The sequence below is a fragment of the Molossus molossus genome, unplaced genomic scaffold (assembly GCF_014108415.1).
Source record: "Molossus molossus isolate mMolMol1 unplaced genomic scaffold, mMolMol1.p scaffold_m16_p_4, whole genome shotgun sequence".
NCBI lineage: Eukaryota > Metazoa > Chordata > Mammalia > Chiroptera > Molossidae > Molossus > Molossus molossus.
The window spans coordinates 117,431,304-117,503,392 of NW_023425377.1; positions in this window are offsets into that span (position 1 = coordinate 117,431,304).

Sequence of the window (72,089 nt, forward strand, 5' to 3'; positions counted from 1 at the left end):
TATGTTCACCTCAACACTGATAACACTATTGTATGTTTTTATTTTTTGGCATACCTCCCATAACTAAGTTTCTTCAGAGAAATAATTTCAGTTATTATCTCTGTATCAATACAACCCAGAGGTGCCCTGGATATAAAAACTACTTAATGCAGTGTTTTCTGGCAGTTCAAAAGGTCAAATTCACTCATTTAAAAAGAACAGAGTTAAATTTTGTTTTTAAATCCTCACCTGAGGATATTTTGCCATTTATCTTTAGATAGACTGGGAGGGAGATAGAGAAACATCGAAGTGAGAGAGAGGGACGATCCTGACCAGGGCCAGGGACCCAGCTGCGTCCGAGGTCCCTTCCCTTGAGCAGAATTGAACCCGAGACTCATTGATCCTGGGGCCAACACCCGAAACGCTGAGCTAAACTGGCTAGAGCAGGAATGGACTTAAATTTAACTAAATATAGAGGCTTCTGATTTGGTAACACTACATGAATTAGAAGTTACAAAATAGAGTCCCTGCCCGCAAGTGATTTATTGCTGTGAATGAAGAATAAGAAAAGTATAACAACTCTTACACAAAAACATCTAACTATAAAATAAGCAAAGAAAAATAATACTAGATTTAAACTCATATATTTATATCAACTCAATGCACCATGTTCAGTGTTAAAGCTGGACAAGGCTCATACTGCTCAACAAAGTCCTAATGAATGGAAAAGTCAAAATTGCACAAGCAAAGTGCCTAATGATTGTAGGAATGTCAGAAAGAACACAGAAGAAACATTAGCCTTGATCTTTGGTGAGAATATACTTAGTAAAGTATGACCTCCAACAAAGTAAACCACTATCTTTAGTCTTGGATATTTGCTCTTATTAATTTTATAAAGAGTCTGAGGGATGAAATATCTGATTTATTATAACAAATTATATTATTTGTGCTGTTATCAAATTAATTTTGATTTTTAGCAGCTGATGGTGCATCTAGTAAATATGAAGGCAAATCTGAGAATCAAAAATAATTAAAAATAAACATTTATATTTGATTAATGATTTTTGTTTTTTCACATTTTACCTATGTTAAAACATATGCTACTATTAAACTATAGTTTACATAAAAAGGTGATCTAGATTTTTATAAATTTCATCTCAATTATCTTTTGTTTTCCTCTGGGATTCAGTAGTTCATTTCAGTTGCTTTAAAAGGTCTATATTCAGGATTATGAATATTTTATTTTCTCTATAATTATTTATGACTTAATTTAAGGGCATTTTTTACTTTAATATTTTGAAATTTACTTCTAATGATTATAGGAAGATTATAGATAGCATCATCTTTGACTTATCATGCACAAGCTTGCATTTCTTATTAATTTAAATCTAAATATTAGATGACTTGAAGTCACTTTTTCTACAGTTGCTGAAGTCGTAGGTGATAGTCCACTGTACCAAAGTGCAAAGACACAAAAGCCACATGTAATTTTTACTGTCTGAAGCTGTTTTTTGTATAAAGTAGACACAGAAAAAGTTTATTGACATAATAGTCTGGATAGGTACCAAACTCAATAAAATCAGGGTCTGTCTGTTGTGTCACACTGGCATAGCATATATCATTTGGGTGCTTTTGAACACCAGCTTTTTAACTTTTTAGAATAATTGACAAAATTCTAAGTATTTGATTTCCCAAGTAAAAAGAAAGAGAGAATTAAAGATGGCATGACTATTCATATTTAAATCCACAAAATGTGGACTTAAAAGGTCTCTTACTGCTTTGACATTACATCAGTATGAAGTATCTCAACACCTTTCTTGTACCTTTTTAAACATAGGGTATCCAGTTTCATTTTAAGTCATGTGTCTTCAATTTATAATGTCTTACTCTGTTCACAGAGGTTTATCTTTTCATCAAGAGACAAGCTCATAACTTGGATTTGTACAAAGGCAGGTATGTTCAAGCATCTGGTGTTATTTGCCCCAAGACATTTATTCCGCACTTCATTTTGATCTTACACGCAATAACCATTTTTAAGAAAAGAAGAGACATGTAATAATCAAAGGCTGCTCCATTCGGGTATGTCTCAGCGGATGTCAGCTATAGAGCAGTTAAGGAGCTTTCGGGGGAGAACAGAGAGAGGACACTGAACAGATAGAAGGAAGTAGTAAGTGAACCTGTGAGTTCTGCTGAAATAGAATCTGAGTGGAGCCCGGCCAACCTGATATCAATTTGGGGATGTTGCCCTCATGACACTTGTCTACCTTCTCGAAGCCCTCTACTCTAGCTCTGTAGTTTTCAGTCAGTCTTAGGAAAGAAAACAGTCTTACATTTTTGTATCTTTTCTGTCTCATCCTCTCCTATTAATGAGCCTTCAATTACAATTTAGAAACATAGGAGAGATGATTTAAGATCTTCAATATAACATATCAGGAAGAGAAAGGAGACTATCTCTGGAATTCCATTTTCCTTTTGCACATATGATCCACAATATTTCATTTTCTCACTACTGTACTGTCTTTAATTGTATTTGCCTTCACATATTTATACTTACCTGTATTTCTTCTGCCTCGATGAGATAAACATACCTTATTTTGTTCAAGGCTTTTTCTTCTGGGTTATTACTTAGAAATCTTCGTTTTATTATCGGTTTTCTTTCCTTTAATTTCTCTCTCTCCAATTGATCCTTCCTTTTACTCATATAAACATACCCATGACCTTTTGTGAAATCTCATGACTCTCTTATCTGTTCCTTTTCTTCAAAACCAACTTTTTTCAACAAGTAGTATGCTTTACTGTTGTCTCCCTCCTAGCAGTTCATTCTCTGCATCCCATTGCAACCTGCTTTCTTTCCTCATCACTCGGCTGAAACTCTTCTTGCTGATGGTGCCAAAAGCCTAGAATATTGCCAATCCCTGTGGGTGCTTTTTTTTTTTTTAACATCAGTTTATTGGTCTATCTGTGGTATTTGACATTGTTCATGACTTCATTCATTCTAACATTTTTTTTTTTTTTGGCTTCCATAATATTCCCAAATTCTAGTCAACTTCCTTCATCTCTGGTTGTTCTTTGTTTCTTTATAGTAGGGTCTTTTTCTTTTTACCGTTTACATGGATTTCTGTGTATAGGTTTTCTTCATACATTTTCCTCTTACGCAAGGAAATTCCAAATTTATACAGCTTCAAATATTTTTGCATATTGATGATGGAAATATCTATCCTTGGAAAAATTTACTTCTTACTCACATCTCCACACGTTTTTATATATTTTGAGTGTATGTGTATGTGTGTATTTATTAACTGTCTCTTCCTCTTATGCCTAAACTTCTACCAGTATTTTCATTCTGGTAATGATAACACCAATCTCTGAATTGGAAAGAGAAGATTCACCCTATTTTTCTACACTTTCTTTTTTCCTAAGTTCAGTTGATCACCAACTCTTAGATATTCTAATGCATAAGGAATGTTTATCTTCAATATATTTTATGTAAAAAAGTGTAGGTAGTCTCTGCCTATATTTCAATGTAATGACTGAGGTCAGTGTTCTTGCTACCTGCCTTACTGTTCCTAACGAGTTCTGGCCCCCATAATCTGCCACACTGAGTTATGTGATAGACCTCCAAGTGGTCTCACTGCTTCCGATTTTCACTATTGTCACTCCTTCCTCATCCCAAACCAAGCAATGACCTAATTTTTTACCAAAGTAATAAGACTAAAGCAGCACTCTGATCATGCTACCTCTCTGGTAAGTATCCATCAACAACTTGGTTTAGATCAGAGAACAGAGCCCAGTCTTCTTACTCTGGCAAGTGGGAGTCTCCTTCCTTCTCCTCTTCCCAGCGCAGGTCTTACCGACTCCACCTCCCCACCTGGCACCTTACACACAGAGCAAGCTGAGGTCCTTACAACTGCCTTCTACCCAGATATCCTGCCTCGACATTTTTACACTTTGTTTGTTTGTTTTGCCTGCAGGGCTTTTCCCTCACCTGTTTGCTAGGTGTCCAGGTACCGCTGTGTCTCCTTCATTAGCATTCATCAGTCCCTTCAGTCAAATGAGAGGACAGAACAATGAAAGATTGACTGACTGTAGGTTGTGGAAATATGTGTGATTTTCCTTTTTATTTTTATATATTTTTTCATATTTTATAGTGATCCTGTATTACCGTCATAATGAAATGTTATATAAGATATCAGAGCATTTATAGATTTTTAAAATGGAAACACGTACAAACATTTCTCATTAGAAAGTAAACCCCTTATACAGAGCCTTTTTAATCTTTTAAAACATTATTTTAAAACTCATCTCTATTTCAACTTGGAGACTATTATTACATTTTAATAGCACAGTATGTCACAATAATAAAACAATAACTACAACTCAGCAAAGTAGATTTTAAAAGCAAATGAAACATAAGCATAGTTAGCATAACGTGAAGAGCCAACGGACAAATGACATTTCAAGATGTTTGTTCTTATGTTTTAGAAATGTATCTGGACTTTTGTTGTACAAAATTTGTTGGTAGTAAATGTGCCTTGTATTTACTTGTTTCTAATTTGGGATTTCTTTAATACATAACATGCTTGCTTCTGGGTTTTAAAGTGCATTTGTTTCATAATTTTTAGACTGTTTAATTTACAGTGATACCTCGGTTCTCGAACATAATTCGTTCCAGGAGGACAGTCGAGAACCAAATTGTTCGAGAACCGAAGCAATGAAACCCAATAGGAAATAATGGAAACTGGATTAATTCGTTCCAAGCCCCAGAAAATGCCTATTTACTGGCCTAATTTGTATATAATATGTAGAAAAACATAAGTCTCAACAAGAAATAAAAGTGTACAGTATGTCTAAGGGTTCAATTCAGTGTAAAGCGTGACTCTCCACAAAGCGTGACTCTCTCTCTGCACTCACACTGATGACGCGAGCAAGGGCGCTGGGCCGAATGAACGCCATTCGGCTCAACTCGGCTCATCTCGGAAGTTCGAGTTCCAAATATTTGTTCGGATTCCGAGACAAAAGTTTCTCGAATCTCCTGGTCGAATACCGATTTGGTCAAAAACCGAGGCGTTCGAGAACCGAGGTATCACTGTATATTTATTTACTTCTAATGTAGCCATGTCTTTGTTTTGTCATAGTTTACTTTACTACACTCCTTCTCTAGTTGCTTCTCATATCCATGCCATGGTTCTTGATCCCATATTGTTGCTTCCCACTAAGGATTATTTAATTTGACCTTTTTCTTACATCTCCTATAGTCATTCTGATACTAGAATTTTGTACTCCAAAATCTCCTTTGATACGTAAATGCTCATTGCTTTATATAAAAAAAAAAAATCTAGCAATAACTATTTTCACTATTAGCTTATAGATATTATAATATGATATTGAGATAGTCTACAATATCTTATGTATTTAAGAGTAAGTTTATGGGTAGTTCCAACTCATTATTTTACAATGCTGTTGCCCTATATGACAATAGTAATATCATTCCAAAGAAGGAGAAGAATTGCTTAAGCTTCCCTTAGTGTGAATACATCACAAGTAGATCTGATTGTCCTTCAGATGGTACTTCACACCCTCTAGCTCATTCTTCTCCTGTGTTCTGCTAACAGGAGGAAAAATAAGTTTGATCATGACGTACTTTTTGCTAAAGAGTTAGAATTATCATTTGTTTCAGAGAATGATGACACTATTTGTCAACTGCAAAAAATAATTATTAGGAATCTAAGTATCATAGAATAACAGCAACCGACTTAAATAAAATAAATAAAGCAGTGTCTGATGGCTCATTGACAAGTGAAAAATGACCAGAACTTTTTGTAGTACATTGAATTTTCAGCTGAGTGATACTATTTTATTGTGTTTGAGAAAAGAAAAGAAAAGAAAAGAAAAGAAAAGAAAAGAAAAGAAAAGAAAAGAAAAATATTGTTCTCTTTGATATCTAGGTACTTTCCATATTTCTGGCTTTCCTAAAAGATAATTATTTGTTTTTTTAAATATTTGTCTTTTACACTGAGTTGATTACATATGACTAGTAAATTAAAATAAAATGTAGGGCATACAGTGGAGTAAAGACAGCCTCTTTAATAAATGGTGTTGGAAAAGTTGGACAGCTACATGTAAAAAAATGAAACTAGACCATCAACTTACACCATACACAAAAATAAACTCAAAATGGATAAAAGACTTAAATGTGACCCGTGAATCCATAAAAATTCTAGAAGAAAATGTAGGCAACAAAATTTCAGACATCATACGGAGCAGATTTTTCACTGATACATCACCTAAGGCAACAGAAATAAAGGAGAAAATGAACACATGGGACTACATCAAACTAAAAAGCTTCTGCACAGCAAAAGAAACAATCATCAAAATGGAAAGGCAACCCACTGTATGGGAGAACATCATTGCCAAAGATGTATCAGATAAGGGGTTAATTTCCAATATATATAGAGTGCTCATACAACTCCACAAAAGGAAGACAAAGAACCCAATTAAAAAATGGGCAGAGGAGCTGAATAGACACCTCTCCAAACAGGACATACAAATGGCCAAGAGACATATGAAGAAATGCTCAATATCACTAATCATCAGAGAGATGCAAATTAAAACCACAATGAGGTATCACCTCACACCTGTCAGAATGGCCGCTATCAACAAATCATCAAACAACAAGTGTTGGTGAGGGTGTGGAGAAAAGGGGACTCTAATACACTGCTGGTGGGAATGCAGACTGGTGCAGCCGCTATGGAAAACAATATGGTGTTACCTCAAAAAATTAAAAATTGAACTTCCATTTGACCCAGTGATCCCACTGCTGGGAATATACCCTAAGAAGCCTGAAACACCAATCAGGAAGAATATATGTACCCCCATGTTCATAGCAGCACTATTTACAATAGCTAAGATCTGGAAACAGCCCAAGTGTCCACCAGTAGACGAATGGATAAAAAAGCTGTGGTACATATACACAATGGAGTGCTATGCAGCGGTAAGAAAGAAAGATCTCTTATCCTTTGAGACGACATGGAGGGACCTGGAAAGTATTATCCTAAGTGAAAGAAGCCAAGCAGAAAAAGACAAATACCACATGATCTCACTTATATACGGAATATAATGAACATAACAGTCTGAGGAACACAGTAGACCCAGACACATGGAAGTAGGGCACAGACTGACATCCCTCAGAAGAGGGGATGGGGGGGGGGAGAGATAAACCACAGAACTTATATGCATGTGTGCATGACCAATGGACATGGACAACTAAGCCGGGGACAGGGTGGAGGGGGGGTGGGGTGGGGGGTGCCAATGGGGTAAAAAGGTAAAATATCTGTAACAAAAATAAATAAATAAAAAAAGTTCCCCATTTAAAAATAAAATAAAGTAAAAGAAAATAAAATGTATGTCCACTTACGTTCTATATAGTATGTTTAAAAAAAATAGTGTTATTTAATGTTTATGATTATTGGGAAATTTTAAAAAAAATTTAGTAAAACAATTTTAAATTGTTCTTTCCAGAATTAATAAATGGAATTTTAAAAATTGAACACAATACAAAAACCCAATATAGAAAATAAATAGATAAATAAAACTATGAACAGTAAATATGGAAAAAAAAGATACAATTTTGAAAAATAAAGGACCTAATTCTAAACATTAAGAGAAAGGGAAGTAATCTATTAGAAAAGTGAGAAAGGGCACATCTGGTGATTAAAGTAAGTGTAAATGATCAACAAACATCTGAAAAGTTCCTCAACCTCACTCATAAATATATTAATTTTAAAATAGAACACATTTTCCACCTAAAGATTAACCAACATAGAAATTTCGATAATTCTTTTCATATAAGGTGGCACCCTTCAGGAGAACTGTTTGGCGATATTAAAGTTGGAAAGGCTGTATCTTTGATGAATGTGTGCTGCTTATAGTATCAGCAAGTTAGAAATAATAAAACATACTTAATATTTTTGAATTATCCTTAGGCAAGATGTTAATTATATCAGACTTAGCTCTATATGTTTTTGAAATATTAATTTATTTAATCCTCATAATAACCTGGTGAGATACTTCATGTTAATATCACCATTTTGCTCCATGGTCACAGAGCTATGGGGTGCAGTAACTAGGGGTGCGGAACTGGGATTCAAACCCCAGGAGTCTGATTCTGGAGTCTGTGTGCGAAGACACTGCACAGTGCTGCTTCTGTGACTAGATGGAGAGCTATGACTCATCCATGTAATACTATTATGTGGCTATGAAAAATAAGATTAATCTGTATATGTTGATAGGAAATAGTTCCAAAATTTAATATGTGCTAAGAAAAGGTGCAGGTAGGGATATGTAACATGAACAAGTTGTGTAGTGCCAAATTGAGGAAGGGAAAGAGAGGAAAGTAGGGAAGAGAGAGTGAAAGAGACAGAGAGCAAGCTCAAATATAGTCTCGAACTTTGTCACTGTCTGGTTTTCTCATACAAACGAAAACAATTGCCTGGAGTTGTTACAGGAATCAAATGAAATAATGAATGTAAAATATTTAGGACAGTGCTCAATGTAATTTGAATTCTGGAATTGTTAACATTTTGTGTTTGTTTTCAGTAGCATAGGGATTATCCAACTGTGATTTTTGTTTTTCGCTCTCTTGTATTAAAAGAAACCTACTTTGCCTGGCCAGTGTGGCTCAGTGGATTGAGCATCCTCCAAGGGCTGAAAGGTCCTAGTTCTGTTCCGATCAGGGCACATGCCAGGGTTGCGAACTCGATTCCCAGTGGGGGGCATGCATTAGGCAGCCCATAGATACCTCTCTCTCATCAGTGTTTCTCTCTCTCTCCCTTCCTCTCTCTCTCAAAAAAAATCTATAAAAACATATTTAAAAAATAATAAAAAGATAAAAGAAACCTACTTTTTGTTGCTCATAATTAAATATAGGCCTTTTAATGATAAGAAAATGTATACACCCACTTTCCATCTCAGAAATATCTTCTTCTATGATCCCTACTTTTGCTTTCAAAATAGCCATACAAACCATGCATCACAAGACATTTGGGTAGAGGCTGGAAGAAAATAGCTTCTCTTATATTGACATATTTTGTGGGTTAATTTTTGCTAGTTGATATTAGCAAATATACAGATCACTGTTGGTGCAATTTTTGTTTCTATTCCTTCCAAAACAACACAGAATACAAATGCATTGGTAATTATTTTGTGACCTTTGTTACTGTAAAATGATCATGAAAATAAAAGATCATATTTCAGTTCTGTTTCATCACGGTAATTTTTATATCAAGAATCCACATCTGAAAAGACAGAGAAACTAATTCTAATGATAGATTGTAATTTCGGGAACTACCTCCAAGAATAGTTGGCACCAACTCTTGAGCCTGAACCACAAAGCTCTGATAAATGTTGATGGAAATGATTGTCCTCTTTATTTCAAGTTAATCAGTGAGTAACACAATTCACTTAGTCAGCACTGAGGACCGACATGCCAATGATGGAATGTAGTGCTCTATGCAAATACCCCTCCATTACTCAATCGTAGTTTGTAGAAGGTGACAGTAAAGATATACGTGCATCCAGTGTGCACCTTTTTTACTATTTAACAGCTGGCCTGGTGCTGAAGGACAGATCATACTATTTATGTAAGTTCAAGTGGGAGATTCCTTCTCTCTCAACCTCTCTCTCTCTCTCTCTCTCTCTCTCTCTCTCTCAATTCTCTTTATTTTTCTCCACCCCTACACATAAGAACAGTCATAAACTGAATCAAATATGGCCAACAGGATAATTACGATAGTTATTTTAAATAAAAAATTTATATATCATTTTAGTATAGATCCTTTAGAAATATAAAAATTGATTTGTTATTAATCTCCTTTAGGTACTAAGCACAATGGTAACATTTTATATCCACTTATTTCTCTAGAAAATATTCTGAAGTAGCTGAGGGGGTTAAGGATGTGAATGGAGGGATCAGATCCCTGAATTCATTCTCTTTTATGCACCTGTTTGCTCTCTGACTTTCATAAGGAATTGGTAGTAGATTAATTGATATTAATTAATTGGTTAGCTGCTTTGTGTCTCAGAATTTTTGTCTGTTAAAAATGACAAAATCGTGTCTGGACCTTGTTTTGTTTGCAATTTTAATGAGAAAAGTTTATACAATTATTATAATAACTCAAAAAAGAAACAACATGTAGTAATTGTTGCTCTCATTGTCCATATTCTACAGTTAAGTCGATGGAACTTCAAGACATTAGGCAATTTGCCAAAGTAACAAAGCAAATATTTGCAACTGGATTTCAAGCTAGTGTGTTTTTCAAAGTTTACATCCTTTTTCTCCAGAATATTCCTGATTATGTTATGGAAAGAAACAATAAAGGGAACACAACTCTATTTTTTTGGTGAAGATAATAAATTATATTGAACTCCAAAGACATAATTCTGTATCTTTGTTCTTTACTGATTTCTTTCATAAAAGTCTGAACTTTTTAGATGATGTTTGTTATATAACTAAGGTGCAGTGCAGCGTTTTACTTTGAATAGTAAATTGCCACTGGTGCACTTTACCTCCAAGGTACACCCTTTTGGAGAGATTTATATCTCGGTATTACATATTTGCTTCCAGCTAAAATATGTCCTACAAGTTTTTAACTCAATAATTATTTGATTTTGTTCTTTCTAACATTTTTCCTCGAATGAAAACATTTATTATGGTTAATATGTAGGAAATTCTAGAGTGTAGTCTTTTCTGTATTTCTTAATCACCATCTCCTTCAGGCACTGCTGGTTTGCAGGATATTTTTTAAAATTGTCTTCCTTTTACTGGTACCTTCGAGGCAATATTACTTAAAATAATAATGTGCAAGTGTGATCACTTAGTTGGAACTCTCCCTTTGTAACAGTGAAATTTTATTCTTTTATCTATACCATGCCGCCCCTGGGCTTAACATTTATACTGTAACATGAAAAACAGACATTAAACAATAAGTCTGAAGAAAAACAGTACATAATTTAAGTGAGCTTGCTTGACAATAGCTAACATGGAAAAATAGTGAGAGTACTTTCACCATAGAAATTGGCAAACACTATAAATCAGGGCTTATCTTTTAGACAACCAGATCTTAAAGCATTTGCTTGCATACCAATTTATAGAAATGAATAAAAACTCTTGCTTGCCCTGTACAAATAGGGAGAGGAATGAGCGTTTTCTTTAATGATCCTTTAATAGTGATACTACTACCCATCCTTCCTGCTTAACTGAGCTGTGTGAACACGTCCCTGTTCCTCAACTATTCCTTCCTCTTTCTGGCCTATCAGATAAGAATAAGTACCAATGGAACAAAAGCAAACCAATATATGTTTCTCCTTGAGAGGATTAAAGCAATTAACCTAGGCAAAATGCACAGTGTTTCAAAAAGAATGTAAGCAGTATTGCCATTGAAAAGAATTCAAGAATTCCTATGGCCAACCGGAGGAATGTCAGCGGGGCATGTGGGGTTTACAAGTCAAATGAAATTCCTCTCATTTCTCTTGAAAATGGGAAAATTGTGTTTATAAGTATTATTTGTTTAATAAAACTTAATATTTGGAATAAAGTAAATTTGTTGGCTTAAGCATTTTATCCAAATAACTTTTCTGAATGTATATTTAAATGTCAATAATGACATTCAAATATTTGACTAGCACAATAAATCTGTAGAGTTGATAAATTCATTCATCAGTTTTTCAAACATTTATATTTTAACTTTCAGTGAAAAGATGACAAAATAATTTAGAAAAACATAATATTAAATTTATATATACATGTATTATGGTGTCAAAAAAGTAACAATTTTATTACACTCTCTTAAAAGAGACTAGACTAGAAACAAAATTTTTAAAATATAGGACAAATATATTTTTCTCCTTAGCTCACATTGGATAAAGATGGAACCATATATTTTAAGTATTGAAACAACATGTAGTTCTATTAATTCGGTGTTTGTTAAGACCATACTATGCATTATACATTACACTAGACTCTGGAGCTACAGAAGTAAAATCACAGACTCCCTACTGTCAGTCACTTACGTTCTGTTGGTTACCTGTCCAGTTCTTCCAGTTCTTAAGTGAGAAAAATTACACTCAGTGTAAAAGGCTTAGCTTCCCATCTCCACTGTGCTTGAAGACTATTTAAATTTTTCTTCAGTTTGTTTTCCCTTCAAAAATGGAATAATGGTTAATTTTCATATTGCTTGATTTTTATATTCTAAAATGTTCATCTTTGAAATTCTTATTTAAATTTTCTAAACTTTGTCAGAGTCTAAGGATTGATGACTATAGTCTAATTTCACCAAATCAGGATAATAATTGTTCATGTTAACTTTGTGTTGTATCCTCTGCACTTACCTTTGGATGACAATAATTTTGTTTCACTTTTTTCAAGTTAAGAACCTTGTTTAGGATATATTCCCAGAAGTGGAAATTACTGGGTCAGAAGGCAGTTTCTTATTGAATATTTTTGAGAAAACTCCATACTGTTTTCCACAGTGGCTGCACCAGTCTGCATTCCTACTAAAAATAAATAAAGAAAAAAAATGCTCTTTAGCTGCAAATATCAGAAAAATTAAAAAAAAAAAAAAGGTTGGGGGTGGGAACCTTCTTTAGATACAAAAACAAAATAAAAACTAAGTAAACAAACAATAATAAAAATGTTATGTTTATTCATATGTAAAAACATTTATTAATATCCAGAAGATATGAAATATTTTTACTACATGCTCAATCAACTAACAGATTTATGGTTTCCAGATGTAAAGCCTCCAAACTAGCTGTCAGAATTCCCTGGATCCCAAGAACCACTTAAAGCCTTTTGAATCAAATTCTCTGTAAGCAGTGTCCACAAAACTGTATTCCTTTTTTTTTATTTGTTGAAGTAAATAGTTGGTATACAATCATATATTGGTTATATTAGTTTCAGGTGTACAATGTTGTAATTCAACATTTTTATACCTTACAATGTGATGACCCCACTAATTCTGGTAATTTGTCACTGTGTAAACTTATCATAATATTATTGATTATACTTCCCTCCCCCTTTTAACCCATCCCCTTCTCCTCATATCTGGTTACCATCCATTTGGTTTCTGTTTCTGAGTCTGTTTTTGTTTTGTTTTGTTGGTTGTTTTTGTTTTGTTATTTTTTTGTTTTTTTGTTTTTAGGTTCCACATATCAGTTAACCCATACTGCATTTAATACTAGAATTTAACTGTGGACCTACACATTAAAATTCATGAAATCACTCAGAGCCTTTCTAACCTCAAAATTAATTATTTCTACTTCCTGTTTCTTGACCAGACAATAAAAACAAGAGGGTGTGGTTTGGTTTAGTGGTCACATTATCTGTGTATTAATTCTGATTTTTATAAAATATTATGTATATAAATAAATGTTTAAAACTGCTTTTATTTTTCCTTTGGTCTCCTTAATTAAAATATCCCACCATTAATGTGTTCTTACTAGGTGAGAAATAAGTTCTTTCGGAAAAAAAAATACTAAAAAGACTTCTGTCTTATGGAAAAACTTAAGAAAAAAATTAGTTTTATGTTTGGTAAATTCATAGCAAGAATTGAAGAAACAACTCACTTTGGGGAATAGTGTAAATTTTAAAGTTTTAGGCTTTACCTAAATTGTTTACATTGTCTATTTTAATGTATCTGACTAGGGACAGAGTGGGAGAATTGATCTTGTCAACACTTTCCATGTGCACTGTGAGCATGTTCCAGATTGATGTTCATGTTTAAAACAGTGGTAGTTATATGTGATCTATTTGTTTTTTTTAAAAAAATACTGTTGATATATCGGTGTCCTTCCCTTATTGTTACTGTTAATCTTATCAAGAAAAGTCTTAACTCCGGTAGTTGTCCATTCACTCCCTCTTTTTCCATTCTAAATTCCCTGGTTCCGTTCTCATCATGAGTTACTTTGTACTGAAATTCTGACTCATGTTATAGAAGACTATGGCCTATGTTTAGTTAAAAACCTGTCTATGACCCTGGCCAGTTTGGCTCAGTGGTTAGAGCATTGGCCTGTGGTCCCGAGAGACCCGAGTTCGGTTCCCACTAAGGGCATGTACCTTGGTTGCAGTTTGTCCCCGGCCCTGGTTGGTTGTGCGGGTGGCAGCCACTCGATGTGTCCCTTTCACATCGATGTTTCTCTCTCTCTCTCTCTCTCTGTTCCTGTCTCTCCCTCCCACTCTACCAGAACAAAAAAGGAAAAATGTCCTCAGATAAGGATAAAAAAAAAAACACCTGTCTTATGTTTCTAAAATACATTTTAATATAATTTATTATAAATAACAGCAAGCTTCTTATAGTAAGTGGACTTAATGCCCATCACTTTTTGAAAGTATATTTATGTTAGTAACATGGAAGTATATTTAGTAGCAGGACCTGAAGAGATTAGTTAAAACCCAGCTAAAGATATTTTTCCAAAGGTTTTATATTTTATGTTGGAACAGTAAGATGGTATAATAGCTGCAGTTTGTTTTTTGGACAAGCTAATGGAGATGCCACATTTTTAGGCAATGGTAAGTGGGTTCAGTAGTATAGTTACAGCACCTAGCATTTATTGGATGAATGTTTATATTTAGATTAGATCAATATTTATATTTATATATAAATAAAATCAGTATCTGAATATATATACATTATTAGTAACAATATGTATGTATTTTCAGTATCTGAATATATATGTATTATCAGTATCTGAATATATATAATCAGTATCTGCATATATATAATCAGTATCTGAATATATATATAATCAGTATCTGAATATATATATAATCAGTATCTGAATATGTATATATTATATATATTATCAGTATCTGAATATATATATGTATATATATGTTGTCAGGATCTGTGTGTGTATGTGTATATGTATATATATATATAACATATATATATTCAGATACTGATCTTAAGCATAGTTATTGAAACAGGGAATCTTTTGTCTATGTACTTTAGGTTGTTATTTCGGAGTGATTTGCATAAATGAACAGAGGCAGTCATGTTATTTGCTAGTGTTTCTAGTTCTTTAAAGCTATAGATGAGGAAACTGAGTCAAGGAGATGTTAAATAACATGCTTGAAGTAACACAGAGCCAAGGGAAAAATCTGGGATTGAAAATCCAAATGTGTATTTTTTCTTGTATGTAATGCATTATATTTAATAAATACTGAGTACTGATTTGTATAAGTGGATAACAAATTAATATTTAATATACTTTTATTTTTTACTTATTTTAAAGAAAAATTATATGTAAGATGAATATAAAAGTACACATTTCAATTATAATGTAATAGAATTTGTAAGTTGACATATGGAACTTGAACAAATGTTCTGTTTGCAATTACTTCTGATATCAAGATTTCGTATGCATTGAATATTCTTTTAAATTTAAAACAGTTGTTTTCTGAATTTGACCTTTAGAAATCAGTGTTTTAATGTCATTCCATGAGGAACATTAAAAACAACAACAACTTTTAGCACCCTTAGAATAGTTGGCTTGATAAGGAATACATCTGAATGAGTAATTACACCATTATAAAGATTATAACTATTTTTACATGTGGCCTTTGATGGTTTATTTTTATGAGACTTTCATATAGTAAAAACAGAGCACTCTTTATCAGAAACAATAAAAGCCAATTTAGTTTTAAAAATTTTTTATTTAAAGTAACATGAAAAGGATAGTGGAAACAGGATAGCACACTTGATTATGTAATTCTAATAAGTATTCTCGCTATTGCTCCTCATATATATGCAAAAACTGGGACAAAGATAACTTGTCATAACTACTGCCGAACAAATATTCATAAAACAAACTTTCTGAAAACAGGATTTCTTTCTTAGTGCTGGCAACAGAGACCCACAAAACATGAATGCACATCACAGTATCAACAGCAGAGCTGGGACAGTTTTCACTGGAACGTCATCTAAACACTTAGATTAGAAGAAGCAGAGTTTAAAGGCTTCAGAGAGTTTGAAAACAGGTGTAAAGTACTGTGAGTTTTTGGAGATCGTATGGGTGTGTGTAAACTGGTGTCTGTGTTTTTGATAAATGTTGCATGATTAGTAGAATAACTGAGTAAGTGGATGACAGAATATATTTTGCTTGACACAAAGAGTTTTTTTTAGCACTTGCCGTGCTGAACTAAAGACAACAGAGCTGAAAGAATCTTTGAGAAATTTTCTTTGCCATTATTCACATTCTGTTTCTTGTTGAATTTGGGCAAGTTATCAAAGCATAGCACAAACTGATGCATCATTCAGGTTTCAGCTTGAAGTATTAACTAAAGAAACTTCAAACTTTATTTCCCTTGGTAAGCCATCCAGAACTACTAACTTTAAAGTACTTTTAATTGTAAATAAATGCCAGAATTTGATAGGTATTTTAAAGTATTTTTAAAAACTTCTATCACCATAATTCTTAGATAAACTTCCTAATTTCCATTATATTTATATTGTGCTTGAAGACAGATCCTACAACACTTTAGTTCAACATGTGTATGAAGGAACTAAGAATTGGGCTGAACTTAAACATTTTGTATAAATAACACAAATCAAAACAATCTTATCTAACTAGCAAAATCATCATCAAACATAAGTGGATATAATTTGGATTACTTGAGCAAATGGTAGCTTTATAAAATAATAAAAAAATTTCAAAGTTGTAAAGTAAGATTTATTATGTATGTAGTCCAACATAAATAAATTTCCTTGAAAAAATATTTACTATTATAAAAACCCTAATTTGAATTAAGTTTAAGTAGCACAACTGAGAAGAAAGCCAAGTTTATGGTGGGAAAAAAGCAAGTCGTTTCCTCATTGATATTATTTATACAAGCCTCGGTAATGCAATATCAGGGGATGTTTAGCCCAAAGAATATTAGACAACAGCAAATATCTTTCCATTCATTCACTTAGAAATTATTTATTTCGGACCTGGTCATTGCCAGGTATTTATATTTGGACACTGGAAAAGAAAATTAACTTAGGAAAAGATAGCGTCTGTCAAGGGCGGAGCGGAACCGGAGAGCGGGAGCGGTCAGCTCGGACAGCGGATAAAGCCCCGAGCCAGAGTGGAAGGAGCAGGCAAGCCTGGAATCACGTTGCAGGGCAAGCAAGAGGCTGACTGGGAGAGGCTCCTCCTCCGCTATTCCGTTTTTCTCCTTGGAAAAGAGCAGGGCTAGGGTCACGTATCTGGGCTGAACTGGAGAATGTCTCACAGGTGGAGGAGACAGGGGAGAAACAAAGGCTCCTCCTGTTTTATCAGCTGCGGTTCAGAGAGGGATGGAGGGGAGGACTACCTAGGAGGGAAAGTTACTGAGTACTGAGTCAGAAGAGAGAGAAGTGTCTCTCAGGATTCCCCGCCTGGTCCCCAGGAGAAGGTCTCAGTACAAGTGCCAGAAGAAGCCCTTGGCCAAAGGCCTCCGAAAAAGGAGGCTTCCAAATGCAGGCAGCTTAGCCTGGAAAACAGGTACACATGACATGAGCACCACGGGCCAGGAGGCCAGAGTCCTTGATGACAAACGCCTCTGGGGTGCAGTTCGCTGGCCGTGCACCAAGCCTGATGGGGGAAGGCCAGCTTTATAGTAGAGGCTGAAAAATTATACGTAAGATTTTGACCTGGGGCCACACTCCTCCTCATCTACAAGAATTTGAGTAATTATTGAAGGAAAACTTGAGAAATATTTTTATTTTTTATATTAACTGTATTTTTAAATTATTTTATAAAAATAGTTTATCAAATTAAATTCATACAGGTAAATATACTGTTGCAGATTAAATAATAAATGTGAACTAATGTAACTTAGAAATATTTTGTAAATATTTATAAATTGAGCTTAATAGGATGAATCAGTATAAAATTACATGTATCAGTATACTTATGATGTTAAAAGACTATGACATCCTTTTTAAATTATTCAACCCAAAACAAAATTGTCTCTCTAAATGAAATGTCAGAGCCAAAAAATAGCATGTGGCAATTAACATATTCTTTTTTTTTTTATCCTCACCAGAGGATATTTTTCCATTTTTTGTACAGATAGAGTGGGAGGGAGAGAGAGGAAGGGAGAGAGAGAGAGAGAGACATCGATGTGCCTTCACATCGAGTGGCTGCCACCCGCACGACCAACCAGGGCCGGGGACAAACTGCAACCGAAGTACGTGCCCTTAGCGGGAACCGAACCCGGGTCTCTCCGGACCACAGGTCGACGCTCTAACCGCTGAGCCAAACTGGCCAGGGCGCAATTAACATATTCTTAATTCCACTTAGTGTTCAGTACTTTCACATCATTGGTGTTTGATTAATTTAATAAATAAAAATCGAAATCGAAGTACCCACTACTCTGATAATTAAGAATATTATAAAAAAAATTAAGAATATTATAGTATATTTGCTTGAGAAGCCAGAAAAGAGTTTGAGAAGTAGCATGTAATACTTATAGGAAAATGATAAGGCCATACTGGACAGGAGAGAAATGCATACTTGAACTTTATATTATTTTGGGGGAAAAGGTCAATAAATGCTAGAATGAATAATTGAAATTATATTAGAAAAACAAGTAAATACTCTGATGAAAATATTGTTTAAGAAGAAAAGTAATGGAGATATATATATATATATCTTGAAATAATATTCACATATCAAAAATTCACACTTTTGGAATATACAGTTCATGGTTTTTAGTATATTCAGAATTGTGCAACCAACACCACTGTTTAATTTTAGAAAATTGTCATCACCATGAAGGAGACATTTTAGAGACATTAATCTGACAGCAGAATATTTGGATGAAAGAAAGTATAGCAGGTATATTAAGAAAGATACAGACCCTATCCAAGTGGGCCTCGACATAAATGCCCATGAACTTTCCTGAAAGGTTGCTCATTTATGTCAAGGGCAGGAATTGTTCTGGGTTTCAGCAACAACTGGCCTTCAGAAGTTAGAGTACTGAGACTGACTTTTGGTCCTTCGCCCTACTTCTCTGTTCACTTAGTCCATTTCCTCCACTTGCACTTTTTTGTTGTGTCTTCTTCACTTGGCAAGATCAGGACTGAAGACAGAGCACACATTGTATATTTAAATTCCGGTAGAAAAATCAAGACCAATCTGTTTCATTTTAAAAAATCAGCGGGAAGATGCTTTTTGTGTAATGTGCCAACAATATTAGGACCTATCCACTATAGAGATATTGGGGAGTGAGGGGGGAGCAATATCCCAAGGAAATGGCACATTTTCACACAACCCTCCTGACGAAGCGAGGAAAGCAGCAGCTTTGAGACCAAACGAGGTAGTGGAGAGTTCAGATGAATTCATAAGCTTTATTGATGTCTTGACTCATGACATTGTGCAATAATTTCTATAAATATGGAATTACAGGAGTTATTGTTAGCTGTTAAAGCTTTGTTTGACTTTTTTAAAATTTATTTTTGTGGAAGAAATGTGTTGGAAAGTAAATTTCTGCACCATTAAAAGAAGCCTTATCGTTGAGTTTAGTATTTTGATTAGTTCCTAGAATATTTTTTGGGGAAAAGTGTTGATAGTTTGGAAAGCATGAGAATTAGAGTCCAAAAAGAATGATACTGATTAGGATATACTTATGAGTGACCACTAACTTAAATAATGGTATACAAAACAGACAAAATTAGAGTCATACAGTTGTATGATAAGTATATTCTGTTCAATAGCATTAAATGTGTGTACTAAATTATGTCAAACTGAACTAGTTAAATAATGGGTTCTGAATCGGGACTTCTTGACTAGATATTTAGAAATGATTGTGAACAATTAGTAGCATCTAATTTGTTACTCATAGCAAAGTTAATAAATGGACTAAAATCTTCCCAAGAATAATTTGAAAATGTTATCCCAAGATAGTCAATGCAATTTTTAAAACTTAGCTTTACTTTTTTAAAAAAATATGTCTTTATTATTAAAGTATTATAAAAGTCCCTCCTTTATCCCCCCATCGAAACCCTCTTTCTCACTCATGGCACTGTTGCCTGTGTCCATTGGTTATGCATGTAAGTTCTTTGGTTTATCTCTTCCCACCCTCCAACCCCCTGCCCTCTGAGGTTTGTCACTCTGTTCCCTACATTCATGTCTCTGGATCTCTTTTGTTTATCAGTTTAATGTATTCATTTGATTCCACATATACATGAGATCACATGATATTTGTCTTTATTTTACTGGCTTATTTTGCTCAGCATAATACTCTCCAGGTCCCTCCATGTCATCTCAAAGGGTAAGAGATCTTTCTTTCTTGCAGCTGCATAGTACTCCATTGTGTATATGTACCACAACTTTTTTATTCATTCGTCTACTGATGGACATTTGGGCTGTTTCCAGATCTTAGCTATTGGAAATAGTGCTGCTACAAACATGGGGGGTACATATATTCTTTCTTATTGGTGTTTCAGGCTTCTTAGGGTATATTCCTAGAAGTGGGATCACTGGGTCAAAAGACAGTTCCATTTTTAATTTTTTGAGGAAACACCATATTGTTTTCCCTTGTGGCTGCACCATTCTGCATTCCCACCTGTAGTGTACTAGAGTCCCCTTTTCTCCACATTCTTGCCAGCACTTTATTTGATGATTTGTTGATGGCAGCCATTCTGGCAGGTATGAGGTAATATCTTAGTCATTTTAATTTACGTCTCTCTGATGATTAGTGACTTTGAGCATTTTTTCATATGTCTCTTGGCAATTTGTATGTCCTCTTTGAAGAAGTGTCTGTTCAGGTCCTCTGCCCATTTTTTAATTGAATCGTTTGTCTTCCTTTGGTTGAGTTGTACTTTATATAATTTGGAAACTCACACCACAGAAATACAAAGGATTGTTACTAAATACTAAGAACAGTTATACACCAAGAAACTGGATAACCTAGGCAACATGGACAAATTCCTAGAATCATACAATCTTCCAAAGCTCAACCAGAAAGAGTCAGGAAACCCGAACAGACCAAAAACAACTATGGAAATTGAAATAGTAATAAATAAACTCCCAGCAAATAAAAGCCCTGGTCTGGAAGGCTTCACAGAGTTTTGTCAAACATTCAGAGAAGAACTAATACCTATTCTCCTCAGACTATTCCAAAAACTTCAAAAGGAAGGAAGTCTTCAAAGTTTTTTTTTTTTTTATGAGACCAGCATAATCCCAATTCCAAAACCAGATAAAGACACTTAGTTTTACTTTTAATATATAAAATGTGGTTACACTTCAAATCTTAATTTTAAAAAATTCTAGGTTATTTTATAATCTACAGATGCCACAGGAAGAATGCAATATGTTACTTTTTACACAAAAAGTGGACTGCCAGGTATTTTTAATATTAATTGCAACTGCTTCCTAATTCTGTAATAGAAATAAGGAAACAGAAGACCTAACTTCCTAGTGAATTTTCTGAAGATTATGTCTCCTACAAGTAATAAGTCAGAACATTTTTTAAAATTGAGTTTAATGCAATGAATTGATATAAAACTACATGTGAATGTTAAAATAATAGAATTCCCATTTTATTTTAAAATAAAACAATGTATTATTATTATTATTATTTTTTTTTAGAGAGAGAGAGAGAAAAAAACATAATTGTGAGAGAGAAACAGCAATCGGTTGCCTCCCCTCTACACCCCGACAGGGGATTGAACCTGAAACCTAAACATGTGCCTTAAATGGGAATTGAATCTGCAACCTTTCTGGTGTATGGGGCGATGCTCCAACCCACCGAGCCACCTGGACAGGGCATGACTCCCATTTTAAATTACAAAATCATATTGTCTCTGTGAATAAAATTTCAAAGCCAAAATAACATGTGCCAATTAACATATACTAAATTCCACTTAGTGTTCTATAATTTTACATCATTGTTGTTTGATTCATTTAATAAGTGTAAATGAAAATAGAAAGACTTGCTGATTTGATCATTCTTTGCAAAATATTTTATTTTCTCAAGTCTTCTATTTCAGCATTCAAAAACAATAATTTCTGTGTTCAATTGCTTTAAAAAATATGCTATTATAATCTAGTCTTGTTACATTTGTGTTTACCAAGTGTTGCTATTTATGTCAAATTTTCTTGTTTTAGCACTTCTTCATTTAAATAAAAAACAGCTTATTTTATTCACATATTTAAATATTTATCTATATAGTAGCAAAATATAAAAACTTAACACTTTTGAATTCATGTAGACTGCTTCCAAATAAAAAATATACACAAAGGCCAATGCAATCTATTCTTAGCTGAGTTTGTAGAAGAGAGGTGGCAAATACTGCTATTTTGTTCAGATCTGAATAAGCAATCTGGCCACATAACAGCCAGCATTTATCACTGCTATACAGCTCTCGATAAGTACATACAGTTTGTCAGTCTTAAACAGGGATATCTTGGTAAAGACATATTCAAAAACTATTTCAATTTTTAAAAGTTGTCCTTACTTTAGGAACACAACAGAATTTTGCTAATTTGACTTTTTTTTTTTTACTATTGCTGATTTTGTTTCCAGCCAAAGCACTGCCCAAGGGATGAAGAGATACACCAGGAAGCAAGCTAGTTCCCCTAAAATACTACAATAGACTTCTACAAGACAAACATGTACCTGTGAGTTTCTGTGAGGTGGGGGATTCAGGAGATGGCATGGAGAAATACCTATCATATGAAGGCACCATAAAGTATTTATATAAAATGGTATCATCTGCTCAAATGAATAAGAAAACAATAATTAACTGTCATGAACTAGAATTATGATGATGGTCATCGTCACATAAAGTGATAAAGCTACATCATCTGCAGGTTTGTTTTAATTTCTTACCTTTTTGATGTGATTCCTTTCAACTATGAGGATTCCATAGTCAGGTCAAGATTATGCAATTATATATATTCCCAGAGTTACTTCAGAGTTAATAAACCAGAATTGCATGTACCAAAATTTTTTCAGAAGTCCCAGCTGAAAAAATACTGTTCTTAACCAGCTTAGTTGACTTCGACTTTTATTAAAAGGCAAAAGGCCAAGAGAGTCTTATGAAACTGTTGTGTATCCATTTTAAAATACTTCAGAAATGCACTGCTCTTACTTTAAAAAAAAAAAAAAAAAAGGGCGTCTTGGAATCATGGCGTTAGAATGTCCAGCTTGTGTGGTTTTAGTTTAGTGAGCTGTCAACTGTCCAGGCAGCTGTAGTACAAAGTTAGGCGTGTCCAATGTGCAAAAAGTAAAATAAAATAAAAGTAAAGAGAATAAGTTCAGCTACTAATTTGAAGGAAAAAAACAAATGATAGGAGAAGTGAAAGCAAATAGTGTTAAAGTTACTTAGTTTTCTCAATAAAAATGTGAAATTATAGTATCAGTGTATGGTAAATAATACATATATGTTTATGTATTATAAAACATATTCATATGATTCATTTTCTGTGAATGCATTCTATAATAAAGTAAGTTATTGACAATATAACTGAACATTATAATTCTGAACATTTAACTGAAATATTTATTTGGAACATATTTAAATTAGTTGCGGTTGATTTTTACCTTGAAAACCATATTTTTTTAACTTTTATAACTTGCAGAGATTTTGCATGATTTTAATACAGCCATAAACTTTTACTGATTTTATCAAATCTTGCTTCTGACATCCTTGTGAAGATTATTGGGTTTTTTGTTTGTTTGTTTTTGGTGGTACATGCCCCTAGTGAAAACTGAACCCAGGACTCTCTGGTCTGCAGGTTGACACTCAACCGCTGAGCCAAACTGGCCAGGGCAAGATTATAGTTTTTAATTTAACATTTTATTTTATGAAAGATTTTGGTCCAAATTTTCACAGGACCATTCCACTTCCCATACAAGTTTTTATTTCTAGACAAAATATATTCCAATATATTTAAATCACATGTTTAACAACTTTCTTTGCAATTCATTACCAAGTTTGGTGGGTGGATGGATAAATGGATAGAGAGATGGATGAATGAATGGACAGACTGATTTTTGAGCAAATAAAATTTAGTTCTCTTAATCTTGTCCCCAATAGACTCAAATGTGCACACACACATTGCTTCTGCCCATTCCTCAAATACGGCCATATCACAATTGTTTCATTGCGTTCATCTTCATGATGCCCACTCAGGTGTTTACGTATGAACTTTCATTGTGACTTATACACAAATTATATGCAATTTCTTATAGGTTTGTTATACTTCAATAACAGATAAATTAATTTAATATATGAATAAATTAAGTGGCTTGCTTTTAGTAAATCTATCTTTATCCCCTAGTAATCATCATTTTTCATTAAGTGTTAAGGAAAACTTATATTAATTTTAGAACATTTAGTAGTAGTGGTCAGTTTCTACATTTAATTTTTTTAATTTCCAAAATAAAAATGTATTGCAGTTTTCACATGTCCTGTTCTTTTCTTCATTTTATTTAATTTTTCATCACCCTTTATCCCCCCATACCTTCGTCTACTCCCCCCACCCCGAATCACCACAGTGTTGTTCTGTGTCTGAGTTTTCTTTTGTTCTCAATCCCTCCATCCCCCAGTAACCCCCCAACCACCCAGAGCTGTCTGCCTGCTCTCTGTTTATGACTTTGTCTTTATTATGCTTATTTAGTTCAGTTCATTAAATTCCACATATGAGTGAGGTCATATGGTATTTGTCTTTCTCTGACTTATTTCACTTGGCATAATGTTCTCCTGGTCCATCCATGCTGTGGAAAAGGGTAAAATTTTCTTCTCTTTTGCACCCCAGTAGTATTCTATTGTGCAAATGTGCCATAGCCGTTTTATCCGCTCATCTAGTGATGCCATCTACTGACGGGCCCTTCCCTGCTTCCAAGTCTTGGCTATTGTAAATAATGCTGCAACGAACACAGGGGTGCAGATATTCTTTCCAATGATTATTTCAGGTTTCTTTGGATAAATTCCCAGAAGTGCAATTGCTGGGTCATAAAGCAGTTCCATTTTTAATTTTTTTAGGCAACTCCATACTGCTTTCCACAGTACCTGCACCAGTCTGCCTTCCCACCAACAGTGCACGAGGGTTTCCTTTTCTCCACACCCTCACCAACACTTGTTGACTTATTGATGATTGTTATACAGGTCTGAAGTAATATCTCATTGTGGTTTTAATTTGCATTTCTCTGATGATTAGTGACATCAAACATCTTTTCGTATGTCTGTTGGCCATATGTGTGTCCTCTTAGGATAAGTGTTTATGTAGGACCATTGCCCATTTTTCAATTGGATTGGTTTTTGTTTTGGTGTTGAGTTGTGTAAGTTCTTTATAAATTTTGGATATTAACCCCTTATCAGGTGTATCACTGGAGATTATGTTCTCCCATTCATTGGATTGTCTTTTCATTGTGTTGATAGTCAATTTGCTGTGCAAAAGTAATTTAGTTTGATGTAATCCCACTTGTTATTTTTTCTTTTGTTTCCCTTGTCTGAGGAGATATCAGAAAAAATATTGCTATGAGAAATGTTCAAGATTTTACTGCGTATGTTTTCTTCTAGGATTTTTATGGTTTTGAATCTAACATTCAAGTATTTAATCCATTTTGAGTTTATTCTTGTATGCAGTGTAAGAAGACATTCTAGTTTTTTTCTTAAATTTAATTTAATTTTTGTTACAGATGTTTCTCCTTTTTTACCCCATTGACACCCTCCACCCCATCCCCGGCTTTGTTGTCCATGTCCATTGGTTATGCGTACATGCATATAAGTTCTGTGGTTTATCTCTGACATTCTAGTTTAATGTCCTTTTAATGACATATAGGCTACTCTATTGTCATTCAAAAAGTAGGGAGCAGGGAGGAGGAGGGAGCTAGAGGAAAGAAGGTGAAAGGATTAGCCAAAGAACACACATGCATAAGCCACAGACACAGGCAGCAGTGTGGTGATGGCCAGAGGGCAGGGTGGGGGAGAGCGGGAGCTCGGGGGATGTGGGCAGAGAGGGGAAATGGGGACATCTGTAATAGTGTCAACAATAAAAATAAAGATAAAAAATATTACTTTCCTATTAAAATTGTTTTTCAGTTTTCTCCATTATATTAAGTTCAGACAACAGTAGTCAACGGCAAGGTATTTCTGATACTTCAAGCCATTCTATTTTTTTCTGTTCCACTGGACACATAAGGAGTGTCATATGATCAGGAAACAAATGGAAGAAGGGTCAAATCTGTACATGTCTTCACATCCAGCCCAATAGGTGAGCACCTCTCACATATTTGTATAAGCACTTATTTAACAATTACAAATGCAAAAATATATACTGAAATTCAAACAAGACAATAATGTATGACAAGATATAAAATTGAAAAATAATTTTATTCGCCATTCAAATAATCTCCTAAAGTAATCATTATTAGCAGTTTGGCATGCATGCCATTTACATTTTAGATTATTTACTATGCATTTATAAGATTTATGCACACATATACACATATACTTTATTTTGCAACTTTCTCTTTCTTATAAAAGGAAGCCACTGATATATCTCCAGATCAGAGCTACACATTGACCTTGTTCTGTTTAATGGCTCCATACTGTCTATTACTATGACCATATTATGCTTTATTTAATAATTTTTCTATTTATGAATATTTATTGTTTTCTATATCAATAACTCTTGAGAATATTTTCTTTAGCACTAACTGCTAAAAGTTCTGAGGTCAAATTTCTGTCTCCTAAGTACTTGTGCAGGTTTCTCTAATTCTCACGTGTGCTTTTGTCTCTTCCAAATTTCTGTATTAAAGCACCTCTCACTTCAATTAAATATTTAGAACTTTATATACAATAGTAGTGGGTGAATTATTTTTGTCAGCAACAAAGTTTCTAAAACACTGTGGACTCCAAGGAAACGTATGTTGAGATAAAGGATAAAGGATAAATGAATAAATACATTTCTTCTCATCACCAAGTGATCTTTGTTTAATTGTAGAATAAAATATTTGTCATTTCCTTTTAGTTAATACTGTCAAAATTAACCACTGTTATACTAGTATTCAATTTATACATATCCTGGTAAATTTCCTCCCGTGTTTTTCTCTGAGTCATTTATTCACTCAGAGCCAATTGGGCAGGATAGCGGAGAAACCAGGCTGAATTAGATTGACATGATCCTAAGTGTGTCAGACAAGAAATAATCACACTGGGATATATATATATATATACACACTTCCTTACACTCTATTAAGGAAACTGGACCATATATAATAATATATAGTGTGGAAAACTAATTTGATTTATCAGTTACCATATCATGCAAAGCCGTGTATGTTAAAATTTTTGTCTTCTTTCTTAATAGCATTGAAATCAACTTAACATTTTTACAATGAGAAGTCATGCTCAGGTTGTCATTTTGAAGGAAAACTCTAGCTGTAATAAATAAAATAGGTTATAAAGGATAAAACTAAGTATAAGGATGTAGGAGGATGTAGCATCAGTATAAGAAAACTAGTATAGATCTGAAACTTTTATATTGTTATATGTCAGTTATATACCAATAAAATTTAATGTTTAAAAAAAACAAGAGCAGGCACTGAGCAAAGCGTTAGCAAATGTCAACAGAGTTGCATCTGTTTAGAATTATATGCTGTTATCTTTTTTGTGTCCTTTTCTGTGTTGCTAAGTTTCTCTAAATATCTGTAGGCATTTATAATGCCTGCAAAATGCACCTTCAAGAGATATTTTAAACTGGCCTCTGTTATGTTCATGACAGAAAAGAAGATGATTTAAACAACTCAAGTGGAATAGACCCGCTAACACTATACAGTATTTATTACTGAAAATAGCCAGATCCAGCTCCTCAGTCAACATTGGAGTCCATGACATGTCAGGCTCCACTGTAGACACTTGGGATACATTGGTGAGCCAGACAACAATTTGTGCCCATGTGGGTCTTCATTTCTAGCATAATATAGAAAATAACATTCTGATATTTTCTGTATATATTAAAGAGGAAAATACAAAGGCAGTAGCAAATATCATAATAATCCCTATAGAGATGAAGGCACCTTGCCTTCAGTCAGCCAAGTCTAGGAGCATTTTCTCCAGATAACATCCAAGATTCCTCAACATCAAGTGACTGTTACTACAACTAAAGGAAGAATATATATGCTTGAAGATATGTGAGTTAGTATGTGTATACTGCACTCAAAAATTCATCCATGCTGCATATAAATCCTTGGTTTAGATATATTTGGGCTTTTTTTCTTTTAAGGCTGACATCTCTTTTCACGGTCTAAAACAGTGCTTTGGCTGAGAACATTGAGGACAGGGCTGCATGGCGCAGGGGAGGAGAAAGAAATATTTGCTTGTGTGTATTCTTAGAGTGATCTTGAGGCTTGTGAAAAGCAACAGAAGGGAAATCCTAAACAAACAAACAAACACAAACATAGACATCTTAAGAAAATTTTACAGTGTCAATAAAATACAGCATAATGCCTGTGTTTTTGTTTGTTGTAGAGAAAAATGTTTAAAAAGACATAAATTTATGTGAACTGCTGAGTTTTTATGACAGTTTTTATCTCTTTTACCTTGCAAGTATAAACACGATAAAATAAATATGCTTGTATTACTGTAAGACAGGGATGGGTCTTACGAATGTTACTGTGTTGGTCAGTGGAAGAAAATGGATCAAGTTCAACTTTTCAAATTATGCAAACTAAAGAAGCAAGAGTTACTTTCCTATCCAGTTATTCTTTCACTCAGTTATAAAAGCATTAAAGTAGCCTCATATATCTAGTGATGATAAGCAAATTAACTCGTGGTCATCACTTGCTGAATGCCTATGATATGGTTGCATCATTTGGTAGTTACCAAAACTGACAAGACACACATAATAGATGGTTATTTGATTTCAAATATTGTAGTAAATGCTATTGGTGCCCCACTATTTATGATGAGTAGGAAAAAATTACAACAAAATGAGAAAGATTCATAACATCTTTCTTAGAGTATGACAAGTAATATGGGAACACAGATGGAAGACACTTTTTGTTTAAGGGATATATTTATAGTAGTACTTTTTGGAGACTTAAAAAGCCAGGATGGTATAGAAGGGGTTCTTGATATATTTAGAACCCTGCCAGCGGGCATAGAAAATTGTGGGGGGACATGTGGTATATAGAAGCCCCATAGGAATATGAGAGAAACTTAGATTTTATATGAGTCGTGACAAACATTGATACTGGATAGCTGATAGATAGATAGATAGATAGATAGATAGATAGATAGATAGATAGATAGATAGATAGATGATACATAAATGATAGATGATAGATGGATAGTTGATAAATTGATAGATGGATCGATGATAGATGACTGATAGAAAGGTGGATAGAAGATAGATGGATAGCTGATAGATAGATAGATAGATAGATAGATAGATAGATAGATAGATAGATAGATGATAGATGGATAGGTGATAAATTGATAGATGGATCGATGATAGATGACTGATAGAAAGGTGGATAGAAGATAGATGGATAGATGATAGATAGATAGATAGATAGATAGATAGATAGATAGATAGATAGATAGATAGATGATAGATAGATTATAAATGATAGATAGATGGATAGGTGATAGATGGATAGATAGATAGATGACTGATAGAAATTTGGATAGAAGATGGATAGATGGATAGATAGATAGACAGACAGACAGACTAGATCATGAATATCCTCTAATTTCTCTCTTTTTTTATCCTCTTCCGAGGACATTTTTCCATTTTTTGTTCAGATAGAGTGGGAGGGAGAAAGAGAGAGCGAAACATCGATGTGGAAGGGACACATTGAGTGGTTGCCACCTGCATGACCCAACCAGGGCCGGGACAAACTGCAACCGAGGTACGTGCCCTTAGCAGGAACCAAACCTGGGTCTCTGGACCGCGGGTCGACGCTCTAATTGCTGAGCCAAACCGGCCAGGGCTGAATATCCTCTAATTTCTATAATGCCTTCTCACCTTTTTAGCATTGGCTTAATACAAGTAATCATTCAGAAGCTGTGTAACTACTTGCCACGTCTTAACTGCAGTTTTTCTGCTGTGTCTCAGTGCAGTTGGCACAGAGTCTCCTGCTTTGTCAGCACTTTGTCAACATTTATTGAATGAATGAAATAATGGCTCTAGGTATGTTTTCTTCATATATGGGAACTATATAATTTATATTTTGTTGGCATCACAAACTAGGGATGTTAAAGATTTATTCTTTATATCTCCTCCCAAGGCTTTTCTGAAAGTAACTTTGTCTCTGTGATTATACAACTCTGTAATGTGACTCCCATGCTAAATAAGGTCGGTCAAATTACCCTATAACTAGACCACATATGAATATGTAATATACATGAAGATTATGGAATGTATGTTCTTCAATGACCAAGTAAAAGCGAGCATTCAATAGATGTTTGTGTTACTTGCATCCAAATCAGAATAATAAATACCACAGCAGCATTTTTCTAAAGGCTTTAAAAATAGTGCTCTTTTCCAGATTTTTTTCAATAACACAAAATATGCGTGGTCACACTATTCATCTATAAAAATCATATTTTTAAAATCCTGGATTCTGTCAGCTGAGAATAAAATTCAAATGTGCCCTCTAGCCAGATGCAGCTGTTCCCTGGCCCCTGCTCCATGTACGATGGTTTGTCCAGTCTGAATCAATAACTTCTGCTGGTGATAAAATTGCATTGGATGGTCATGCAGTGCGCAGGGCCCTGGAGGGGAGCTGCCTGGCAACAAAGCACCTGTTTCACCTGCGCAGCCTGGGGAGCTTCGTCGGCCGCTGGGAAGGCTGATTTGAGCAATCGATCTGCCTTTCTCTCTGTGTGTTTCTATGACACCTATTAGCACAGTTTCTAATGTGCGTCTATGACACTTGTTAACACAGTGTGGAGATGCACAGGTGAAAGACTTTTTAAAACAGGAGAGAAGTCTCTCTTGCCCTATCCATTGGTAGTGTATTAGTTGAAAGAAAATGTTGATCAAAGTTTAGCATATGCTCTTTGATTCTACTGCTTATGGGAAAAAATGTCCTAAGTAGGCCTAATCATTTGATAGTGGAATTAAGTGAATTAAGTTAGATTTTCTAAGAGAGTTTTAAAAGCTAGGGTAACCCTTTCAAAAGTGACTCACATCATGTCTCATTATAACTATAGGGTCATAGGATTATGATATTCTGCAGTTAGAATGTATGACCATCTTGAATGAGAGGAAGGCTGATAGGTCTTCAAACTAATGGCCAGAAACACTCTCCTATTGACCAAATATATTTTGCTTATTTATTGCACATTAGTGTTTTGAAAGTTATAGGCCCTTGAGATATATTGTATTGTTCCAAGGGTAATCTTAATATCCATCAACATAATTTAGAATAAACATCACACTGAGAAGGACATAATGTATGTAAAGAACTTAGTCCAGTGCTTATCATAAAATAAGTGTATAAATATAATATATTGCTATTGTCATAATCATGCCAAGTAATATTTTGGGTGAGTGATATATATTGCCCTTATTAATAACCATTGCATTCTTGTGTGGTAGTACATTTGAAATATATTTTATAGATATGGAAATTACACTTGGAAAGTCCAAACAAGTTAAATCCCAGACACAGACTAAGATTGTTGCCTAGGTTTTCCTAAACTGGAAGCTCTTATCCCTTTTCCTGCATTATACTCTCCTTAGATTAAAAAGAAAAAGCAAATACCACACATCTGTTTGGGAAAATGCTAGAGGAAGAATAGGCTATTTATTTAGTACCTCATATCTGCCAGATTTTTAAAAAATGTAATCACCACTAGAATCAAATGAGGTAAATTTGATATTCTCTCATTTAAGGATTATTAAATCTAGGCTCGAGAGATTGTCACTTCATAAACTAATACAACTAATTTTAACAACTGTCTCCAACAACACAGTTTATTCCCGTTTCTCAATTTTACTCTTTAAACAAATTATGGTTAATTTGTTTATTTTTCTATAAGGTCAAATAATTTCCCATTGTGTCCTAAGTCTTTCCAAGTATTTCATATTATTCTTATGGTAACACTACGTCAAATAGTATAAAACATATACCCATTGTTTACATAAAACAGGAAGTAATTAAAGTGTGTACATATGTGTTTATTTATATTTATATGCATATATACATATGTATATGTGTGTATATATATGTATATATGTGTGTATATATACATATACATATATATATATTTGTGTGCTTAAATGGAATACCAACTACAGAGATGAGCAATCATTTGTTAAATGGAATGAATCACTTAATAGTTTACTTAAGCATTATTCAGAATTCCATAAATAAAGACAGGTTATTTGCATTGATGGACATGAAATTAGCCAAGATGAACAAACAACAGACATAATTATTAAGTAGAGAGACAGGAAATAGATAAAAACTTCAGAATGTTTTTTTTACTGAAATGAAAAAGAAAACATATATCCAGCTAAACAAAATACAGATGAATATGTTACGTTTTTAAATTTTAGTAAATTTATGTCAACATATTTCAACACTATATGTCAATATTTTAAATTCACAAACCAGTGTTTGCTCAAAGATACTTTCATGATATCTTTATAACATCTTCTAGAAAATATAATTGTTATAATGTGTCTGAGATAACCAGAGATGCAGGGGGGGCTGCAGAGGGCAGAGTCTCCCCTCAGATCAGCAGCCCAGATTCCTCTTGCTCCTTTTTCCCCCTCCCTCCCAGCACAGGTACAACATTGGGCATGGCAGGGATTACAGAAGTCAAAATAAGCATTATTCACCAGGCTCAGGAATAGCTGCAAATGCCTCCCAACAGGTGGGGCAACTACAATCTTAGGCAAAATTCCTTTACTTCTAGGGGTTATTAACCTATTATTGGAAAAACATTGAGGAAGGTCCATTGATGATAAAAATGGAGTCATTTAGTCGCCTCAGCCAAGTGGCCTACGTTAGAGTGGAATCTGGTCGCCTCAGCCTCGGGCCCAGGTCAGAATGGAACATGTAGTGTTGGTGAAAGATATGAAAATGTTACTTGTGGTTTTTAATATTGTGTAGTTAGTGTATGTTTGGAATGCTTCCAAAGGTGGACATTTGACAACTAAAAATGAGCATAACGATCATGCCAGAATCTTCAAGAGGTGTCAATATGGTAACATTCTGCAGCCCTGTATTCTTCTGTATCGACCACAGGAGCTAATCTCAGAGAAGGTTTTGGTAGGCATGTCCCTCACTTCCCACTTTCCTTTTTTGACCAGTTTGGGGAAAGAGCAGGTGCTTTTAGCTACTCCATTCACCCCCTTTGCGCCAATCATGTGGGAAGGGCTTCCCACTTGCTCTGCTCTGTGCCTGCTTCACAATTCCTTCCCCACTAAAAAGAGATGGGATACATTTTTCCTTGCTTTGCATTTTGTCCTGTATCTGCTATACAGTTTCTAGCCATGTGGCATATGCATATGAATAACTGGAAGAAAATTGTAAGTTTGTTTATTGTGTTCATGTTCCTGTGTCTAGCAGATAAATTCCACATTAAAGTGATTTTCTAGTAAAAAGGGATATCTCTGGGGACACATTTCAAACAGACCTTTCTTATAGCCTTCAACATAATGAACAGAAATAGAAAGCTAATGAAATTAATTGGCAAACTAACAACTTAAATCCTGATGTGTATAAACAAAGCTACAGCCGAAACAGGAGAGTAACAGCTTATCTATTCCTCATTGTAATTCCTAGTTGAAAACAAACTTTCTATTGTAAATAGGCAATTCTTGGCACATAAAATTGTATTTCAATGTTCCTAAAAAATACCTATTATTTATAATTATTTTCAGTTTAAAAATTATAAGAAATTTGTAAGTACTCAGTTTATTGACAGAATGTTTATTTCAGGACTAGAGGCTATGTCATACTCGGATCCTTATGTCTCTTTCTCGCAGAAGGGGTGGGGAAACTCCCCTGGGTTCTCCCAAGCCCTCTGCTGCATTAAAGGAAGAAACAAACTAACAAAACACTAAATGGTGTTTATTAAGAATCTGAAAGAAAGGGTTTTATACAGAGGCTGTTTCAAAATAGTTCATTTGGGTTGTTTCAACAAGCTCACTACTATTTGCAATAGTGAGGAACGGAAATAAGACATAGACAGGAAATCGAGAGGAAGAAGAGGCCCCTACACCTTTCAAATACACTGATGCAGACTGGATTTTAATGAATAGTCTGCTTTCTTCAAGTTTTAGTCCTGAAATTATGCCCTCAGGAAAATTTTACTCCCTGGAATACCAGCCCTTGTAACACTTCCCAAAGTATCTCGGTCTATGAAAATTTCCAACTATGAGAATAAATACCTACAAATGCTACATACAACTACATACATTAAACAAACCCAAAATTAGCTGTTGTAGTTAAAGCAGAGATACAAATAAAGTGGAATGAAATGTCTCATGTAATCTCCCCACCCCTAGAGCATTATATGAATATTATAATACAATCTTCTGAGCTTTCTTTGTCTCATTGTTTTATTTTATTGTTAGTCTTAATAAAATATTCTAGTTGCACGGTCAACATGTATTTTGTGTGACTTCTGCCTATTTCCAAATTCAGCCTTCCTCGGCCAGCCATGTGCATACCTTGAGAAATCATGTTGAAGTTTGAGTTGTGTTCGGCAGTCTTCTATTGAGCACTTGCTTTGCCAGACATTCTGTAAATACAGATGGCGCACAGATGATTAAGAATTGGTTGTGTTCATGTTTCTTACTTTATTGCAAGGAAGCAGTCACAAATCATCGTTCAGATGTGATCATTGTAATGATAAGGCCAGGAAGATGCAGAAGGAGAACCCTTGGTCTAGCTTCAGTTGACTGTGGTGCGTAAGAGAAAGCTTCTAGAACAGGACTCGCCTTAGCTGTGATGTATCAACTAATTACAGAAATGGCACCAATGATGCCATCATTATGGGGATGTGCCACTCCTTCCATACAGACAAGGAGTCGGTTTCCAGTTGCCTTAAATGTCTGCTGGTCCTGAGACGTGCGTTAATCAACAGAAAGCGGTGCAAGTGATATTGTGTGCCTTTTCGGCCTAGGATTTAAGAGGCATAGCAGCTTCTCAACTTCTTTCGGAAGGCAGTCATCATAGAGAGGTCTGGATACATTTAGGAAGAATTTGTCCTTGGAAACGGAGAGGCCCTGGATGATTACTGACTTAAATTGGAGAGAGAGATTAGCTGTCCTCAACCATTTCTGCCCTAAAAGGTTGTCAGTGACACCATCTTGGATGATCCATCTTCAAGTGAGTTCGTTGTCCCAGACACCACATGAAACTAGTGAAATGCATGCGTTATGTTTATCTTCCTAAGGTGTTAGATCATGAGGAAATAAAATTTTCATGTTAAGCAAGTGTAATTATAGTGACTTGTCACATAACATAGGTAAGTGAAAATATCAGTAATGAAAGGATGTAGGAATTGGGGGTGGAGGTGGGTCATTAAGATACAAGATGCAAGGGTATTCCAAACGCATCTTTGTAGTAAATCTGGCTGTTTTTCTCCATGCATCTATTCTTTCTTTACGTTATAGATGTAAAGACACATCTGCACTGAGAATTTCCAGGTGCTCAGGAGAGGTGGGATAGAGGAAATGAAGTACCATGGATTTGCATTCTAAAATGTTATCTTGATAACGAATAAATCTAACCTTTCCAGGTGGATGTATGGAGGTAAAGGTACTAATTGATCATGTTGGCACTAAGGTGTTGTTCATTCTGCAAAGGCCACGTTAATTCAAATTGATGTGATTCAAATTAACCTTAATCAGCTTCTACACAGACTGTGATTCCATTACAGGATACATTGCAATTAGACTTCTGCTGTCTTTATCTGCCCTATGGCCTTATGAAAGGGTTCACATTTTTAATTTTGGCTCTTCGGATGCAGAAGAAGTAATAACAACCATTCATTTGCACACATCCTGTTGTCATCGCTGCCTTCAAGACTGACTTTCTGTATATTTGCTTTTTGGTTTTGTTTACTCTAAAAATAACAAAATACCTGCATTAATGTGACCTGCATTAACTTTAGATATTTTTTCTTTGCTAGAGTGATAGGGTGCTTTAAAGGGAGACCAGCAGGCAGTAATGTGCACCTGCTGTCTTTTTTTTTTTTTTCCAGTTAATAAACAAATGCCCTACATTTAGGAAGTCAGGTAATTAAAAATGTATAATTTTGAACATAAATCATAATATGTGATAAATGCACCTTTAAAACAAGTGTGAGTGGGCTGAGAGAGATATGGCTTTTGAAAAGTATGACTATTTCTATTTTAATTACATAAAGTAGACCACTTTTTGTTTTTCTTTCTATTTTGTTCTTATAAGAATGCTCTTGGAATAATTTTGGAAGTCAGTACTTTCCTTAAGGATGCTAAAGTCTTCTCTCATATGATATATCTCAGAGATTTTGCCTTCAATTTTATTTTAAAATGAAGAGCAGAAATAAACTCTCTTGTTACCTTCCATGATCAGAATTCTGATCACATATTCAGTCAATTTCTGCTGAGAGTTTTGAGGCCTTGATATGGGGCTGGTTGCATTTGAATACAACTCCACCCAAAGCAGAATGACCCTGAGTAAGTCACCGAGCCTCTGCGCCTCCGTCTATAAAAAGGTATGATACTACCCACATCATAGGGTTGCGGTGAAAAGGAACCAAGGGGATGCATGTGTATTTCTGTCTCCTGTCTAAGCAGTGACTTGCCATACATCATAAAACCACTTACCAAGTGCATTAGAATCTGGTACTTTATTCAAATATTTAATTGTGTACCTGATATCTTTCTAATAAAAATAGCAACTATGGTATACAACAAAGGGTAATTTTATGTGTGTGAATTTATTTCTATGAGAAGTCTAACAAGATAGGTAATTTAAGACCCATTAGTTAGAATTTGACAAACCCCTTTCACTGTATAGAATGCACTTTTTTAAAACAGAGCCTTATGTGAATTTTACAACAAGCTTATACCAAATATGCTTTTCCCCACATGTGAAACACTTGAAAGATGAATAGAAATTTTCTGAATTTCTTTTCTTGTAAAAGTATAGTTTTTAATATCATAAGTATGTTCTATCATATTTTTAGATTCATAGGATAATAGTCTAATCTTGATATTTTATTGATTTTTTTCAATGAATACTGCTAAAAGAGATAGAAGTGGGGAGGTATAGGCAGAATTTGTAACTTCAGAAATAGAGTTGTTTTTTTTTTTATTAATCCTCATCTGACAGTATTTTTCTCTTTATCTTCAGATAGATAGAGAGGGAGGGAGGGAGGGAGGGAAAGAGAAAGAGAGAGAGAGAAACATCAGTGTGAGAGGGACCCATCGACTGGTTGAACTGCTTGCCTTCCACATGACCCTGACCCGGGCCAGGGATGAACCACAACTGAGGTACGTGCCCTTGACTGGCATCCAACCTGCGACTCATTGGTCTGCGGGCTGAGGCTCTAACCACTGAACCAAACTGGCCAGGGTTAGAAACAGTAATTTCGATGATGAAAATTCTTGGGAGTTTCCAGGTGAACTAGATGAGGCCTTGGGAATTCCAGAGTTGTGACCGAAGGACATTACATGGACAGTGCAGTCAGTGAGAATCAGAGGAGGGCTTGTGATGGAAGGAACTGTCCTCAGTTATGTGCCATCTCACTAGTGAAGTCAACAGTAGGGTTTGAGGGGCCAGAGGAACTTGAGTCGGCTGCTTGGGCATCCTCCACTCTGAGGGATACGTCAGCGTCTCTGTGTTCAGGGGAGATCAAGTTTGGGTTGAAATCTGAACACACAACAGGTGGAATAAGAATCTAGGGGCCCGAGTTAACCACAAAATAGGGGCCCAAAGATAGAATAGGAAGAACTCAGTGAGATAATATGTATGTATTCTGTGGCAGCATACATGCTCTGTGTTCCGTAGATGTTTACAGCCTACCCAGTTTCACAACAGGGTTCTTGCCAGCCATCAGCCAGCTCCGTCCAGGCCTGGACATCAAGCAAGGTTCTCAGTGTGCAGCACGAAACAACAGTTGGAGACCAGTGCACAGTAATTGACCAAGTTTCAAAAGTTTGCCTCTATTTGCTTCTTTTTTAATTCAGCCAAACTTAATCTGCTTGAAAATGCTCCAAGGGATGTACTCTTGTAATGACTGTGCTACTTAGATTTTCTCATTGCTTCCATGGTGACATATATAGTAGGTGCTAAATAAATGGTTAAAGGATGAATGCTTGAATAAATAGCGTCATGATAATATCCACAAGCTAAACAAAGCACGAGATAAATAGTAGATGGCATCGGTCTCTTCACTTTTTCCACACTGTGCACTCTCTTGAAGCTAGTTGATTTATACTTTTTTCCAAGTATTTTCCTTTTCCACTGTGCCAATCTTCATCATAGCAATGAGTTAGAGTTTTAATTAAAGGAAAAATAGCACATCAGGTCAAATAGTCTACAATTAATTGCATGTGGCAAACTGCTCAAAGGTGTGTATAATACATTCAGCAAACAAACATGAAAATTAATTATGAAAACAACTGCAGTCAAATCCAATTATAGTATAGTCCACTTAAGTTCTATGGTGAAGACTATAATAGGTATTTATAAACCAACAAAAATAAATCTATATAATAACTGCATGTGAAAATAACTAACAGATAATAGGGAAAAAGGGAAAATAATTATATTTGACATAAATCAAGGGGAAATATTTGTCAAATATGTATAAACTAAAAGAGGAATCTATTTGGGATCTGGTTTTACTTTATAAAACCCTCCTCAACACAAATTTTGAGTTCAAATTTTCCTAAAATAAATAGTTTTCATTTTGTAACCAAAAGTGTTAATGGTTTGTTGGGTTGAAGAAGACTGTTTAAAAACAAACGAATAAAAGCAACATGCTGATTGAGATGAAGTCTTTAATGAAAAATTTTGAATACCTTTAAGAGATCTAGATAATTGTTTAACCCATAGTTCGTAGGGATTTCTTGTTGTATACTCAATTTAGTGAGGAAGTAGAAACATCCACTTTAAAATACATGTTTTATGTTTTAAATCAAGAATACTATATATAATAGCATGGTCAAATAGGACTTTCTATAACGATGGAAATATTCCATATCTGCATTGTTCAAGACAATAGTCACTAACCACATGTAAGCACTGAGCTCTTAAAACATGGCTAGTTGGCTGAGGAACTAAATTTTTATTTAATTATAATTAATTGAAATTTAAGTAAAATAGAGCTAGTGAAGAGCATAGGTATTGCACATTTGTTATACAAGCAGCCTTGTACACACACACACACACAAACACATTTTAACTAAAAGCTGATTACTTGCTCTTTCAGTATTAAAGTATATAGTAGAAGGAAATTTTGAGAATCATGAAACAATTCTCACAAAACCTAGGATTAAAATTTTGAAATATTGAAACCCTCTATTGTCTAATTTGTTGAGCTTAATCTCTCTGGTATTAAGTGTGTAAATTTGTGTCTTGAACAAACAAACAAAAAGCAGATTGTGTCAAACAATGTCTGGTGCTACTGCTTTATGTAGAATTCTGAAGTTAATAATAAGAAATACCTAACAGCAATTCAGTTTGAAATTACACATTTTTGTCTAAGCCAAACATGGACACATATGAATAAGAATTTCTACATCAAAATTACTATTCACTTTTAAATTTAATTTTAAATAAAATTATGTAGCATTAACAAAATTGGTAGAATTACCACAGCATTTCTTTTTCTACTTCCAGAGTTAACAAGTGAAGGAAATTTTTGAAGTATTTCTAAGTTGGAATCCTAAATGGGAATGAGATGTTACCATCTGGGTGACCATCCAATAAGTAATTTATCACCCTTGCCTCAATTTGTTAAAATAACTTATAAACAAACATTTAATATTAAAGACAGGAATCAAAGTCCTCTGACAACAAGTCTGCTTGTACAACAAATGTGCAATACCCGTTCAGATGTTGTTGAATTCCTTTGTCAGTACAGTCATATATATGTGTTTAAATTCGACAACAACATTTCAAATGTAAACAAAGCATATCATAATCTAAAGCATTAGAGTGTGGTTTTATTTGCATTTTTGTATAGTCCTTCAAAGCCATATATCCAAACCCAAATTTATTAGCCCTGGCCGGTTTGGCTCAGCGGTTAGAGCGTCAGCCTGTGGTCCAGAGAGACCCGGGTTCGGTTCCTGCTAAGGGCGCATACCTCTGTTGTAGTTTGTCCCTGGCCCTGGTTGGTTGTGTGGGTGGCAGCCACTCGATGTGTCCCTTTCATGTCAATATTTCTCCCTCTTTCTTCCCCTCTCTCCTTCTCACTCTGTCTGAACAAAGAATGGAAAAAAGTGTCCTCGGGTGAGGATAAAAAAAAAAAAGAATCAGACAGATTAGTATAAAGTGCTATTTTTTTCTACAGAGAGATGATATTTAAGAAACACAACACAACAGGATGTGAATTATGATGTAATAAGTCATTCTCTTTGCATTGTTAGATGTAAGACTATACTGAGCTCCATTTAATGCACAAGGTGTGACTTATTACCCCATAATTCACACCATGAAGTGGTTTATTGTGCTTATAAATTAGTCCCCATGCAAAAAAATTTTTATTAAAAAGAGTAAAACGTCTCAATGTAATATGTTTCTAAAAGAAAATGCAAGAAAACAATCAGAATGGGAATTAGAATAACATCAAATGTTTTCAGTTTTAAACACAGTTTTCTTTAACCAAAATAAAATAATATTTTTGTGCTTTTTGACTGATCCTCACACCCAGGAGGTATTTTAGCAGCTAAGTCATTTTGACTACCCTATAGTTACTAGAGATATCCTTGGAATATTCCGATTTTTTGCAATCAACTTCCTCTGCTTGGTCTTTTACCATTTTTCAGAGCTACATAGCCCTCTGAAGTTTCACTGGTATTTTCTTTTTCTAAATCTTTATTGTTGAGAGTATTACAAATGTTATACATTGCCCCTTCCCCTGGGCTCCAGCCCCACCCAGGCCTTCAACACCCTATTGTCTGTATCCGTGGGCAATGCATATATGCATACAAGTTCTTTGGTTAACCCCCTCCTGCCCCCTCCCTGTGAGATTTGTCAGTCTGTTTCATGCATCTGGTTCTATTTTATTCATGAGTTTATTTTGTTCATTAAATTCCACATATAAGTGAGATCATGTGATATTTGTCTTTATCTTACTGGCTTATTTTGCTTAGCCTAATAATCTCCAGGTCCCTCCATGTTGTGTCAAACGGTAATAGATCTTTCTGTTTTATAGCTCCATAGTATTCCAGCTTGTAAATGTACCACAGCTTTTTTATCCACTCATCTGCTGATGGGCACTTGGGCTGTTTCCAGATCTTAGCTCTGGTAAATAGTGCTGACATGAACATACAGGTGCATATATTCTTTCTGGTTGGTGGTTTGGGATTCTTAAGATATAGTCCTAGAAGTGGGATCACTGGATCAAATGGCAAATCCATTTTTAATTTTTTGAGGAAACTCCACACTGTCTTCCATCGTGGCTGCACCAGTCTGCATTCCCACCAGAAGTGTACTAGGTTTCCGTTTTCTCCGCCTTCTCACCAGCACTTGTTGATTTGTTGATGGTAGACATGCAGATGATCAAGAGACATGAAAAAATGCTCAATGTCACTAATTATCAGAGAGATGCAAATTAAAATGACAATGAGGTATCCCCTCACCCCTGCCAGAATGGCCGCCATCAACAAGTCACTGGTACTTGAAAAAGCCTGCCAGTGTAGTTCGTGAGCTTCTGTCCAGTTCTAGACGGCATGACGGCATGGAGCCGAAGCAGGCATTCACCTCTGAAAGGGATGTTCTTGTACATGCTCTTGATTCTGGGTGGTGCCTCCAATGTCAAGCAAGGTCTTCCTAAATCCTGCCTCCCCACTACCCTACCCACCTACCCACAGATGAGTTGTCAAGAAATTTGTTTTAATGTGGTATTTTCTGAGTTCCTTAAAATATGAGTTTTCATTAAAAAAAAAAAAAAAACATAATAAATGGGTAAATGCCTCTATTTTACATATAAAAATCAGTGAGGCTGCTTTGGGACACTAAGTACAGATTAAACAGAAACTTTGTGGAGCAAGGATTTAATTATTCAGGGAATTCTAGAGAGCTTTCCTGAAATAGTCAAGGGAGATAGCCCACCTAGAGCCACTGCTATATAAAAAACTATGCAGAACATGAAGGTCAACGAGTAAAAGTCGTACCCTTCCTCTACTCTTGGGTCATGGATATGCAAGAGCTGATGATGGCAGGCAAATATATAAGCAATGATTGGAGAATGGACGATTAAGTTCATTCATATCCCCACACCTCTGAGGGCCCAAATCAGACAGAATATGAATTGAAGTATACAGACAAAGGGATGAATGACAGTAAGGTTTATAGGTTTGTACCACATTTAGGAAACAAGTCTAATAATGTTCCTTTTGTTTTTGCTTTGTAATTTTGTATTTAGGGGGATAGTCTCTCTATATAACATAAAGTTGTCCCTTTAGCTATTTTAAACTGTATAATCAGTGTCATTAAGGACATTTGCAATGTTATGCAACTATTACCACTATTTATTTCCAGAACTTTTTCATCCTTTTAAACAGAAGCTCTATACCCATTCAACAGTTACTCCCCCAAAGTCCTTGGTAGCTTCTGTTTTACTTCTTGTCTCTCTTCATTATCTGTTTTTGTTTTGTTTTTGTTAGTTTTTAATTGGATTGTGGGGCTGTATAATTGAATGTGGGCGCTAACTAAAACTAGAATCTTTCCTGACTATTGATGGCTAAGCCCCAAACTTCTTTTTGAGGAACACGATTCAATTTCTGAAAAGTTAAATATATTTATAAAACATAAACTTGTCTAGCCAGTGTGGCTCAGTGGTTGAGCATTGACCCATACATCAAGAGGTCATCAGTTCAATTCCTGGTCAGGGCACATGCCCACGTTGTGGGCCCGATCCCCAGTGGGGGGCATGCAGGAGGTGGCCAATCAATGTTCTCTCTCATCGATGTTTCTCTCTTTCTCTTCCTCTCTAAAATTGATGAAGGAAAAAAATAAATAAAACAAAAACATAAACTTAATGAAATATTAATAGAGGCAAGTAGTTTACCCTTTGATTTTTTAAATGGAAATATTTTTTTATTCTTGGTGGGCCTTATCATGACAAAGGTGGAATGAGAATATTCTATAGATTTCAATTATCTGAGACATTGCTATGCAGATTTCTCCTCATAAAGATCTGGAACTGTATTGAGAGGAATATGATTTGTACAAGGAATAATCAGTACAAAGGTTAACTCTCCCTTGTTAACTAAAATCAATGTGACTCTTTTCAGAGTTATTTTGCTGATATCTTCAAAAATCTTAGAGACAAATCCAAATGAATATATTTCTAGTAGCCATATTGTTTATAAGACTATATTTTTAAGATATATATATTGGGTTTTACCTATTTTTATATTGGCACCACATACTAACATTTTAAAAAATAAAATATGTAGGCATTGTTAATTGTTATGATGAATAATCTCAAAATGTGGGAAAGTAGAGTTACTTCTAAATCAGGTTTTAATATTCTACTGTTACTTTAGTTGATTAAAACCTACTCTGTGTTGATTCTAAGTTGCCTATAAGATATTCCATGATACTAAAACAATGCACTGGTATGTTACTTCCAGCAAAAATAAAGTTTCAGAGAGATTAGCTAAAAGCCAAGAAATATTGTGTATTTCGTAGACAGTAAAGAACACTAATAATTATATTATTAAACATCCTGTTAAAATAATCGTTCTTATAACTTGATGAAGTCTATTAATTGGATTGGAATTCTGACTCAAGTCACTTGAAACATCTTTCAGCCTAAATGTCTCCTCAGTAAAATGGAAATTCTTAAACACTGAGGAATGTATCAACTGGAAACAGTTCATGGCTGTGTGCATTTCTTGGTACATAGGAAGTGCTATATAAATGTTAATACCTTTAAAAAAATTTTTTTTCTTTTTTATTGATTTTCGAGAGAGAGGAAAGGAGAGGGAGAGAGAGACAGAAACACTGATGAGAGAGAAGTTCAATTGGCCGCGTCCTGCATGCCCCCACTGGGGATTGAGACCACAAACTGGGCATGATCCCTGACCATGAATTGAACCGGCAGCCTTTTGGGGCACGGGTCAGTGCTCAACCACTGAACCACACTGGCCGGGCAGTGCTATGTAAATGTTAGATGTCATCATCATCATTGTCACTGTAGGCTATTGTAAAGTTGTTTGCTATTACGCATTATTAGAAATAATTTATCCTTATTGCATTTCCTTTAGTTTTTTTGTTTTTCAAAATTAGGACACTGGGATTTAAACCAAATCATGAATATTTGCCTTGAGAAGCTTGTACTTTACCCTGATATCTGATTGTTAATGGCCTGGTGGAAGGTTGATATTAGATTATGCACACACAGTTAGGTTTAGTTCTAAAACATTTTCATGTAGAGAATGAGTATTTGTTGATATTTTAAAAAATGGACTTCCACTATACTTTAAAAAAAGAGTGATATAATTCTTTATAGCAATATATTCTCCAGTGTTTCTAGATTTTTTAAGAATTAACTCATACATGTCTCACATACAATTTAACTATTACAAAATTATTACTGTATATTATCCCTTCTCTTCTCCCTTTAAATTCTGCCAGTCCTTTTTTATTCTTATTTTTGCTAGAAATAGATCTAGTACCATATTACCCATCCCAGACTCCATGATATTTCTGATTTCTTAAATCATGTTGTTTCTCTGTTTTCTGAAATATCTCAGAGCAATTTCAACATTGAAATTCTGGGTATTTTTTGGTTAACCTTCTATAATTTTTTTTTTTTTTTTTTATCCTTACCTGAGGACATTTCTCCATTTTTTGTTCAGACAAAGTGGGAGGAAGAGAGAGAGAGAAACATCCACGTGAAAGGGACACATCGAGTGGCTGCCATCCGCACGACCAACCAGGGCCGGGGACAAACTACAACCAAGGTACACGTCCTTAGCGGGAACCGAACCCGGGTCTCTCTGGACCGCAGGCCCACGCTCTAACCGCTGAGCCAAACCGGCCAGGGCAATAATTCTGTACTACACTATGCTATGTTTACTATTCCCCTCGTTTTCACATTATCTAATCAAATTGAATCTATTATGGCTTATTCATCTTTTACACCTAGACTATAAAACAAGATCTACCTGAAAGTGTGCTAGGTGCCAACTAAATGATTCTTAATTATAATGAGTTTATTATCCTCATATATTTATTCTTTTAGATTGATTAATTTCCAGTGCGTATATATTCTAATTAAAACAATAGTCACATCTATATTAGAGCACTTTTGGCACCTAAATCAAATCTAAATCAGCCTCCATTCCATTCCTCACCAGTACTATCCATCTTTTGTTTCGTTTTTTGGTACGAGCCCCTAGCGGGAACCGAACCCGAGACTCTGGTCCGCAGGCCGACGCTTCAACCGCTAAGCCAAATTGGCCAGGGCTTACCCGCTTTAAAAATAAGTGAGTAGTAGCCCTGGCCAGTTTGGCTCAACTGTTAACCATTGGCCCGCAGCCCAGAGTCCCGGTTCCTTTCCCACTAAGCCAGTGGTTCTCAACCTTCCTAATGCTGCGACCCTTTAATACCGTTCCTCATGTTGTGGTGACCCCCAATCATCAAATTATTTTTTGTTGCTACTTTATAATTGTAATTTTGCTGTTATGAATCGCCATTGGAAATATGTGTTTTCCAATGGCCTTAGGCAACCCCTGTGAAAGGGTTGTTCAACCTCCAAAGGGGTCGCAACCCACAGGCTGAGAACCACTGCGCTAAGGGCATGTACCTCGGTTGCAGTTTGTCCCCAGCCTTGGTTTGGGTCGTGTGGGTGGCAACCACTTGATGTGTCTCTCTCATGTCGATGTTTCTCTCTCTCTCTTCTTTCCTCTCTCCCTCCCGCTCTATCTGAAGATAAATGCAAATAAATAAATAGAGTAGTGATTATGCTTTCATTAGTATTTAGTTTATTTAGTAAACTATTATAATATTTAGTAAAGTATCTTAGCATTCTTTCATGCACACAATTTTCACTCACAAAATTCAATGCCTTAAGAAGTAAGACAAGTTTGTGAAAAGACAAATTATTGCTTAAACAACTGGCAGCAGTAATAATTCATGAATTTAGTTACCTGAAAAGATGACCATAGTTATTTCAAGAGTAAGTGCACAGAATAGATTACTAATGTTTGGTGATATATTTCAGTAGAAGTACATAGGGTTTTTATTTTTAATTATTTGAAAGCTATGGACAAACAAAATTTTACGATGGTCTGTATCTTTGACTTTTTTCCAAGACTGTTGAAGCTAGAGACCATATGCTTCTTTGAAAGCTCCCAGAGCCCTTCTATGAAGAAAATTGTTTTTTAGAACATTATTACTAAAAGTCACAATATATGTCTCAGATGGAAACATTGAAATGAATTCTAATGAGTGCCCAGCCATAAATGAAGTATAATACCCAATGTAGGTGATTTTTAAGAACATCTGGTAGATCATAAACTTGTCTTGCTTTACATTAATGAATATATTAAAACTTTATATCAATGTCAATTTTATTTTATTATTTTATTATTTATTTATTTATTTTTATCCTCACCTGAGGAACCGAACCCAGGACTCTCTGGTCTGCCGGCTGACGCTCTAACCACTGAAAAAAATTAGCCAGGGCTCAAATGTCAGTTTTAAAGCAGGACATTTTTGTCTCTCTAATTGCTGAAGACACAAAACACTGGCTTAAATTTTACTAATCAATGCCTTGCTTTGTATTGCATTTTTCTTGATTTTCTCAGTCAGTATTTTGTCTTTTGCATAAGCAGTTTATATATGAACCATTTAGATTGGGAAAAAAAGTCTAGTGTAAATGTGTTAGCTTGCAGTTTCATTTTTCTCACTTTCAATGGAAAATAAACTTTATTATACATTTTAAATATGAAATTTGTTAAATTTTATTATTGCATACATGTCTTTTAATACATTTAAAATGTGTTACTATAAAAATATAAATAAATGGATTTTAGCAAAGTGTCTATGCATTTTTTTTCACTCACATCTGTAATTCTATATTTTAAAATCAGAAATAAAACATTTTTCCCTATAGCCCAACACAATGGTTGACATCAGCAAAAGGAATTGGCTGAGAAAGTCTGAAGAAGATTGTTGAGGAAGCACAGATACTAATAGCTTATGTTTTTATGGTTTTGTTCTTTCATATTCAGGAGAAATGGCTCATAAGTAACTTTATTTGGGCTCAAGAAGGATTTTGAAACTCTACAGAAAATATTGTTTCTAACTGAAATATTTTGATACTTTTAATGTAGCCTGGAGGAATTTCATTATATAATGTCATTCCATTCCCTTCTTTAAATGTAATGAAAATGTGCTAAAACACAGACTGCCTCGTTAGTCATTGAAGATTTAGAATTTAGAATAAAATGTATTCGTTAGGATTTTAGTTATGAATCCTGAAACACTAATTCAAAAATAATTGTTTTTATTTCTTATTAGATACAAATTTAATATTTAAAAATATCAATCAAGAGTAGGTAAAAATTTGAAAAGCACATATTCAAAGTTGACAGTAAATACCATGGTTAGGTTGTATCGGGTTGCTTTATTCCTCTGGAGAATTATTTGGCACACATATGAAACATCATAAATGCTACAATGCAGTTGTAGCATACAATTTATATTTCTGAGTATATTGAATATAGCAGAACTTTCAAATGAGTCAAATTCTTTCTTACCTTCAAGCAATGTGAGACTGATTAGGATGTGATGATGTTTTTAGAACTTAGCTCTTATCCAAATTTATATATATACATGTATGCCATGGACTTGAGAATCCTGAATAATATCTGATTTATTGGGGAAAAGAAAGATAAAGCTTTTTAAAATGCTTCCTGTGTGCTCAATTTTGTGTAGATCCTTTTTGTTTACAATCCGCTTAACCCTCACAAATTACCAAGTGTTATTGTTCCCAATTCAGAGTTTGCTATTATAGAGAAGGAACTTAACTTTCCCAGTGCCAATTGCTAGGAAACAAAGGAATTTGAATTCAAGTTCAAATTACTGGTTCAAATCGTTCTTTCCACTAGTATATACTGTTAAGATTAAAACTACTTGTAGGAAGAAAAACATTTAATGAATATTTAATATATTCATAAATGGTTAGTCCTCCAGATTCTTCTCCCCTTCTCTACCTGTTTTGGGCCTAAGAAGGTTGTCCTGTATACGCTGTAACCTTGTAGACTTTCAAGAAGATTTGGCCAGCCCTGGCCGGTTTGGCTCAGCGGTTAGAGCGTCGGCCCACGGACCGGAGAATCCTGGGTTTGGTTCCCGCTAAGGGCATGTACCTTGGTTGCAGTTTGTCTTCGGTCCCAGTTGGGGTTGTGTGGGTGGCAACCAGTTGATGTATCTCTCTCACATCGATGTTCCTCTCTCTCTCTCTCCCTTCCACTGTATCTGAAGATAAATGCAAAAAATGTCCTCGGGTGAGGATAAAAAAAAAAAAAAAAAAAAAGATTTGGCCAATGGAGTCATCAGAAGGAATGGGGGGGGGGGCAGTGGAGTCGAGACATATCTTTCCTCTGTTCCTTCACTTCCAGGTTGCCACTGGTTGGCTTTATTTAAGGTCAGAGTACGTCTTGCGCATCCATCGCATAAAGCTCCCATCTCTGGTTTCTAGTCATCTCTTCCTCATCTTGACCCTCATGTGTAGAGGTTATTACCGCTCTCCTCACCCTCCTTGCTAGTCTAATAGTACTGTAAGTTCCTTTTGTGGTTTTCCTAAATGCTACCCATATATTTTATCTATCACTTTATTTCAGAGCTTACCATTCTACAGTTGCTTGTGTAATTTTATTTTGGGACTCAATAGTATAATTAATTTTATATATTGCCTTGACTTTTATATTTTAATTCATTAAATGAATTTGTTATCTGTCTGTACATTGTCTTAAGATGTCATCTGCAAATCAATAATATCATAGTTCATATTTTACACAGTACATTTTATTTCTTCCCAGGTAAATGACAAAAGAGGTTTGAACTTTGTTATGGCCACATAAAGTTATAGTAGCAACTGTATTTATAATTTCAATTATTCTAGAATTTTGTCTAGATAGAAACATATTGTGTATTTAGAATAACATACCCAGTAAGTAAATAGTATTTCTAATTGGTAAGAAAGTTGAAGTTTGAGAATTTAGCCAACCCTAAGATCACAGGGTTAAAATGGATATAAATATACATAATCACTTCCTTCTCATGTATGCACTTTCTGATCTCTTTGATATTTTCAGAATCTTTAAAAATATTATTTAATAATCCTCCTAATTTCTTTTCAAAATTTTCTTGCAATTTGTTTTTATAATTTCTGGACTCATCCTGGATCTACAGTTTCATTGCTGACTTGCAAGAGCAGAGTGTTTAACAAAGACTTTCCTCGTTCTTCCTTTCTCTTTTAAAAATGCTTCAGAATGAACGTGATCAAGCCTGAGTGTACAACCCTTCACTGAATTGACACTTCCATTTCCCTCTAGTTCTGTATTCATGTGCTAAGATAATGCTCATCTTTTATTTCAATATTCAGTGATCTGATCCCATGAAAATGATGCTGTCACTTGTTACTAAGACATCCCTGATAATGACTTTTGAAAACCCTTTAGTACAAAATCAATCAGCCTAAAAATACTGCCTGGGCTTAGAGATTTTTTTAAACATTAGAATTTTAAAGTGTGATTGAAGCAATGTGTGTTGTAGAAATGTTCACTTATTTTGCATCATCAAATTGGCATATCAGAAATGATGATTGCTTTATCTCACATAATTAAGAAGGAAATTCTCTTGTAAATTTACTTTCAAATCCATGGCATGAATATCTTTTGTTGTTGTTGTTGTTGTTTTGGTATGTGCCCCTAGCGGGAACAGAACCCAGGACTCTTTAGTCCGCAGGCCAATGCTCCAACCGCTGAGCCAAACCAGCCAGGGCCATGGCATGAATATCTTATTTGTGAAAGAATTTATATCTATATCTATATCTATATCTATCTATCTATCTATCTATCTATCTATCTATCTATCTATCTATATAGTGCATATATATATAATGCATATGTATAATGTATAATGCATATATGTATATGTAGAATGCATATATATCTGTATAATGTGCTTATATATATATGGTATCCATTCAAGAGAGCTAAAGAGAAATTAATGGATACAATTTTTTATTGAAGTTTCTTCTAACGTATGGTCATTTATTTTGAAAAATATTAGCATGTTATTGTTAATAGCATACAAAATTATAATTTGGAGACTAAAATCACAATAATAGCAAAAGTACATTGATTTATTTTAATTTCTAAAAACATTTACCTTTTCTACTATTTGATTTAACATACTTGAATAGTAACATCTTTCTGAGTCAATTTATCTGTATTTTTTTAATCAAAGAAAGGTTTACCTATGTTCAATTCTTAATTCCTTATGGCTAATGCATCATTACCTTTGATATATCTATGATGATTTAATTTGTTTAACTGATTGAGAATGGATGCCATTAATGAGAATAAGCAAAGAGATTTCAGAGGTCTTTTCTTTCTACCTTAAACAAAGAATAGCACTTTTGAGACAATAATCATCTTATTTTTAATATAAACCATATTTTGATTTTGTATGATTATATTTTATATTTTTAAATAAAGTTATATAATAATTTTACTTTTATTTTTAATTTAAGAATAAATTAAAATTGAACAAAATACTGAAAAATAGTTTCTAATTGTGCTATTTTGGTGTTTAAATACATTCAATAGAAATTTGACTTACATTGTAAGTAAGGCTTTGTATGATTGTATGTTTAGGTGCTCTTACTGTAAAACACCTGTATCAGTGTGTGGAATGGGTGATGCTACCATGAAGCACTTATTTATTAACTTAAGTCAGTGAATAATAGGTCTATAATACCCCAAAATTATAATGGGGACATCCTTAAGTTAATATATGTATGTATATATGTGTGTGTGTGTGTGTATATATATATATATATATATATATATATATATCCTCACTCGAGGACATTTTTTTCGTTTTTTGTTCAGAGTGGGAGGGAGAGAGAGGAAGAGAGAGAGAAACATCCACGTGAAAGGGACACATCGAGCGGCCGCCACCCGCACGACCAACCAGGGCCAGGGACAAACTGCAACCAAGGTACGTGCCCCCAGCGGGCACCGAACCCGGGTCTCTCTGGACCGCAGGCCGACGCTCTAACCGCTGAGCCAAACCGGCCCGGGCAAGTTAATATATTTATTCTAACCAAAAATCTCCACGTTTTTTATCCTGCTTTGGACACTTTTATCTGCACTGAAATTCTAACTTTGAAGTTTTAGGAAAACAACATATAGTAAAACACTCCAATTCACATCAGTTTCCATAGGGAAAATGATTCATGTAGCTAAAGATTCCTTTAAGTTTTCTATCGTGGGATGAGCTTCATTAGAACTTATAGTCTGGACTGAAAATAAAATGCTAATCAGAAAATTATTATGATTTCATTATAATCTCTGTTTTGGTTTTCATTTCTTTAGGATAAAGTCTCCACCCACAGAACCCATTTTCTGCTTACACAAGTGTTGTGTTGTGTTTCATTTTGGTTTGGTTTTGAGCATCATTTGTATCTCATGTACTTTGCCAGAGAAGTCAAGAATAAAGATACTCCCGATTGAGACCGAAAAATGGCGGCGGAGTGAACGGAGCTACACAGACCGTCTCCCAGAACCAAACTGGAATTACAACTATAACACAGACAAATCGACAGGAAAAAGCAACAGAAAAGCAGCTTGCGAGGACCATACAACTAGGGACACTGACTCCATCCCGGTAGGCTTGCGAAGGCGCGAGACGGGGGCTGGGAGCCCACGGTCGGCAGCTCGGCAGCGGCCTCAGCTGGGAGCAGTGCCCTCGGGTCACACTCCCAGGCGGCCCCACAGCGCAGCCGGGACAGAGGCTGAAACAGCCACAGCCACTCACCTTGGGCTCCGGCGGAGGGAGGGTGGACTGGACTGGAACTGTGTCGGGACACTCGGGGTTTGGAGGGCGCTCAGAGCTTTGGCTGAGTGCAGCCACTCAGGACGGTGGCCATATTGCTCCTTCCCAGGGCTCTGGGGAGGCAGCAGCCCCTCCCTCAGAGATCCAACCCCACCCTGTGGGCCATTGAAGTGCTAATTGAGGCTCACTAACAACCAGCATCTGCCCCACCCTCCTGAAAGCCCCTTGGCTGAGCACCAGAGGGAGTTTTTCAAGCAACTGACAACCCAAAACTGATCAATTAACCTAGACTGCTAGCCTCCAGGCAAAAAGCTAGAGGATAACAGTACGTTTCCTGGGCTGGCAACTTTAACCAGGAAAGTAAGACTTGACAGTGGTGTTCAACGCGGGTCCTCCCTCGCTCATCTAAACACAGGAGAGGGAGCCACAAACAGCAGAACACCAACACCCACAGGGAGAACTTGACAGGCTCCAAAGCCCACAGTGATAGCTAAAATGGTGAAACACAGAAACAGAAGCCAAATGAAAGAGCAAGACACCTCCACCGAAGATGAGATCAATGTGGAGCAATTAGGCATGTTAACAGAGCTAGAATTCAGAGCCATGATCTTGAGGAAGCTGAACAGCATGAGTAAGGACATAGAGACACTGAAAATAAGCCAAATGGAAATTAAAAACCAACAAGAAGAGATAAAAAATGACATATCCGAAATGAAAAACACATTGGAAGGTTTAAAAAGCAGAGTAGGGGAAGCTGAGGACCGGATCAGTGAATTAGAAGACAGGGTAGAAAAAATCAACCAATCAGAAAAACAAAAGGAAAAAACTATTAAAAAACAGGAAGACAGCTTAAGAGAACTATGGGACAACTGGAAACGTAATAATATTCGCATCATAGGAGTCCCCGAAGAAGAAGAAAAGGAGCAAGGGATAGAGAATATATTCAAAAAAATAGTGAGAGAAAACTTCCCTAATTTGGTGAAGGAAGAAGGCATTCAAGTTCAAGAAGCACAGAGAGTCCCAAGTAAGAAGAACCCAAACAGGCCCACACCAAGACACATAGTAATTAAAATGCCACAAATTAAAGACAAAGAGAGAATCCTAAAAGCAGCAAGAGATAAGCAACAGGTTACCTACAAAGGGAACCCCGTAAGGCTCTCAGCTGACTTCTCACAAGAAACACTACAGGCCAGAAGAGAATGGCATGAAGTAATCAAAGTCATGAAAAACAAGAATCTGAATCCAAGACTACTCTACCCAGCAAGGCTATCATTCAAAATAGAAGATCAAATAAAGAGCTTCCCAGACAAAAAAAAGCTAAGGGAATACATTAGCACCAAACCAGCACTGCAAGAAATGTTAAAAGGACTGCTGTAATTAGCAGTAGAAATGGGAAGAAAAATAGAACCACACTAAACAAAAATGGCAATAAATAAGTACATATCAATAATCACCTTAAACGTAAATGGATTGAATGCTCCCATAAAGAGACACAGAGTAGCTGATTGGATAAGAAAGCATGACTCATCTATATGTTGTTTACAAGAGACCCACCTCTCAACAAAAGACTCACATAGGTTGAAAGTGAAGGGATGGAAAAAAATTTTCCAAGCAAATGGAAAGCAAAAAAAAGCTGGGGTAGCAATTCTCATATCTGATAAAATAGATTTCAAAATGAAGACCATAACTAGAGACAAAGACGGCCACTACATAATATTGAAAGGATCTATCCAACAGGAAGATATAACCTTGATAAACATATATGCACCCAATATAGGAGCACCAAAATATATTAAAAATCTTCTGGAGGACTTCCAAGGAGAAATCGACAACAATACAATCATAGCAGGGGACTTCAACACCCCGTTGACAGCACTGGATAGATCCTCTAGGCAAAAAATTAGCAAAGAAACAGAGACTCTAAATGAAGCACTAGACCAAATGGATTTAATAGATATCTACAGAGAATTACACCCCAAAACTACAGAATACACATTCTTCTCAAGTGCACATGGAACATTCTCAAAGATAGACCACATGATAGGACACAAACTAAATCTCTACAAGTTCAAGAAGATTGAAATCATATCAAGCATCTTCTCAGATCACAATGGCATGAAACTAGAAATCAATTGCAACAAGAACATGCAAAGACATTTCAACACATGGAGGCTAAATAGCATGTTATTAAACAATGAATGGGTCACCGAGGAGATCAAGGAAGAAATTAAAAACTTCCTGGAAACCAATGAAAATGAACACACAACAACACAAAATCTATGGGATGCAGCGAAAGCAGTTCTGAGAGGGAAGTTCATAGCACTACAGGCCTAACTCAAAAAACAAGAAAAATTTCTAATTGACTGTCTAACCTCACAACTTAAAGAATTAGAAAGCAAACAAAAAGAAAACCCCAGAGCAAGTAGAAGGAAGGAAATAGTAAAGATCAGAGCAGAAATAAATGACATAGAGACCAAAAAAACAATTCAAAGGATCAATGAAACAAAGAGCTGGTTTTTCGAAAAGATAAACAAGATAGATGGACCCTTAGCTAGACTCACCAAGAAACAAAGAGAGAGAACCCAAATACACAAAATCAGAAATGAAAGAGGAGAAGTAACAACCAACACCACGGAAATACAAAAGATCGTTAACAACTACTATGAACAACTATATGGCAACAAATTCAACAATCTCAGCGAAATGGACAAATTTCTAGAAACACACAGTCTCCCAAAACTATTCCCGGAAGAGATAGAAAACTTGAACAGACCAATAACAACTAAGGAAATTGAAGAGGTAATCAAGACTCTCCCAGCAAACAAAAGCCCAGGCCCAGATGGTTTCACAGGGGAGTTTTACCGAACATTCAAAAAGAACTAACACCCATTCTCCTCAAACTATTTCAAAAAATTCAAGAAGAAGGAAGACTTCCAACCACATTCTATGAGGCCAGCATAATTCTAATTCCAAAACCAGAAAAAGACACTACGAAGAAAGAAAACTACAGGCCAATATCCCTGATGAACATAGATGCCAAAATCCTGAACAAAATACTAGCAAATCGGATCCAGAAATACATCAAAAAAATTATTCACCACGACCAAGTGGGATTCATTCCAGGGATGCAAGGCTGGTACAATATTCGCAAATCAATAAACGTGATACACCACATAAACAAAATGAAAAATAAAAACCACATGATCATATCAATAGATGCTGAAAAAGCATTCGACAAAATCCAGCATCCATTTCTGATAAAAACGCTCAGCAATGTAGGAATACAGGGATCATATCTCAACATAATAAAGGCCATATATGAAAGACCTACAGCCAACATCATACTCAATGGACAGAAACTAAAAACATTTCCATTAAGAACAGGAACAAGACAGGGATGTCCACTTTCGCCACTCTTATTTAACATTGTACTGGAAGTCTTAGCCACAGCAATCAGACATGAAGAAAAAATAAAAGGGATCCAAATTGGAAAGGAGGAAGTGAAACTGTCATTATTTGCAGATGACATGATATTATACATAGAAAACCCTAAAGAATCCATCAAAAATCTATTAGACTTAATAAATGAATTTGGCAAAGTAGCAGGATTCAAAATTAACGTCAAGAAATCGACGGCATTCTTGTACATCAATGATGAACTCACAGAAAGAGAAACTGAAAAAACAATCCCATTTACCATCGCTCCAAAAAAATTACGATACCTAGGAATAAACTTAACCAAAGAAGTAAAGGACCTATTTGCAGAAAACTACAGGTCATTGAAAAAAGAAATAGAGGAAGATATAAAAAAGTGGAAGCACATACCCTGTTCATGGATTGGAAGAATTAACATAATTAAAATGTCCATACTACCCAAAGCAATCTATAGATTCAATGCAATCCCCATCAAAATACCAACGACATATTTCATAGAACTAGAACAAATACTTCAAAAGTTCATATGGAACCAAAAAAGACCCCGAATAGCCACAGCAATCTTGAAAAAGAAGAACAAAGTTGGAGGGATCACAATACCAGATATCAGGTTATACTACAAAGCGACTGTAACCAAAACAGCCTGGTACTGGCACAAGAACAGGCATATAGACCAGTGGAACAGAACTGAAAGCCCAGAAATGGACCCAAGGCAATACGCTCAATTAATATTTGACAAAGGTGGCAAGAGCATACAGTGGAGTAAAGACAGCCTCTTTAATAAATGGTGTTGGGAAAATTGGACAGCTACATGCAAAAAAATGAAACTAGACCATCAACTTACACCATACACAAAAATAAACTCAAAATGGATAAAAGACTTAAATGTGACCCGTGAATCCATAAAAATTCTAGAAGAAAATGTAGGCAACAAAATTTCGGACATCATACGGAGCAGAATTTTCACTGATACATCACCTAAGGCAACAGAAATAAAGGAGAAAATGAACACATGGGACTACATGAAACTAAAAAGCTTCTGCACAGCAAAAGAAACAATCATCAAAATGGAAAGGCAACCCACTGTATGGGAGAACATCATTGCCAATGATGTATCAGATAAGGGGTTAATTTCCAATATATACAGAGTGCTCATACAACTCCACAAAAGGAAGACAAAGAACCCAATTAAAAAATGGGCAGAGGAGCTGAATAGACACCTCTCCAAACAGGACATACAAATGGCCAAGAGACATATGAAGAAATGCTCAACATCACTAATCATCAGAGAGATGCAAATTAAAACAACAATGAGGTATCACCTCACACCTGTCAGAATGGCCGCCATCAACAAATCATCAAACAACAAGTGTTGGCGAGGGTGTGGAGAAAAGGGGACTCTAATACACTGCTGGTGGGAATGCAGACTGGTGCAGCCGCTATGGAAAACAATATGGTGCTACCTCAAAAAATTAAATATTGAACTTCCATTTGACCCAGTGATCCCACTGCTGGGAATATACCCTAGGAAGCCTGAAACACCAATCAGGAAGAATATATGTACCCCCATGTTCATAGCAGCACTATTTACAATAGCTAAGATCTGGAAACAGCCCAAGTGTCCACCAGTAGACGAATGGATCAAAAAGCTATGGTACATATACACAATGGAATACTATGCAGCGGTAAGAAAGAAAGATCTCTTATCCTTTGAGACGACATGGAGGGACCTGGAAAGTATTATCCTAAGTGAAAGAAGCCAAGCAGAGAAGGACAAATACCACATGATCTCACTTATATATGGAATATAATGAACATAACAGTCTGAGGAATACAGTAGACCCAGACACATGGAAGTGGGGCACAGACTGACATCCCTCAGAAGAGGGGATGGGGGGTGGGGGGGTGGGAAGAGATAAACCACAGAACTTATATGCATGTATGCATGACCAATGGACATGGACAACTAAGCCGGGGACAGGGTGGAGGGGGGGTGGGGTGGGGAGTGCCAATGGGGTAAAAAGGTAAAATATCTGTAACAAAAAAAATAAATAAATAAAAATTTCAAAACAAAAACAAAACAAAAAAAAGAATAAAGATACTCCCTCTTTTCCTGTTGTTTTGGTCTAATAACAGAAAAATATGTGTACAGCACCAATTAGACTATGTTGTGACATACTTCACAATAGAACTATGTCATGTAGATGTAGTACAAAAGCAAATCATTAATTGTGATCTGTGTCATAGAGATTAGGTTGTAGAAATATAGGTCCAATAGATTTTGAGAGGAATTGATGGAAGTACAGTATTTTCAAGGAGAAACACAGATAAGAATAAGAAAGTACCTTATAAGGAGAACTCATGCCTGATGATGAAAAATTAGATGATCCTCTTCAGGGCACTCAAAGGGTTTTATCACTGTAAGAATGCGAATCTCACGGGGAAGTGCTGGGAGAAGAAGCAGGACGGGAAGAGGCCAGAACACCCCATGATCTTGCATGCCAGGGTAAGTAGTGTGCTCTTAATCCTGCAGGAAAAGAGGACTTTTTGAGGATTTGTAACAGAAGTGGCACCATCAGTTTACTGTTTTGGAAAGACTGTTCGGATGGCAGCATAAGGAATACAGTTGGAGGAAAGTCCTAGTAGATTGAGTCATCTTAGATGGTACAGTACACATGGTGATGATGAGTGACAGAGAAATGGACTAGAGTAGAGAACAGAAATAAATATAGACTGTCTGGGCTAAGGATTAACAAAATAGTTCAGGACAGTGGCCTGATTTCTTTTCTGGGTAACTGGATGCATGACAGTGCTATCAAAGTGGAGAATGAGTAACGGAACGATCTTATGTGGAACCCTGGGAAATGAATCTATTTTAGTGCCCATTGAAATTCCAGTAAGCATCCAATGCCAAGTAAATATCATGAGCAAGCTTTCTCAAGGATAATCGACATTTTTAGCGTAAGGAAAAGGATTAGATGACAAAATCTCAAATTTATTATGGCTGCCATAAGAAGGTGTTCAAAGAAGTACTGCAAATCTGTAGAGCTGTCTAGTGTATTCCCAGCAACAACACAGGAGAATAAAGCTTTGTGTGAGAGGCTTTTCTTCACGTGGCTTTAACCTCAACGTTGGTGCAAGATACATTTTTCTAATCCACGCTCTGTTCATGTATCTTGACTACAAAACCTCTTTTAATTTTTTTTTATGCATATGAAATACAAACTCTTGGACAGTCCAGGCTACCTCATGGCTTTCAAACCTTATCGCCCTCTAGTTTCTTCTGCATACAGTATGCTATAGCACAAATGAAAAACAGGCTATTCCCTGAACAGCCAGTTAATCTTCTCTACCTGATCTTCTGCCTTTGATCTGGAATGCTGTCTCTGTGAATCAACCAGTAAGATTCTCCTTCGGTGTGATCTTGCAGATTCCTGATGTTTTTCCCGTTGGACTTGTTCCCTCCACGCTCTATAGCACGTGGGCGTCGTTGTTTCTCCTTTGTTATTGATAACAGTGTGCATGCTGTGGTTATTTCTGTGTGTTTACTTATTTCTTTAATACTGGATATAAATTCTTTTCGAGAAAAATGTGTATTTTTTACTCATTTTGGCTTTCCATCCAATGCTTTGTTTAGAGTAAATATTTATTCTTAATAAATATTTGATGTAGAGAATTAAATATAATGCAGGTTCTGTTTAATTGAAAAAGAGTGAATGGACAAATATACTTCAATTTAAATACATACTTAATATTATGTAATTTAAATAATGTCAGATCTTTAACTGGAAATGTTCATTTTATTACTAAAGATGTGAGAACTATTATTTACACAATTATTTTGCCAGCCACTATATTGTATCTGTTTAAATGGATTCTTTTTTTTAAATTATAAGGTTTATTGGCATTTGGAAATTTTTAATGAAGTTGGTTTCATAGTGAGTATGAACAACTAAAAATTATGATTTTATCATTGTGAAATTTAAGTGTAATTTTAAAGCTAAGGCACATCAAATTATACATATACAGAGAATGTATATTTTATGAAGTAGTAAAATTAAAATAAATGAATCCATTTATTATGGAGAATAGATTACAAAGACTTAATGCATTGGAAAAGGCATCGTAATCTAACAGAATGGAGTTAGATTCCTTGGGTTAGGAGACTGAGTGTAAGTTTTTTGTTTCTTTTTAATTTCTTTGAATGTCTCCCCACTTCCTCCAATTCAAATATATTTGGAACAGTTTGGGAAAAGGCTACTGCAGGTGTATTGAGCACTCAGAAATTAGCTAAGTCAAAGCGTATAAAGAAATTAGCTAAGTCAAAGCGTATAAAGAAATTAGCTAAGTCAGAAATTAGCTAAGTCAAAGAGTATAAAGCACAGGAAGGAAGCAAGCATCTTTCATGGAGGCCAAAGTGAAATCTGTTTGTTGGACAAGAATAAGTTATTCATCTGCTTTTTTAACCAGGCTCATCCCAATTTGATGCTTCTGTCTGTGGTTCTAAAGATTCTGCTCTAGGCTTCTGACAGCTGTAACTATTGTGGCAACTGAATATCAAATCTCTTTCCTTTGGCAAAAGACTTTCCTATTGATTTGTCTTTGATATTTTGATTATATTGCCCTTGTACTTCTGTACATCTCAATACAGGAAAGTGTTATTTCCTATCATGCATTCAATTATCATCTCTATCCACAGTCTGTAATCAACATTGGCCTTTAATGTTTGAGAAGATTTGCTATGTGAGTTCTATGATATTTGCAAAGAGGGAAAAAAATGCAAAGGGAATGGAGGAGAATGTTAGAGCTCAATGTAGTGATTTAATTTAATCCATTTACTCATAACCCAGATACTGTGTTTCAGATAGGATAGGTTATTTGCTGGAGATTTATATTATTATTGAGTGGCAGAACAAGGGCTGAAACAAGAGCTCTCAAATCAATGGTTAATGCCTTTCTCCTGTTACATGCTTGCCTCTCCACTAGTGAGGAAGTTTTCTTCCAAGGACAGTTGAGAAAATAAAGTTGCCTTTTCAAGGTCTATCATCAAAGGGCTACAATGCCCTGGATTAAAAGAGCAGTCATTGAACTATAGATAGTATTTTCTGACAGCATGTTCTCTGAATATACAAAGTAGAGCAGAGGAAAATCCACATTCTCTACCTATTTGTAACATCATGTAGGAATTAATTTATCATTTTTAATTGAGGTATAATTGACATATAACATTATATAAGTTTACGTTTAAGGTAGAGAATGTATTGACTTGATATATCTATATATTGCACTATGATTACCACTGTGGCATTAGCTAACACTTCTATCATGTCATATAATTAACATTTTCTTTTTTGTTGAGAATGATTAAGATTTAGTCTCTTAGCAACTTTGAAGCTTGTAATACAGTATCATTGACTATAATTGCTATGATGTGCATTAGGTCTCAAGGACTTATCTACTAGTTTTAAGCTTGTACCCATAAATAACATCTCCTTCGATTTTTAGTGTAGTATCAGCAAAGGGTATGGGATAGCTGATACCTGTTTATGAGAGTAATATCACAGCAGTTCAAGTCGGAAAAAGAAACAATGGTATAAAAAATACCTCTAAGGCTACCATTTTTTTGTACATTTCATTTGTCACTATTACAATATTACTTAAGCTGTTTATACAGATCTCATCCAATCATCATAACAATCAATAAGGAGGTCTTATTATTAATCTCATTTATTGATAAGTAAATTGAGCCTAGTTGGAGAGGTTACAGGTCATGCTTCATTTCACATAGAAGTAAGAAATAAAATCCATGCCTGGGACTCCATGCACAATGTGCCTGTCCCTATGCCCATCGTGTCCCAAATGATCGACTATTTAAAGAAGCCTCAGAGTAGAGTCGATTTGAAGCCTACGTCCTGTTTACTCAGTAAAATATATTTCTTTTGTCCTTGAAATGGCCCCTAAAGTTCTGAATCCTGAATGAATAAAACTTTCCCAGATCTTCCCGGAGGAAGAGCGACACTGCCCAGCTGCTCTAGACCTAGCCCGTCAGGCCCCTGCCTGCTTCGCCTCCATCTGAATGTGTTCTTTGTCCTCTCCTTTCGGAACCGGCTCAGCGCAGGCCATCTGTAAAGTACAGGCAGAGTCACAGGTTGTATGTCAATCAGACTGACAAGCTTCACAATGCAAATTTATCAGAAATGTGTAAACAACAGCAGCATTTTTTTACACACTGGATGAATATGAGCTTGAAAGGAGTTTGCAGTATTTGTATTTCTTTAAGTTATACTGTGCTCTCCAGTGAGAGAAAAGGCAGATAATGAAATGTTCAGTTGGATTGCCATTATATATAAAATACTGGAGAATATACACTAATAAGTTAATGATGCTTATTTATTATTGATAGGAATACTAGTGGTATTACTTTCTTCTGCGTTTTTAAATTTTCTAATGTAATAATTTATTATCAATCATATATTATTATGTTTATAATCAGTGAAAGCAGTTTAATATAAATGTCAACTTTCATTAAAGTTCCCTTCAAAGTTGAAATTTTCCTTCTGATCTTTCTCTTTCTCCTCCTCCTCTTCCTTTTTCTTTTTCTTCAGTTTTTTCCATGTAAAGTTTTATTTTGCTCATGGCTAATGAATAGTTGGAGGGAGAAACAATAAAACACGATAGAGTCATGTAACCATAAAAATATGAAAAAACTCACAGACCTAAAGTCAAAGTGACAATTCCTCCTTGCTACCATACAGATAGTGTCAAGTAAGCCTTTTCTAAAATGTTCCATTCAAATAATGATAACAAGGGACATACATTACCAAATGGAGACCATTGTTTTCTAGAAGAACTGCACAGTAGAACTATAACATATTTTTGGCTTATTAAAGTATTGCCAGGTTCTTAAGCAGGCATTTTATTTGAAAATATATTCTAGGGAGATGAAATGTATGAAGTAGAATCACTGGCTTAAATAATTGTATTACACAATATCAAAGAGAAGGAGCTGCTTGTGAAGTGATATAAAACTAACTTAAATCCAAGCACACTGAGCTTATAAGGGACCATGTTTCAACAGTTTTAAATTCCTAACAATGGGTGAAAAATAGATTATCTTTGCTAGGACACTTCTATTCATGTGGGAAAGGAAAAGGAAGATTTTAGGAAATTCAACCAAAGTAGTGATCAAAATATATCAGAAGTGAAGACTCTACTAAGATAGAGAACAATAAAATTGAAAATATCTGTAAAATGAAATGAATTGTGAGATTTCAAATTTATATAGTAAATTACTCCTTTATAGTCAAGCTCTTTTACATATATTTCAAAGGTAGTACATATTTTGCATGGGCAATCAGGTTTGACAAATTATATAGGATAAATCATTAACCAGATAATTCTGAGTATTAAATTGTAATGTCTCTATGAAATACAATGAGTATTTAAAGAAGGTTTCAGGTGTGTTTTATTATCTTTTAAAAAAATAATCCAGTTGTTTATTATTCCAGAAAAGAGAAGAAAAAAAAAAGTAATAAAATTAAATACTCTAAAGGGTTGCTCTTTCTATGCCTGGCAAGAGAAAAATGAAAACAAAACAAAACAAGTAATATCAGAGTTTTTCCTTTTTAAATAACCGTAAAGGCAGGAAAGACTTTAGTGATAATAAGAATGTTGATATCTGAGTGCTTCAAATTTGAAATTTCTGAAACCAGGTTCTTCTGTGTTTGTACATTGTACTACCTTTGGTCCAGTTGTTAAACATAGAAACCTGGAAGTGATTCCTGACACCTCTCTCCCCCTTACCTCCTCCATTTTCTGCTCTGGATTGGTCACCTAGCTCTGCAGATCTAAATCACAGACCCTGCTCTGCTCGTACAGGCCATAATAGAGTCTTACCTGGAGCACTGTGGTAATGGCCTCCTCACGTGCCTCACTTCATCTATTCCTGCATTATTCTTACCCATTTTTCACATATAAAATTTAAGCCATCAGGTATTTCCACTTAAAATATCCTTCAATGTATTTTCATTGTACACAGACTGAAATGCAAGCACCGCAGAGGCGTACATGGCTTTCTCTGATCTGGCCCCTACCTGGTCTGCACCTCCTCTTCAACCAAACTTCTCTCTCTTGCCTAAGCAACCACGTCCAGCCTCTTTTCAGCCTGGAAAGCTGGAAAATGTCTTTCTGGCCTCAAAGTCTCTATGCCATGTTGTTCCCTCTGTTTCAAAATTCCTCTTTCTTCCCACCCCCATCCCACCTGTTCCCACACACTGGATCTGACTCCTCAGACGATCTCCCCTTTGAACGCTTCCATTGTTTGAAAACAGCAGTGACAGAGCAGTGTGATGGTTCCTTAAAAAATTGAACACAGAATGACCGTTTGATCGAGCAACTCTACTTTGACCATGTACCCGAACGAAATGAAAGCAGGGACTGAGCCACATGCATGCCGGTGCTCATGGAAGCACTGTGACAGCCGGAGGTCGGAACAGCACAGAGGCCCATCAGTGGGCGCCTGGATAACCAGAATTTAGTGTGTGCAGATAAAGTGGAATATTATTTAGTGTAAAAAGGAAAGATTTTCTGATACATGCTACAGGGTGGATGAACTTAAAACACACTATACTAAGCAGTGTGTGCTAAGTAAAGTAAGCCATTTTTAGATTTGAGAGGAATATGTCAGTAACATTTATGTAATGTTTAAGAGTATGTATTAATGACAGTGATATGGATTCAAATTATAACTCTGATACATAATTCCTGTGTTAATTTGGGCTTTTTTAACTTTTCTGATCCTCTGTTCTAAAATATGGAAACATTAATATTTCTCGCATATGATTATTCTAAGATGTACAGTGAGATTATGCATACAGATGTCTTGCATGGTCTCTGGCCCATGGTAAACCTTCAATATATTCTAGACATTTAGTAATATTTTCTGTATTTGATCTTTACTCTAGCAGAGCTGTCAAAGTTGTTGTTCTTCAACTATGTGAATCAAGGTAAATATGAATTTCTAAAAGAAATAAATGTACCATTAAGGATTTTTAATAATTTTAATATTTAATTTATATCAAAAGCAAGGTAATATAAGAGGTACACTAAAATAAGATGAATACTTGGTCTATATGCACAACTCAATCAGCTTTAATCACCAGAAAATCACAGTAAAATCTGCCCCCAGATGCCTTTAGCCTAATATTATAAATAATAACATAGCATTTCTTTTTTTAAAGTACCTTATTGATATGATTAACCATGTTCAACCTAGTCCTTTTCTTAAGCCAAGTACATTAATTTGCTTTCTCAAGCTGCATAAAGGTAGAAATAATGATCTACTTCTGTTTTAATGAGTATTAATTTTTGCTAGCCCTCACTGACTAAACAACTCCTACCATATTAAGAGACAGAAGGTTTTCCTGCTTAGGGTCTCGTCACCTGACCTCAGGAAGAATCTGGAGAGTAATGCTCCGCTTCCCTTTGTGTTTTTTTTCTTGTTGTTGTTGTTGTTCTTGGATAAAAATTTTCTCATCTTGTATTCTGTTTAACTTACCGTAGTTTTATACTTTATATAACTTGGATGCATAAAAACAAAATTGACATGCTTTAGGTTTACGTAATGAACAATAACTGAGTCCTATTTTCAATATTGACTATAAGTATTTTATTCTATATAATTTACCTTGTGTCACAGTATAAAAAATTCCAAATTTTCTGTATCACATATAAATTTGATCGATTTATTGAAAATTGACACTGTCAGGATTAAATATAGAAACAAAATACTGAGATCACTCAGTAAAACAGCTCACTCATAGGACAAGTATTATTTCAGAGTTTAGCAAGATGGCTTTTCAAATCTATCTTGTTAACTCAGAATCAATAATTTCTTTTTTTCATCTATAGTATAAGTCATTAATAAGAAATATAAGATAATGTTCCTGGATATACTTCCGTTCATGCTTTAGTTAAGCAGTAAATGGCAGTTTTATTTCTTGAAATGTCTTTAACTGATAGATACAATAGCAGAAAGAATACTGGCACCATGTTCTTTCTTTGAGTTTGGGTATTAGGGCAATATGGACCACATAAAGCATTCCAGTGTATACTTGGCATTTAATTGATTTGAAAGGTCAAATGTTCTGAACCAAGGCTCAGATGCCCACATATTTCTTCATTAAATTTTTCTCTGAGCTTGGGTTAACACTGAAATATTTGGGATCATTTACAATTTGTGACCTTCATGATGGAGAGCCATTAAAAGCAACACACACACACACACACACACACACACACTCACACACACTTCCTAGAAAATGTTACTTTCCTTCATTACCAAAAGTTAAATAAGTGGCACCTTTATGCTAAATCTTGTGCTATGTACTGGAGTCCCTATGATATTAGGGATTAAATTTATGTATGACTATTGTATTTTTATTCTCTTTGTAATCCATAGGATTCTAAGATAGATATCCATTTTTATATACAAGAACACCTCTAACAATATCTATATGCACAATATTCGAAGCTGTCTATTAACAATTCTGTACATACATAATGTACTTACTGCATTAAGATATAGTGACAAATGTATTTAAATATTTCTTAAATGTTATGCTAGTAATAGTATCATCATCCTTTATAAAAGCATAGCATATCATTTCCAAAATAATTCTTTAAAATTTCCTCCCAAATGTCATTAAGATATACTTGTTTTAGGTGTATGATTGTACTAATCCTATGACAGTGGTTCCAGAATTTTAGCTGGACATTTCTTTACAGTAAAGTAAAATAAACTATATTTTATTGCTAAGAGTAAACTGATTTATTGTTGTGAATGTAAGTTTTATTAACTGGAGTTTACAATATTCACCGGTTATTCAACAACACACACATTATTTACTTTATGAATGTGGGAACAACACGGCTAATATGAAGGATATATTAAAAAGACAAATGTGACAGCTTTATCCAGGAATCATTATAGATACTGCTTTAGTGTTTACATATAAATAATTAAGAGAAATGATCTTTATAACAACAGTTTAAGTCAGTGACAGATCTAAAATCATCAAAAAAAATTAAACTTGATTCAATGTAATTTATTTCCCAAGAGTGAAAATGTATTCACTATCTCTTAAAAAACAAGTTTAAATTAAAAATTACTTTTTAAAATTCTGAATTAAAGTATTCCTTCATACAAACTTATTCCTTAGTTCTATAACTTATTTTCTATTGCTTTGATCTCAGAGGTGATGGAATATTTGATATTTGATCATTTTCATCTGTAGGTGATACTTTTTTATGTGATAATCATTTGTCCTCAAGAGTTTATGTTTTTGTTTATTGACAGTGTCATTAAAAGTAGAAAGAATAATAGATGTGAGCCTCTTATTCTTTTGTGGACAGTGTTATGCTAGATTAGAGACCTTACTTGACGTAATGATTGTATTTTATTTTAGTGAACAGAAAATGTAAACTTCTTGGTATTTAGAAAATAAAATATAAAGGTGATAGGATGGAGACTTTTATTTAATTTCATGTTTTACATATTTTATTATAAACCAATTTTACTCTTAGAATCTGGAGGATTATGAATTGTCTTTGAGCTTTTCTGTCTTTTTTATTATATAATACACATGATTTTAAAATATAAGAAAAGTAATCAAACTCATTTTCCATATACTTTGTAGCTCCATTTACAAACCAAAGAATTCTTGATCCCAATTTCATTATTTGGCCCTTTTGTTATACAATGGCTATTTATGGCATTACTTGTAAAGAATTTAGGCTACTGGGTATTGAAGTTTTGAATTGAGACACTGCTTAACTTGATGTTTTAATCATGTCTAACTACATGAGGGGCCATAGTCAAGAAAACTTCACAGGAGCCAGAAGAAATGCATCTAATCCAATTGGTCACGGGCCAGCTATCACCAAAACCAATTTCTTTCTAATTAAAAGGTTCTCCCAGGCACTGTAAAAACTTGGAAGTTGCCCATGGAGTTTGGGAAAGCTGGGGATTTATTTTTTATTTTTCATATAGACAGTAACCACATTGAAGCAATTTCTGAAACATACCGATGAGCCTTGCTTTTGAATTTACATGAAAGAGCTCAGCAGCTGCTACCTGTGGAACAGCTCCTACGTGTAAACTGGAGATTAAGAACAGGGGGCCCTGGAACATTAGCATGTCACTTGGCCTAAGTGACACACAATCCATTCTATGGACATAGACTCTGTCCTGCAAAACAAGCACTTTTTGACGGAAACATAATGAAAATTTGGTGTACCTTGAGAGACCAGCACACTAGATAGGTTTTTGCACATTAGTGCTAGCTAATGTAGGCAGTGTCTGTAAGTGGAACAGCCGTCCTCATTATGGATGGTGTGCAGGCACATGCCTCAGAATACTAAGTTAGTGCAACATACCCAAGGAGTTTTACATTACTTTTTAATTTTACCCAAGTTGTACCATGGTCCAAAGTTATTAAGCCGTATTCATTGAATTCGGCAGGCTATTACTTTGCATTGTTACTATTCCTATTGCATCGCGGCATTCAATTGTGAAGCCAAATAGGCTTTGATTTGATTTCTAATTGTTTGTTTTCAGCAGCTTGAACCTGGATGGGTCGCTGCTGTGTAGAGCAGAAAGAACATCAGTAGATAGGTGAAGAGTTCTCTCGTTTACTTTTAATGCCATTGTAACACAAAGTGTGGTCTGGATTCCACTTCTGTTAGGGTGGAGCTGCACTGCATAACAGGGACGTGAAACCTTACAGAATTTAAACTGAGCAACTGCACTGAAGAGCTGACATTTCACGACGTCTCTCCTAGCTACCTCGTCTCCATTATTACGAGGAAATAAACTGAAGCTAACACCTGGGAAACTATTCTACCATGCTTTCATTTTTGTTTCTGATCTATTGTAAAAACACTGCATGTTCCGAGGTTGAAACAGATCAGAAAGCTGGTCGACCACGGCATTATGGCAAGATTGTATTAGAGAAAACATATACAGCTTCAAAACCATCATTTTCACAAACTAGATCCACTATTTTAAAAAGTTTTGAAATACATTTATAGAGACAGAGGGTAAGAAAAAAAATATGTTGTACTACACTATGTTAATCACTTTAAGTTAAATCTTTTTAAGTTAAAATTTTAATTAGAATAATATTAAAACTTTGTTATACATCTGAATTGTGATAGAAAGATGTCTTTTCAAGTATCCATTTTTTTAAAATACAATAATTGTCTTCTTTGGTTATTTCTCATAATGGAACATAGGTTTTGCTTTTTGTTTCCTCCTTCATTTATCACATCAAACATAGAAGTTAAACCTTTTGCTGAGGACCTGAACACGTTTAAGCAATTGTCACTACTTACTGCTTCTGATTTAGTTTCATCTATTAGAACCAAAGTTGGTCAGCAGAACAATGAAATCGAGACAGGTGAGAACAAACTAGTTCACCCGAAATAAGCCCTTTGCATTGGATAGGTCTTTCAGTTTAATCCCTAGGCAATAAAACCTGGAGAGCAAGGACGGCTACCTTTCCTGGTCTTCTTGGAATTGATCTAGATTAAGTAAACTCTATCTTGGACTGTTGTTTGATACATCCCACCATTTCATGGAATTTATCCCATCAGATACTCGATCATTTGTGGATACCATAGTTCACAAGCACATTGTAGCCATAGGAAATCTGAGGTTGCTTAACACAGAGGAATCAGAGATTTGCCATAAACTATATCTGTTACAGGAGGAATGCTGCTTACCATACCTTAGACTCTTTCCCTGTCTATAAAATTAACAGACGTTATTATATGCCTACTTTCTGGTAAGAAAATCCCATCATTAACCTTCACTTCCTAGCTCAAATGGAATGAGAGTTATGCTTCAGTAAATTGATACAGGTCAGTTTCTTGGCTGTCTCATGATGAGAACCCTTTAAAGTTATCTATTCAGTTCAATCCAATAAGCTCATCCACCATGAGTTAGTCAGATAGTAGAATGGAAGACCACAGTGCAACAACCTCAGACATGGTTAGGTCTGACTTTTAGGGGATGTTCTCTTGTCTTTTGGTGAAAGAGAAGGTATAATGTAGACAAAGGAATTTAGAGACTTTGGAGCAGTTGCTTAAACTATCCCCAGTATTCCACCTGAAGTAATTTGGATACATACATATCTATCCATATCATAGGACGTTTAAAGGATTGAATAATATAATGTGTTCAAAGTTTGGTGAACAGCAGAACTCAGTGTGTTTATTCCCTCATCTATTTATTTTTTTACTCTCTTCATCCAAATTTTTTTTTTTTTCAGTTAACAGGGAATTGGAGGAAATAGCCTGGGTCTCAAAAGTTGGATGGATGGCCTTACTGGAGAGGCAAGAGTAGGGTGTGCTGAGGAAAGGTGAGACTTTCAGAAAAATAATCAGAAACTGCAGTATTTCTCCTTTCATGATCAGCAATTATATTTATAGATTTACAGATATTGTTTGTTGTTGTGTTTTGAAAACGCATTCTGGACCTTTGATATCTTCCTCACATGATCATTCCCTAATTGCCCCCCCCCAAAAAAAAAAATCTCTTCATGTGTTTACAGGATCGTGTAGTGAGAGAGTAAAATGGAGAGAGAATAGGTGGAGAAATAGTCTATATGATGGCAAACTTTTGTCATCGTTTCCTTAGATGATGTAGTATTCTGTACCTGTTAAAAACTGAGATTATAAATGCTGATACATGTTCAAGGTACATATTTGAAGCCAAACCATGCAAAATCTTTTATATGCACTGAAATTTATGCAGTAATCCTAAATAAGAAATTGTTAACAGAAATATACTCTGGATAGTAATAATGTGCTGGAGAGAAAGGCTGAAGAGGAAAGCACTGAGTTTTGATTTTGGATCCCTATAGAAATATGTTAGAAATTTAAGAGTATCACTTTTTTGTGGTTGCTACCAAGTAGAGAAATGTTTATCAGGAAGAAATAGAATTTCTCTTAACCTTTTTTTAATTGGAGTAGGGATGGTCTTGAAGTGGTTGGAAGTAGAATGTGAACTTGACCCCAGATAACTCCTCCATCCAAGATCTAGGTGTTGTTAGCAATGGAGGTGGGTTGGGGAAGATATTTCTGTATGAAGCAAGAGGAGCAATTTTATTCTGTGCTGTTTTAATAGAGCATCAAGTCAAGGAAGAGAAATAGGAGCAGAATCTGTTAAGACCCAGTTAGATAGAAAAAGGCTTTGGGAATTGAAAGGGATGATGAACCTCACAGACTAGAATAGCCAACACATATTTGAGAAAAATAAGTTTGAGTTGCTATAATACAAGCCCTTTACTGTCATTTCTAATTTAAAACAACAACAACAAAAAACTCTAAGTTGTTTATGGTCTGGGGACTGTCCTCAATCTATCAGTCCATGTTATCAACTGACACCAGTGAAAGGGTGACCTTTTTTTCTGTAGGATGACATGACAAAATAAAACAACATATCTGATTAAGAGACCCAAGAGCAGAGTGTACCGTAGGAGCATACTTTTCTCTAAAGGCAAAGAAATCTAGAGAATTCATTGAAATTCTCCAAAAGAGGCAGTTTTAGACAAGTCTATCTAGGTTTCACGGGGTAGAGAGGACACATGTTATATTAGTCATATTAAAAAGCTAATACAATTTAAGATTATTCAAAAATAGAAGAATTCTTAGATACAATCACCATGAAAATGAAAAAAAAAGTTGAACAATGATGAAATACATAGATCTATCACAAAGGAGAAAAACCATTCACTCTGGGATCAAAAGGTGAAAAAATAAGTCCCCTTCTTCTGCCCTTCCTTCTGTGTAAAGAATAGGAAAGAAGTGTGGGAATCAGAGAGCACGATAAAGAGAATGGAAGAAGAGTTCAAACTAGTCATTATGGATTAACAGAATAGAAAATTTGAAATGACTAGTTTCTCTTGTGAAAGTATATGTTCTGTTGCTATATTTGATTCTACTGCAGGTGTTATTGCTGTAACACTTAGTAACACTCATTTCTAAATCTGCTTAGCTAACACTTATCTGGTATTTAGAATGCTCTATGTGGTGTCCTAAATGCTGTACTAATATATTCATTCAGTTTATATAAGAAGACTGGTTTAGGTGCTGCTGTTATCTACACTCTGTCGAAGAGACGATGTCACAGGAAGGATACATGCCTTGGTCAGGGTCACCCAGCTGCTGCATGGCAGAGCTGGGATTTGCTCCAAGATATCTAGCCCTGCTTTTGGTTATATTTAATTATGAAGCTATTATTATTTTTTTATACTAGCCTAGGGTACATTTTGAGTGTATTATCATTGGTGACAACTTTTTTTAGGGTGCCTTTTCTACTTGGGAAGAGCCAGATGTAATTTTAAATTACATCTGGTGAAAAACATGGATATTC